Source organism: Moschus berezovskii, chromosome 15, assembly GCF_049115385.1.
Source record: "Moschus berezovskii isolate FMDL1 chromosome 15, NW_MosBer_1.0, whole genome shotgun sequence".
Taxonomy (NCBI): Eukaryota; Metazoa; Chordata; class Mammalia; order Artiodactyla; family Moschidae; genus Moschus; species Moschus berezovskii.
Genome location: NC_142474.1, coordinates 73,186,948 through 73,259,036, shown reverse-complemented (window position 1 = coordinate 73,259,036; position 72,089 = coordinate 73,186,948).

Genomic DNA, 72,089 nt, shown 5'->3' with positions numbered 1-72,089 from the left:
TTGGAAGGACTTATGCTAAAGCTGAAACTCCAATACTTTGGCCACCTCATGCGATGAGTTGACTCACTGGAAAAGACTCTGATGCTGGGAGGGATTGGGGGTGGGAGGAGACGGGGACGACAGAGAATGAGATGGCTGGATAGCATCATCAACTCTGTGGACATGAGTGTGAGTGAACTCCGGGAGTTGGTGATGGACAGGGAGGCCTGGCGTGCTGTGATTCATGGGGTCGCAAAAAGTCGGACAGGACTGAGCGACTGAACTGAACTGAACTGAATTTAATTGCAAGTTTCTACTTGTTCAATGACTTTGAACAAAGTTAAATGGATGGGATTTAGAATTAACTGAGGTTCGGAATGCTTATCTCACCCGAGGTCACAAGGCATGTTGGCAGGGGAGCCTTGAAAGCTGGGCTGGGCTGGGCTGAATGACACCTGTCCACCTGTAGCAACATGGTGACCAGCCACAGCCCGCCAGAATGCCTGCCAAACCATCCCAGGATGCTTTTATAGTTTCAAACTGCATTCTGGTCATTTTTATTGATTCTTCCATGTAATACCCTGTGATCTTTTGGCAAAGTTACCATCATTTTTAAAGTTAGACAAAAACAAGTCTTTGTGCAAAAAGGGATAAGGTGGGAATCAAATGAGAAAAAAATTGGGGGGAGGGGCACACTGGGTCTTCGTTGCAGGGGAAGGGCTTTCTGTAGTCACAGCATGTGGGCTTTTCTTGCTGTGGCACGTGGGCTTAGTGCACCCTGCAGCATGCGTGATCTTAGTTCCCTGAACAGGGAGGGAACCCACATCCCCTGCCTTGGAAGGTGGATTCTCAACCACTGGACCACAAAGGAAGTCTCGAGAGAGTTTTTTAAGTGATTCGAGATAATATAAAGAGCTCGTAGCAGAGCTGAGATTAGAACTCATAATCAGTGTGAAGATCTTTGAACTCTTCTCTTTCCCAGGCTTAACATAGTTTTGTTTTAGAAATTGACTAATGAGCATATACAAAGATCCAGAAAAGTCAATGGAGTGATCCATTAAGTCCAGAGGTATGAGAACCAGGACTGCAAATGTCTAAGGCAGGAAAATATAGACGTCTCAGTTCAAGAAAAGAGAGAGTGAATTTGCCTTTCCCTCATGTTTTTACCCCTTTCCAGCCCCCAGTGGCTTGGGTGACGCACGCCCACACTGGGGAGGACCGTCTTCTTTACTTGGTCTGCTGAATCCAAAGGCTTGTCTCAGAAACACCTTTAATGACACACATAGCTCAATCATGTCCGACTCTTTGCAAAGACTGTAGCCCACCAGGCTCCTCTGTCCAAGGAATTCTCCAGGCAAGAATATTGAAGTGGGTTGCCATGCCATGCCTTCCTGCAGGAAATCTTCCCCACCCAGGGATCGAACCCATGCCTCTTGAGTCTTCTGCATTGGCAAGCGGATTCTTTACCACTAGCATCATCTGGGAAGCCTGTTGCTGTTGCTGCTCTGCTAAGTCGCTTCAGTCGTGTCCAACTCTGTGCGACCCCACAGATGGCAGCCCACCAAGCTCCCCTGTCCCTGGGATTCTCCAGGCAAGAACACTGGAGTGGGTTGCCATTTCCTTCTCCAATGCATGAAAGTGAAAAATGAAAGTGAAGTCGCTCAGTTGTGTCCAACTGTTAGCGACCCCATGGACTGCAGCCTACCAGGCTCCTCCGCCCATGGGATTTTCCAGGTGAGAGTACTGGAGTGGATTGCCATTGCCTTCTCCAGGGAAGCCTGAAGACACACAATCAGAAATAATGTTTTACCTTTATTCTGTGACAGAATGTATCCTAAGATAGTGAATTGGCATCATATTTTCCGATCTGAACACATACTCTGGAGTACTTGGACTTACCCCAGTAGCTGGACTTACATTTTGTATCCCCTATAAATTAGTATTTCCTAGGAAGATTTTTTTCAGAATACCAGTTTCCATGATGTAAATATGTTTGGGAAATCCTCCGTATAATATACGACTCACATGGACAGGCTACCTTTTCATAGCAACATGCTTAGTATCTAAAATTATGCCTTGGCACGTAGTATAATAGATACTTGCTAAATATTTGTTGAATGTACGAATCTAGGAAAACTTTTCACCTTCACATATTTTCCTGTTTAAGTCCTTGAAAAATCGATGAGGAATGTTTGCTTCATTTTTTAAAATTCACTTTTTACTTTGTCACTTCTGTGGAAACTGCTTTGGGAAGCCCTTCTGGAAGAGTCCTTCTTGTCTGGCTCTCATGAAAAAGAGAGAAACTTTGATCATTACAAGGCTTGGGAAGAGGAGGCAATCATAGTCGTGTCGATGGTGGAGTTTGCTTCCTGTTTCCAAGATGTTGAAAAGCATAGAATGGTGTATGACGAGGCACTTGGGGATTCTTCCTGGACAGCAAATGGGCTCTTACAAAACAACCATTTGATGAGCTCAGTGCAAATGAATCAGAAACATATGGATTCAATTTCCCTTGGAACCCACGTGGCTTGAACAATTAAACACCACTGCGATTAGTAGGGAAATGAACACACAACGGGGATTTAATAGAGTCCAACCATTGGAAACATGTCTGAGGTCTTCCCTGAGCCCCAGAAGGGGTCACTCGCATAGAATACGGGGAGTTTTAGCTACACTTGCCGAAGGAACAAAACATTCTCTTTTCCATCATAGACTGTGGGGACAAGAAGAGTGATTCTCCCAGCAGCTCTGTGGAAGAGAAAGGGTTTTTTTCTTAAAGATAATGGTTGGAGTAGAATTATAATGGGGGAGCATAATAATTTCCTGTTTCTTAGACTGATAATGTACATGGAGAGGCAACATTCATGAGTGTGTGTGTGTGTGTCTGTGTGTCTGTTTTATGGTCATGCTCTCCAATTTTTCCTAAGACATTATCTCATATGTTTTTATTATGTGTGCCGAAGAGGCATATGTGATTATCCCTGTTCCACACTTAGGGACAAAACCCAAGGTGAAGCCTGACCAAGATCACACAGCTGGCCGCTGGACCAGCCAGACCAGAGTGAATCTCTCCAGCCCGCTGATTTCCACTTGCAGATGTACCTGCCTCTGGATTAATAAAGCTGTGTACAGCATTACTATATATTAACTTGAAATTGGGTCTCCTAAGGGGAATTCTGGCTTTTGCCAATGAAGCTGTAGCACTGAGCAACTGGCTGAGGAAGATGCAATTAATTTTCCCCTCATGAGTAAAATCATTGTATAAGTGATCGCAGCAGCCTCTGGGGCCACATACAAGGCACTGAATTATATATCACTGAAGCTGATCTCTCCATCAAACCGCTCGAGGCCAAAATGAAGCCCCAAGAGGCCATATTACATCATGTCACCGTCCTAACTTAATGGGCGTGGCAGTTTTCTAACTGGTTCAGCCACGGGGGAAAACCTTTGCCCCCCTGCCACTTCATTTCAAAAGTATGGTAAACGTATTCTTTTTATACGCATAGGAACTATTCTGGGTGATCTAATATTTGGAGCTTTCTATGTCTAATTTATCTTTCTCAGATATTTTTCCCCACAAGATGATCCTTCAGGGTTTATTTAATAAGATATTTTAAAACTTTAGAAAAATTCACAGAAGACCCACACCAAGAGGTCTGGATCCTGCCTGAGCCTTAAACTCATGGGAGGGGGGCTTTAATTAAAAAAAAAAAAAACACCCACACCAAGAAGTACTGATGCATCTGCTCTGAGAAGGGACAGTTCCTCAGATCTCTCAGGTGGACTTGCCTGGTGGTCCAGCGGCTAAAAGTCCACACCTCCAATACAAGCGGCATTGGTTCCATCCCTGGTCAGGGGGCTAGACCCCACATGCTGCAACTAAGACCTGGCACAGCCAAATAAGTGGAAAAAAATGTTTAAAGGCATGTTTTAAGAGTCTCCCAGGTGATTCCAAAAGGCAGTAGAGAGCAGCACTGACTTCCATCTGCTCCAAGCCAGTTGCCCAGAATGATGAAGCAGCCTCTAAACTCATGGCCATGGTGCTTTCTGCTCCCTGGGTGTGTTCACTTCAAAGCGTATCCATGTGGACAACTGTTTTAAAATGTACCTGAGGTTTGTTTTGATCTGATATGGTAAGACCTACAGACATGGAAATGGTGGCCATGAAGGAATAGGTTTATAGTCACAGATTCCCTAGAAACGAGGCCGAGCGTGCTGCGGAGGGCCACCTGGGGAAGCAGCAGGACCAGCCAGGAGGCAGGGAGGAGGCAGGGAGGGGAGCACAGGGGTGAGAGCCTGCATCTCACGGGAAAGGAAAGCAGCTGAACAGTGTTAGGTTGGATGATTTCAACAAGCCCTAGGGTGTATGGATGGCCCCTACCTACTCATCCAGTCCTGGCCCTGGGGTGTTTTAGGGCAGGGGAATGGTGTCCCGAAAGCAGGAGTCTGATGAATGGAGGCCGGTGGGGACTCGGATTTGTGACTCATTGGTTTGCAAGTCAAAGGGACACACACAGTGAGTCTCTTACTCTACCCAGGAATTAACTGAACAAGGGAGGGGCAGTCCCTCCTCTGGTTCACAAGGTCCCAAGATGACAAAGCCTTATAAAATAGAGAAAAAATTGAATACATGATCAATATAGTATTACATTAGCCACCAGACTCCTAATGATCACTAGGATAAAATAGTAATAAAGTTTTTGACTAGATGTTTTCAGTTTGTGCACAGTTTTCAGGTTGTCATATTTGTAAGGTCGGACCCTGGTGGCCTTCTTGGCTTTCCCTTCCCGGTGGCTATTTCGTCTCCTTTGTCCCTTCTCCAACCCCCGCCGGAGGGAAAAAGTCCCGCCAAACCGCTGAGGAATTTCTGACGTAATAACCCTCTGCTGAGATCTACCCCCCTTCCTGACCTCCAGAGTGACCAACCCGGTCTAGCTGACCACTCACAATCTCTCATTCCCGAGCTTTACCTTATCTTAGTCCTGTCCAGGTTATATGATGCCACTTCCTGCCCCAAAGGCATAAAAATCGCGCCCTGCCTTTGTTCGGGGCAGAACTCCTCGTGGCCATTCTTGCGGTCAGTGGGTTCTGCCCGGGAGCGCACTGCCAAATAAAGCCTGTTACTTTCCCTTGGTGTCTGGGTTATTTCCTTACAGCTTGAGACGCCCGTTTCCTCGACCTTACAATATTCTTCCCAGAAAATCTATTGCGTGTGTCTACTAAGTCACTTTAGTTAGGTCTGACTCTTTGTGATGCTATGGACTGTAGCCCACCAGGCTCCTCTGTCCATGGGGTTCTCCAGGCAAGAAAACTGGAGTGGGTTGCCATGCCCTCCTCCAGGGGACCTTTCCCACACAGGGATGGAACCCAAGTCTCTTATATCTCCTGCATCAGCTGGAGAGTCCTTTACCACCAGCACAACCTGTGAAGCCCACAGTAATATCATCATCTCTAGATACGGACACCCAGGCAGAAAGAGGGAAAGTGACTTTGTTTCCTTGTGGGGGCTTTGAAAAAAATCCTTGTTAGGATCTGAAACCAGATATTTGACTCCTGGTGCCCAACTCTGGCCATGCCCTCCTCTGTCTGATGTGAGCCTTGGATGCTTTCTCTAATAAGTACCGGGCACAATGACTGTTGATTGTTTACAAAAGCTCAGTAATTTGTCTTCCAGGCAGGGGATGCTGGCCTGAGTGTGATCTGCTAGAAAACAGGGGCAGGAGCAAGCTCTAAGCTTTTCAGAGCAAGAGAACATTCCCTTAGTGCTTCAAATCAGATGTGGGATTTTTTCCTGGAAGAACATCAAGAGAAAGGTGATCATAATCATGTACAAATACTGATGGGTCAGCCACGGGGAATATTGTAGGTTTTGACAGACAGACCGGGAGTTGCACCAGTGAATGAGTGGGTATGTGCACTTTGATGAGAAGAGAATGCATCTGTGACTCTAGTCCCTTCTTTCCATCCTTCTATTGTTCTGTGTGTCTGCACACATGCACGCTCAGTCTCATCCGACCTTCTGTGTCCCCAGGGACTGTAGCCCACCAGGCCCCTTTGTCCATAGGAGTTTTCCAGGCAAGAATACTGGAGTGGGTTGCCACTTCCTTCTCTAGGGGATCTTCCCAACTCAGGGATCAAACTCCCTCTGCATTGCAGGTGGATTCTTTACCTCTTGTGCCACCTGGGAAGCCCCTATTGTTATAAGGACATCAAACAAATGTTTAGACAGAGAGCTTCTCAGTGGCAGTGAATCAAGTCAGAAAAGTAATTCAACCCTCACTCCCAAGGTACAAGGGAAAGGAAGAAAAACTGTTTCTTTAGATTCCGTCTTTCCCATGGAACCGTTTGTCACTTTCCTCGGACAGTCTGCATCTATCCTCTCAGGAAAGTGAAAGTGAAAGTCACTCAGTCCTGTCCAACTCTTTGCATCCCCATACAGTCCATGGAATTCTCTAGGCCAGAATACTGGAGTGGGTAGCCATTACATTCTCCAGGGGATCTTCCCAAGCCAGGGATCGAACCCACGTCTCTTGCACTGCCGACAGATTCTTTACCAGCTGAGCCATCAGGGAAGCCCAAGAAAACTGGAGTGGGTAGCCTATCCCTTCTCCAGGGGATCTTCCCGGCCCAGGAACTGAATCGGGGTCTTCTGGATTGCAGGTGGATTTTTTACCAGCTGAGCTACAGTCTGGACCACTTGCTAAAATGAACACTGGTGAAAATGGAAGCCGATGCTTGTCTCTGCTCCCTGTGCATCTTCCTTGCTCAGTGTAGCCAGGAAGAGACTGTGGAAACAGGAAGTACAACAGGTTCCCAGGCTCCTCCAGCTCCATCTGTGCCAACAGATGGGGCCCTGAGCACTTCCCCTTCACCATGCTATGTTGGTCACTAAAGCAAAGATGTAAACGCAACCTAAATGTCCATCAGCAGACAGGTGGACAAAGAAAATGTGGTCAAGCCATACAATGGAATATTATTTAAAAGTGAAAGTGAAGTCGCTCAGTTGTGTCAGACTCTTTGCGACCCCATGGACTGTAGCCCACCAGGCTCCTTCATCCAAGGGATTCTCCAGGCAAGAGTACTGGAGTGGGGTGCCATTTCCTTCTCCAGGGGATCTTCCCAACCCAGGGATTGAACCCGGGTCTCCCACATTGTAGGCAGACATTTTACCATCTGAGCCACCAGGGAAGTCATTATTTAAAGAGAAGAGAATTCTGCAATATGTGAAAGCGTGGATGGACCTTGGGGACATTATACTGAGTAGAATAAGCCAATCACAGAACATGTACTGCATGATTTCACTTGGGCCTCTAAATAGTAAAATTCAAAGAATGGAAAAGTAGAATGGCGATTGCCAGGGACTGGAAGGAGGGAGAAATCGGGACTTACTGCATGAAATGTCAGTGAAGTGAGAAGAATAAACTCTGGAGATTCTGTGCCACCTGGTATCCTAGTCAACAACGATGTACTGGACACTTAAAACTTCATCAAGAGTAGAGAAATGCAAATCAAAACCACAATACCATTTCACACCAGTCAGAATAGCTGCTATCCAAAAGTCTACAAGCAATAAATGCTGGAGAGGATGTGGAGAAAAGGGAACCCTCTTACACTGTTGGTGGGAATGCAAACTAGTACAGCCACTATGGAGAACAGTGTGGAGATTCCTTAAAAAATTGGAAATAGGACTGCCATATGATCCAGCAATTGCACTCCTGGGCGTACACACCAAGGAAACCAGAATTGAAAGAGACACATGTACTCCAATGTTCATTGTGGCTCTGTTTATAATAGCAAGGACATGGAAGCAACCTAGATGTCCATCTGCAGACGAATGGGTAAGAACGCTGTGGTACATGTACACAATGGAGTATTTCTCAGCCATTAAAAAGGATACATTTGAATCAGTTCTAATGAGTTGGATGAAACTGGAGCCTATTATAAAGAGTGAAGTAAGCCAGAAAGAAAAACACCAATACAGTATACTAACGCATATATATGGGATTTAGAAAGATGATAATGATAACCCTGTATGCGAGACAGCAAAAGAGACACAGATATATAGAACAGTCTTTGGGACTCTGTGGGAGAGGGCGAGGGTGGGATGATTTGGGAGAATGGCATTGAAACATGTATATTATCATATGTGAAACGAATCGCCAGTCCAGGTTCGATGCATGATACAGGATGCTCGGGGCTGGTGCACTGGGATGAAGCAGAGGGATGGGATGGGGAGGGAGGTGGGAGGAGGGTTCAAGATAGGGAACACATGTACACCCAGGGCAGATTCATGTCAATGTATGGCAAAACCAATACAATAATGTAAAGTAATTAGCCTCCAATTAAAATAAATAAATTTTTTAAAAAGTAAAAAGAAAATTCATTAAGAGTGTAAACACCATGTTAGGTGTTTTTTCACAATAAAATGAAATAGAAAAAGGTGAACTCTAAATTGTCTTTGGGAACTTCTCTGGTGGTCCAGTGGCTAAGACCCCGTGTTCCCAATTCAGGGGGCCAGGTTCCATCCCTGGTCGGGGAACTAAACCCCGCATGCCACAGTGAAGACGGAAGATCTCACATGCTGCAGCTAAGAGCTGGCTCCCCCGGATAAATGAATGAAATACTTTTAAAAATTAAAGAAAAAAAAACTCTAAAAAGTTTTCCTTGTTCGGATCCACTCATCCCTCCTGCTGTCTCTCGGCCATCATTCCTTTACTGGATTCTCACAGAAACCCCATTCTCCTCTTATGACAAACATGCTGTTTCCCAGATGGGCCCAAAAGCTTAGAGGACAAGAGAAATATTCTTCTACTTCTAGGAACCATAGGAAAGCGCTTGAATTTCATTTGCCTCAGAACTGTCTCCAGAGGAAGAATCCAGCCCCCAGGCAGTCTTGCTGAAGCCACTAAGAAGCTAAGAATCTCTCGAGCAGACATAAAGAGGCCAGGGAAGACCCTCCACTTCCTTGGCTTCATGGTCATTACAAAATAATTAAACACACATTTCATACGTCTTGAAACATTCTGGGATGTGCCATTGCAGTTTAGAGAATGCATCATGTTTATAGAATGCATCATGCTTAGAGAACACAATATTTATCCATTAGCATTTGTCTGTCAATGTGAATTAAAATGACAGGCTAACGTTAATGTCATATCAAAATTTCAGGAGTCTTTTGAGTTTGATAGGAAGTCATTTAAAGCAATTATTCTCTTTCTAAAAGCCTTTCATTTAGAACATCTGCTATTATATTATTGGACCTAGATTTCATAGAATATAAAAGACCTTTAATTTAGCTACAGTTGTAAACCATAAATATCAGTGATTTATAACTCATAATTATTCTTCCAGGGACAAGTGCCAATTTTACAAAGCCATTTGCAATTTTAACAGTGGAGGAATTGCAAGCAAGCTGTTGTGATACAAATCTTTGCATGCAAGATAGGAGTTCCACCAGGTTCTGCAGTGCATGTTCCAGTGTGGGAATCCATCTCTGGCCATTGACCTGCCCCAGCTGTTTCCTTAGCACTTACCTGTTTCTTAATGCGGGCAGTGGTTTCACTGTCCAAAGCTCATTCAGTATAAATAAGTACAGCTATTGTGACTTGTGAATATCTTGCTCATTTTTCTTCTAAAATCATAAGCTACAATATTAGGCTTTGTGTATTTTCCTCTTATTCTTCTTTTATTCCTCTTATTCATTCAGCAGATGATCTTTGAGCATCTTGTAGGTGCCAGACTAAACTTGGCTCCAGGGTTACCATACTGTATAATCCACATCTCATTTGTGAATTGCCCTCAGGAACACCGTGGTTTGAAAAGGAATTTATTACAATGCTAGCAGAATTCATCACAACACACAACATTACAGAGCTCAGTCCTTATTCACATAATATTACAATATTAGCATTTATATATTCATGTTCTATTAGTTCATTAGAAGCACAATTAGCAAAATCATCTTAAATACTTCAAAATTCCAATTCTTGAACTGTTGAAAGAATATCTACAGATGTCTGTTAGTCAATAGAGGTTTTGGAAGATACAAGAAGATTTCATCAAATGTCTCTGAAATTTTATGATAATGACTCAAAAGACTTAGATTCCTCTTTAGCGAACTGTTTTCTTTGGAAGAGGAAAAAAATATTTGTATCAGATGGAATGAGAGGTATGCGTAGTCCAAGAACAATATTCAGCTTTATAGCAGGCTGCAGCTTTGACTTAGGGTTTTTTATGGGTTGCTGTTCCATTTTGATTATAGCTTGTTGACCGATTGTACCTGGAACATTTATACAATTTCTTCTCAGGCCGATCATCGTTCTTCCTTCTACTTTCTGCACTCTTCTTTATCACCATAGCGTCACACGTTGGTCTAGCAACCTGTGTGATCTTTGCTTTAAACTTTCACTAGCATTTCTTCTGAATTTCTCAAAGTTCTCACATCAGCTCTTTTTCACACATCTGAAAATTCAGGTAAGTAAATGAAGACACAGAGACTGATAGGAGTCTTGTCATCTTTTCATAACAGCAATTTGCAAGTAATATGGTATGATTTTCATATATTCTCTGCCTACTTGCTCTCACAGGACACCTGAAATCACATAATCACAGGAAAATTGTACCTTACTCAACCTGAGGGAAACATATCACTGTTTTACAGGGAGAGGTATTAGCAAACACATAATCACGTCCAAGGAATTGATGTATTAGCGAGATTTAGCATTTTCTGTCAAAAGTACCATTTCTGGATTTGCAGAGTATATGAGTCTGTTGAAATATTCTCTGTACAAGTTATAAAGAGAAGAGAAGGCAGCCTGATGGAGTGGGAAGGGGTGCACTTTACAGATAGAAAAGTATGAGCTTGAATTTCTGTTTTACTTCTTCCTAATATTAAGATGTGGAGAAGGCGATGGCACCCCACTCCAGTACTCTTGCCTGGAAAATCCCATGGACGGAGGAGCCTGATAGGCTGCAGTCCATGGGGTCACGAAGAGTCGGACACAATTGAATGACTTCACTTTCACTTTTCACTCTCATGCATTGGAGAAGGAAATGGTAACCCACTCCAGTGTTCATGCCTGGAGAATTCCAGGGACGAGGGAGCCTGGTGGGCTGCCGTCTATGGGGTCACACAGAGTCGGACACAACTGAAGCGACTTAGCAGCAGCAACAGCAGCAATATTAAGATGAGACATTCAGCTTCATTTTTTTATTTGTAAAATGAGGATAATAAAACAAACATCCTAAGACAACACGCAAATGGTAGTTCTATCCTTTTTCTTCCTTCGAGGTAAAAAAACAAACAAACATGTGTTTAAAATATGCACCACTCAACACCATCAGACAGGAATAATCTAAAGTACCAAGTTTGAGATTGATGTATTCAGAGACAAAGATTATTAAATTTCCATGTTCAGAAGAAACATAATTAATGTGATCAGTTTAGGGTTTTTTTTTTTTTAATGCGAACTTCGCTTTCTAGTCTTAAAATGATGTTGTGCAAATTGTTGGCAAGTTGTTTTGTGTTCATGCTTCATAAAAAGGGAAAAAAGTCTTTTTCTTGTGCTCCAATGCCTATTTAGTTCCATTTGGGCCATTTGCTTTGAACCAAATGCAAATGAGTGAGGGAGGGTTGCAGCTATTTTACAATCTTCTTTTAATCAAGATCGCTACAAAGCATCAGCCCACTGGGTGATGGGGGACATAAATCATATTAACTTAATTCTATCTTTCATTAAAGGATTTAGTACTTTTATGAACCAGAATATCTGGGTCAGTGCCATGGAAACTTCGACCAAATTGCAGGGCTTGTGGATTCAATGATCTGTAGATCATTGAGATAAAAATAAAATTCCTGCTCCCTTCTCATTCTGGCCTCATTAGTACATGGTCACCTTGGCCCAGGTGATAAAGAGTTTGCCTGCAATGAAGGAAACCCAGGTTCAATCCCTGGGTCAGGAAGATTCCCTGGAGAAAGGAATGGCTACCCGCTCTAGTACTCTGGCCTGGAGAACCCCACGGACAGAGGAGCCTGGTGGGCTACAGTCCATGGGGTTGCAAAGAGTCGGACATGACTAACACTTTTACTTTTCACCTTTCAAGAGTTCCCGGCTTTGGAAGGGGCTGATGGGCCCTGGCCCCAGAAAGTAAAGGAGAAATCCAGCTCTCTACAAAGTTCCGGACTTGTGAGGACAGTCATCTTGTTACCCAACCCAGGTCCAGCTGCTCGCCTCTCAAAATCCATGAAAGAGGCCAGGTTGGTGGAAAGGAAAGTTTGCTTTATTTTGGATGCCAGCAAGGGGTGGAGAAGGGCTCTGGACACCTGTCCAAAGACCAACTCCTCCATCCCTGACAATCAGGGGAAGAGAGATTTTCTAGACTGAGGTAGAGGGCTCCAGGCAGAAACAGCCCAATCAGCTCTGACAGTCATCTTGATATTGGTCAGTGGTGGTTGACAAGGGTCATCTTTGTCATTTTAGGTACAGTTAATCTTCAGTTCCATGGTTGGTTTGTTTCCATTTCTTTGAGGCTAGTTCTTGGGATTGCAGCAGTTTTTGTCATGGCTATAGCCTGAGTATTCATTGGAAGGACTGATGCTGAAGCTGAAACTCCAATACTTTGACCACCTCATGCGAAGAGCTGACTCATTTGAAAAGACCCTGATGCTTGGAAAGATTGGGGGCGGGAGGAGAAGGGGACGACAGAGGATGAGATGGCTGGATGGCATCACCGACTCGGTGGACATGAGTTTGAGTGAACTCCGGGAGTTGGTGATGGACAGGGAGGCCTGGCGTGCTGCGGTTCATGGGGTCACAAAGAGTCGGACACGACTGAGCAACTGAACCGAACTGATAGTCTGGTCATCATGTAGTTAAATTCTCCATTGAGTGGGGGTTTCAGTATCTACAAAGGCAGCTCACAGGATATGGCTCAGAATAGCATCTATAGTCATTGAGAAGGAACTAGAGATCCTTGATTTTGCTTAATGATTACACTTATTCTTTGGTCTTCTTTGGCTGTTTTCCTTTATTTCAGCCTTTTCTCACTTCTCGGATCAAACTTATTCTTTAGTTAAAGTTCCTCCACAGACCAAAGGTAGGCAGCAACACTGCAGTGGGAGGTGGGGGACAAGAACCTTCAGCACATGCTCACCGTCCTCCCCATCCCTGTCCTTCCCGTGTTCATTAATTCCTATCGTCCTGCGCCTGGTCCCATTTTCACTTCCTTTGACCCTCCTAGTAGTTATGTTAAGTCTTACCCTGTAATTTTTGCTTCTAATTTTGATACCTCTTTATGACTTAACAATAAAAAGGATGTATGGTTTTTATCAACTGTCTCCAAAATAATCTCCTGTTATACAGGGAGTACAGTTCTTTCCATTCATAAAATAGTTGCTTCCCTAACTACAAAGGCAGTCTCATTAGTTGAGTAGAACCTGAGAGCAGCTTTGAGTTAGAGGTATGTGTGTTATACCCCACATAAGAGTGCTATGTGGGGCTGTTCAACACAAATGTAACAATGTATTTTTGTGAATGAGAGTTGGCATGTTAAATGCATCCTCTAGAAAAATAACTAGTGTAATAGTCTTAAGATTTGTTTTCTAAAGTTGATACTGTGGGTTATTTTTGTGAACAGCCTGATGTTTGGGACCTTTTTTTCTCAAAATAAACAAGACCTTATTAAACCAGGAATTTGGAGAAAAAAAAAAAAGAGACTGCTCCGTGTCAGTCTCTGTATTCTTTTTATCCCACACAGCTGAATACTCCCATGATTTTTCTATTTGCCTATTTTCTCAACAACCCTAAAAGATAAAACTGACAGTAAAAAAAATCTGCTAAAGAATATTGCCTAAATGTCCCTTTTCATTTAATACTGCCTACCCTGGGAGAATCTTCTTTTTTTTTTTATTCCTCTAAGATGAGTTAACTATGGCAACACAAGCCTCAACATGTTTCCACACTTCCAGACTTCAGGCACTTCTGTATAACATCTAAATATTTATATTTCCTTTTCAAATGACGGGCCCAAGAATGTTTCTGTAATGTTCATGAAAACATAGACATTGTTAAGCATCTTTGCCTCCTGAAGAAGGAAAATGAGAAAATCTGGGAAGAAGGATGGAGCCCAAAATTGACAAAGGTTTCCAACATCTCAGTGGTTATCCTGGAAGATCTCTCACCTGGATTGTTTTGTAGTTTATAGTTCCCTGGGCCTGGCAGTAATTAGTGATGCTGGTTTTCATTCTTTCTTGCTAGTCACAGTTTGGAAGCAATGGATCTTTTTTCTTTGCCAGTCTCTGCTACTTTTTCATAAAATGTATCTCATTCAATTCCAAAGCTGTAGAGCCTGAGAACATGGAGTTCTGGGAAACTCCAGAGAGATTTTATTTTGACTCCTTGTGAAGCCCTAAATGGTAGGAGGACTTGCTCAGGTCATGTTGCAAGCAAGAGACGTTCGATATTCATCTTGATATAATTTTTAGAGTTGGGCCTAAAATGTGTGAGTGACAAAGTCTGCATTTTCTCTCAAGAGCGAGCCTTTCATGCTCAGGTTAGTAGACACATTCATGTCCTTTCTGATCATCCTTTTTTTGACAACAGTATTAAGCCAAGTGCCTGTTTAAATGTTAAACTGAAGGCTCTCCCTGGCAGCCCAATGGTAAAGAATCTGCCTTCCCATGTCGATCCTGTTTGGGTCCCCGGAGCAACTCAGACTGCACACCACAACCAGGAAAGATCTGGGTGCTGCAAGGAAGACCCAGTGCAGCCAAAATAAAATAAATACATGCATAAAAATTAAATAATTACAGAAAATGTTCAGCTAAAAATAAGAATCGGACCAATTTTTGCTTTGCTTTGCGTTGGCGCCACTTAATTTCTACCAATCTCTAACACTTCATTTTTCATATGTGGTTTTTTTCATCTTGACATACACATTTAAAATTCAAACTCTTATACATAATTTTTCATTGTTTTGCTCTCTTCCATCTCCTATAATAACGTCTCAAAGCCAAAATATCATTTAGGGCTATGCCAGACATTTTCCCAACACATCAGGAAAGTAAGTGTATTTTGTTCCTCTGGATTAGCTGTAAAAAAAGCTAATCTTATACACGCATATATAATTTAACCTTAATCATGGTTTGTCTGATTCATCAGCTGAGTCATACTTAATAGCTGCATCATTTATAGTGCAATATTTACACTTAATGAATTAATTCAACTCTTAGTAAATGCTCAAGTTGATGACTGGTATATTTTAAAAACAATCTTGATTGATTAATGGATTTGGCTGCACTGGGTCTTTGTTGTGGCACGCAGGCTTCTCTAGTTGCTCTGTAGAATCTTAGTTCCCCGACCAGGAATCAAACCCATGTCCCCTGCATTGGCAGGCAGATTCTTAACCATGGGACCACTAGGGAAGTCCCAGTGTCTGGCATTTTTTAATCCAAATACCCAGCTTTAAGTCTTAGCTCCACTCCTTTCTGGCTTGCTGACTGAAGGGAAGTCGTGTAGCAATACTGAATCTCAGTTTCCTCCACAGAACAATCACAAGCACAGGAACCGCAACGATCTCTCACCTCTCTCCCAGGGCTTCAGTACCACTCCCCTGTTTATCTATAAGGAAGGGGTGTTCCTGGGGTACCCTGTCTATCTCGGTGGCCCCTTCTCCAAATTAGGCACCAATTAGTTAAAATACACCAAAAGCTCCCAGGATCTATGCAAGGTTTGAATTAAAGCCCCTTTGCCACGTTTTCCATACCATTACTTATATTTCTGTTTTGAAGCAAAGGATGAGCCTTTGAAGGGAACAGTGACAATATATCAGTAGTGTTTATTTTGTTTTGGAGACATAACTGGATAGTACTTGCTAGTGTGGCAGTACCTCTCCTGAAGGAGGTGGGCATTCAACCCCTGTCATGTCAGCAAACCGTCAAATCGGCTCAACTCCAAATGAAAAAGAATAGACAGAGGAAGAAAAATCTGACCTGAAAAGATAATCAACCTAGAAATCCAGAAACTAGAAGGCCCAGGGGAAGGGTTAAGGCTGCAGCCAAATCTCTTCTTAATTTTCTTAATCAGACTTTTGTCAGCATAGGACATGTTTTGCAAATGTTGGGGAAAAAATCAGAGCCTGTGAATAGGGCCTGGGACACATCTTATTACTTTCCGGATCACCAGGGAGCAATTTCTCAAGCTGACTTCCTAAAAGGTACTTGGGCTTCTGTCTCCTGTATGAAGATAATTATTTCTGTCATGATGAATAATTTAACCACCATTCCCAACTGCCACCCTCAGACCACTCACGGCTTTCAACAGAAGGAGATCCCCTGCTTTGTAACGTAACATTTTCTCTATTTTATGGCAGAAAGAAGAATGAAAACCAAAGTGTTCCCAAACCTTCCATCCCCAAATCATAAGTTGGTGTCATTTGGTTTTTTCCAATGTAGAATCAGAGAATGTTAGTACTGAATGTTTCCTTAGACTAGGATGGAAGCCTGATTAAGTCAGCAGTGGGATCCAGGCACAAAGCTATGTAAAGTGAGGTTTTAGACCTGGATTTATCTCCTGGTGAAATCTTTTTGTTTCAATCTCACACCTCTCTAACTCTGGTGAAAACGTTACCTAATAAAAGTCCATGAAGAGAGGATCTTGGCCTAGTAACCTCATGCACCTCAGGACTCTGTTTACTCATCTGTAAAATGGGTCTAATGACTTAAAAATCCTTTTATTTTGAAACAATCTCAAACTTAGGGAAAAAGTTATACCTCCATATGCAAAGAACTTTCTTTTCCTGAACCTTCTGAGAGAAAGCTGTCAACATGGTGCCTACATGTTGCTCCATCCACCTGAATACTTCAGTGTGTATTTCCTACAAACAAGGGGAAAAGCTACCATACAGCCCTCTAAATCAAAATACATTCAATTTTCACCGGTTCTTTCAATAACATCTTTTCAGCACAGGGAATCAGTTCCTAACCATACAATACTTTCTTTCTGCCTTTTCACTTCCTTCCTCTGGAACAGTTTCTAGGTCTTCCCTTGGTTCTTCACCACCTAGACATCTTTGATTATTAACAGGCCACTTATTTTGTAGGAAGCCCCAAGTTTGGATTGTTCTGATGTTTCCTAGTGATTGGATTCAGATCTTGTGTGATGGGAGCATCACATCACACAAGGGAGGCGGTGCTCTGGTGCTGACTGAACCATCACGTGGTGTGCCATTTGGTTCTCGTATCATTGATGCTGTTAACTCTAGTTACATGACTCAGAGATTTCTCCCTGGACTCTCCACTCTAATGATGTTCTCCTTTCACAATTATTAGGTACCTTGTAGAGAGATACTTTGAGACTATGTTATCAAACTCCTGATTTATTCATTTACCTGTTTCAATATGGACTCATAGTGGCCTGTTTCTCATAGAAGTATAGATATTTACAGTGTTGTGTTAGTTTCTGATGTACAGCAAAGTGATTCAGTTATGTGCATGCTCAGTCACTCAGTTGTGTCCAACTTTTGCGACTCCGTGGACTGCAGCCCACCGGGCTCCTCTGTCCATGGGAATTTTCCAGGCAAGAATGCTAGAGTGGGTTGCCATTTCCTCCTCCAGGGCATCTTCCTGACCCAGGGATCAAACCTGTGTCTCTTGTGTCTCCTACATTAGCAGGTGGATTCTTTACCACTGAGCCACCTGGGAAGCCCCTGATTCAGTTATACCTACAGATATACATATATATGATTCAGGTATACATATATATATCTGATATATATATTCTTTTTCAGATTATTTTCCATTATAGATTATTGCAAGATATTGAATATAGTTCCCTGTGTTATACAGTAGGTCCCTGTTTATCAGTTTCATATACAGTAGTGTGTACTGTTAATCCCAAGTTCCTAATTTATCCCTCCCCCATCCTTCCCCTTTGGTAATCATAACTTAGTTTTCTATGTATTTGAGTCTATTCTGTTTTGCTCATGAGTTCATTTATATTATTCTTTCAGATTCCACATATATGTTTGTCTTGCTCTTTCTAACTTTCCTCAGTCTGCTAACCTCTAGATCCATCCATGTTGCTGCAAATGGCAGCATTTCATTCTCTCATGGCTGAGTAGTATTCCATTGTATAGATGTACCACACCGTCTTTATTCATTCATCTGTCTAGTTTGCTTCCACTTCTTGGCTGCTGTGAAGATAAGGGAGCATGTATCTTTGTGAATTAGTCTTCTCTGGGCATATTCCCAGAAGTGGGATCCCTCTATCAAACGGTAGCCCTATGTTTGTGATCATGAAATGAAAATTAGAGTGTTGGTTAAAAGATCTCCAAAAAGGAAACAAAATAAAAGCTACCATTTCTCTGCACGTCTCAGGACACTTTCAATGTTTTAATGACCAATGTGCGCTCTGTCCAAAAAATGATATTGAAAAAAAGGAGAGGTCAATGGTCACCCAATATGCCCTGCACACTTTAGCACTTCGGAGATCCTGCTGGGATGAAAACCCACGTATGATCCTGGCAAGGTGGCTGTTTCCTTTTGTTTGGCTGAACGGCTCATTCAGACCTGGATTATAAACCCTGGCATTCTCTTGGGAGGTCATTCTTCTTTCCCTGGGGCTCCTGTTATCTTTATTTTATAATATTAACCACCAGCTGGGTCATGCTAAAACGAGCATTATCTTAACAAAACTGAAATTCACTGCTGGGATTTTTTTCTAAACACCACTATGCATAACAATATTTTTAATGGGGTGATTCCTACCAAGTGGTTCACAAAACTCTTGTCATTTTTTAAAGCAGAATTAAATAATACCAGGCAGCAGAGTGTGCAAGGCATAAATTACAGATGGCAGGAGGGCAAAGACATTGTGTGGTGAATAAATTAAAGTCCTCAATTATGAGGCGAGAGAGGTGTGAGGAGGAAGAATGGAGGCCTTGGGAGAGAAGTGTTTTCAGGTGACATTGAGACAAGGTCACGACCCCATGAGGTTCTAAGACCCAAGGGATAACAGTGCATTAAAGGAGATCGTTACTATGGAAGAGAAGGATTTCCTTGGGCACAAAACATTACTATAAAAATGTAAGCATTTGAAAAAATCTTCCACTTGATTGTAAAGTGCTAAAGGTCTGGTCATGTTTATAAAAACAGAGAGATTAGTGCTTATTATATATCTGATGGGTGGTCATGAACCATGTAAAGGATCAGACACTTTGGTCCCAAGAAAGTCTAAGCACAACCTCAAATTAAAATGAGGCCCTTTTTGAAATTTTGAGATGGGATGAATAATAAGGGGAAATATTTGACTTCTTTGCAGCCCTTACCTTTGGAGGGATTTAAGTTCAGCTTACTGAGTCTCAGAAATCTCTCAAAACTTGGCCTTTTGCACTATTTGCATAGGTTTGAGCCTTCAGCATCACTTGCCTTGGCACACATTATGTGTGTGCATGCTGTCGTGTCTGACTCTTTGCTACCCATGGACTGTAGCTCTCCAGGTTCCCCTGTGTGTGGAATTTTCCCGGCAAGCATACTGGAGCAAGTTGCCATTTCCTTCTTCAGGGGATCTTCCCGACCCAGGGATGGAACCTGCGTCTCTTTCTGCATTTCCTGGACTGGCAGGCAAGTTCTTTAATACTGCGCTACCTGGGAACCCCCTCACAACCTCATACAAATCCCACTGCCTCTGGTTTTGGGCTCTCCTTCTAGTCTCTTCCTGATGCTCCCCCAGGCAGCTGCTAGGATCTTATTTTCTAAAAGGGAAAATTGACTATGCAGGTCCCGTTGTAATTATCTAACATGAAAAACTCATCCTAAAAGACAGACTCTAACATGTCTAATATGTTCCGAGGATTCTGAAACCATCTCCCCAAGAAGGTTCTCTCTGCCATCAAGCTTCAGCGTCACTGTCCATCTCAGCCTTTCTCACATAGTTCATACTTGTATATAAAAGTTCGTACAAGATCCTTGTATAGTTCATACAAGATCCTGAATTTACACAGGCTCCCCTAAGGGCTACTAACAACACATGTTGAGCATTTGTGCAAATGCATGGTCAGGTCACCCAAGATGACTGTTCTCTTGTTCTTTCTGCATCCTCTGCTCGACCAAACGTGGTCCACTGGAGAAGGGGATGGGAAACCACTTCAACATTCTTGCCTTGAGAACTCCATGAAGAGTATGAAAAGGCAAAAATTTAAGACACTGGAAAATGAACACTCTAGGTCAGTAGGTGCCCAATGTGCTACTGGAGAAGAGCAGAGAAAGAGCTCCAGAAGGAATGAAGAGGCTAAGCTAAAGCAAAAACAATGCTCAGTTGTGGATGTGACTGGTGATGGAAGTAAAGTCCAATGCAGTAAAGAACAATATTGCAGATGAATCTGGAATGTTAGGTCCATGAATCAAGGTAAATTGGAAGTAGTCAAACAGGAGATAGCAAGAATGAACATCGACATTTTAGGAATCAGAGAACTAAAATGGACCAGAATGAGTGAATTTAATTCAGATGACCATTTTATCTACTGCTGTGGCAAGAATCCCTTAGAAGAAACAGAGTAGCCCTCATAGTCAACAGGAGAGTCCGAAATACAGTACTTGGGTGCAATCTCAAAAACGACAGAGTGATCTCTCTTCGTTTCCAAGGCAAGCCATTCAGTATCACAGCAATCCAAGTCTATGCCCCGACCACTAATGGCGAAGAAGCTGAAGTTGACTGGTTCTATGAAGACCTACAAGACCTTCTAGAATTGACATCCAAAAAAGATGTCCTTTTCATCATAGGGGACTGGAATGCAAAAGTAGGAAGTCTAGCAATACCTGGAGTAATAGGCAAATTTGACCTTGTTGTACAAAATGAAGCAGGGCAAAGGATAACAGGGTTTTGCCAAGAGAACACACTGGTCATAGCAAACACCCTCTTCCAACAACACAAGAGATGACTCTATATACAGAAATCACCAGATGGCCAATACTGAAATTAGATTGATTATATTCTTTGCAGCCGAAGATGGAGAAACTCTATACAGTCAGCAAAAATAAGACTGTGAGCTAACTGACGCTCAGATCGTGAACTCCTTATTGCAAAATTCAGACTTAAATTGAAATAGGGAAAACCACTAGACCATTCAGATATGACCTAAGTCAAATCACTTAGGATTATACAGTGGAAGTGACAAATGGGATTAGATCTAATAGACAGAGTGCCTGAAGAACTATGGATGGAGGTTTGTAACATTGTACAGGAGGCAGTGATCAAGACCATCCCCAAGGGAAAAAATGCAAAAAAGCAAAATGGTTGTCTGAGGAAGCCTTACAAATAGCTGAGAAAAGAAGAGAAGGGAAAGGCAAGGGAGAAAAAAGAAAGATATACCCATCTGAATGCAGAGTTTCAAAGAATAGCAAGGAGAGATAAGAAAGCCTTCCTCAGTGATCAATGCAAAGAAATAGAGGAAAACAGAATGGGAAAGATGAGAGATCTCGTCAAGAAAATTAGAGATACCAAGGGAACATTTCATGAAAGATGGGCTCAACAAAGGACAGAAATGGTATGGACCTAACTGAAGCAGAAAATATTAAGAAGAGGTGGCAAGAATACACGGAAGAACTGTACAAAAAAGATCTTCATGACCCAGGTAACCATGATGGTGTGATCACTCACCTAGAGCAAGACATCCTGGAGTGTGAAGTCAAGTGGGCCTTAGGAAGCATCACTATGAACAAAGCTCGTGGAGGTGATGGAATTCCAGTGGAGCTATTTCAAATCCTAAAAGATGATGCTGTGAAAGTGCTGCACTCAATATGCCAGCAAATTTGGAAAATTCAGCAGTGGCCACAGGACTAGAAAAGGTCAGTTTTCATTCCAATACCAAAGAAAGGTAATGCCAAAGAATGCTCAAACTACTGCACAGTCGCACTCATTTCACATGCTAGCAAAGTAATGCTCAAAATTCTCCCTGCCAGGCTTCAACAGTATGTGAACTGAAAACTTCCAGATGTTCAAGCTGGATTCAGAAAAGGCATAGGAACCAGAGATCAAATTGCTAACATCCGTTGGATCATAGAGAAAGCAAAAGAATTCCAGAAAAACATCTGCTTCATTGACTATGCTAAGGCCTTTGACTGTGTGGATGACAACTAACTGTGGAAAATTCTGAAAGAGATGGGAATACCAGACCTCCTTACCTGCCTCTTGAGAAATCTGTATGCAGGTCAAGAAGCAACAGTTAGAAACAGATACATGGAACAACAGACTGGTTCCAAATTGGGAAAGGATTACGTCAAGGCTGTATATTGTCACCCTGCTTATTTAACTTATATGCAGAGTACATCATGCAAAATGCCGAGCTGGATGAAGCACAAGCTAGAATCAAGATTGCCAGGGGAAATATCAAAAACCTCAGTTATGCACATGACACCACCCTTATGGCAGAAAGTGAGGAGGAACTAAAGAGCCTCTTGATGAAGGTGAAAGAGGAGAGTGAAAAAGCTGCCTTAAAACTCAACATTCAAAAAACAAAGAAAATTAGTATTGTGTGAATCCTGAGGCACTTTCAACATGTTGTAGGAGTGATGTGGACTTTCTTGAGTTTCACACATTCATAAGTGAATGGTCTGTATCTCATGCCTTTGTTGGTTTTCTGTGAGCTGTAGTTTCTGGGAAATGAGCAGCTCTCATTCCTGTAACTCTTGTAATCCAGTCATTCGTGTGCCTCCTTCGTGAGGATTCAGTGCGGCTGTGGTGCTGTTATCCCTCTGATAGGAACTCTAACTCTGTGTAAAGCCCCAAAGGTCTGTTACTTATTTTTATTTTATATTGTACTATATTTCGTTTACAGTGTTGTGTTTGTTTCAGGTGTATAACAAAGTGATACAGTCATATATATATATATATGAATTAACAAAAGCAGTTCCAGTCTTTTGATGGGGTGCTCATGGTTTATAACATAAATGGCATTATTTTGAGAGAGGGATAACTTAGGTATGGCACTGGGTTTTTTTTCTTTTTGCAGCCTGAGGCATTTGTAAAATAACTTAGAATCCCAGGGAAGGGGGAGCCTGGTGGGCTTCTGTCTATGTGGTCACACAGAGTTGGACAAGACTGAGGTGACTCAGCAGCAGCAGCAGCTTTTTACAACTGTGTATTCTATAGTATTTTTTCATTTGGTGAAATTTTAACTGTTAATGTTTTTGGCGTTGTGCTTTGTACCATTTATTAAATAAAAATTTTTAAAAAATCAGTCCTGGATATTTATTCAAACTCCAATACTTTGGCCACCTGATGGGAAGAACTGACTCATTGGAAAAGACCCTGATGCTGGGAAAGACTGAAGACAGGAGGAGAAGGGGCCAACAGAGGAGGAGAGGTTGGATGGCATCACTGACTCAATGGACATGAGTCTGAGCAAGCTCCGGGAGATGGTGATGGACAGGGAGGCCTGGCGTGCTGCAGTCTGTGGGGTCACAGAGAGTTGGACACGACTGGGCGACTAAACAACAGCAACAATGGTCGGGTCGCCCACGATGGCTGTCCTCTTCTTCCCTCTGCACCCCTGCTCCACCTGCCCCTGCTCCACCTGCATCTTACTCACACGACTGACCTTCCTACACACCTGCCCCAGGCCCCAGCTAGTGACTGTTCTTTCCAAAGGGGCAGTGAGGGGGTGTGCCACTCTGCTGGTTTCCTTGGGAACTGAGGAGTCAACCAGATGTGGATTCCCCCTATAGCTGATAACCTCACCCTCTCCTGAGAGCGAAGACTGTTGCCAAGGCCCACCCACAGTGTAGTGTCACTCCAGGACCTTGCTTCCCATGGAAGATTCCCCCGTCCATTAAACCATCAATGGTGTTGTGCATATGGTATATGCAATTTCTATGTTACTCTTTAAAATGCCCAATAAAGACTAGCATGGCACGCAGCCAGGTGCTATGTGAAGCTTATCACAATAAGCACCATGGGTGTGACAGAGGCCTCCTGCTTTCAGGCTGTGTTCACGGACAGATACTAAACCCAGGCTGTTGCCATCTGACATCTTCCTGATGCAGATTCTTCTGATGTGAATTATTTGATCAGTTCCCTCAACCAATGGTCTCTTCTTGATCAATCAATTTTGAAGGAAAGCTACTTTCAGAAGAGCAACCAACATTAATGATGACAGTAGAGTGACTGTAGGCTGAAATAACTTCATCTGTGGAAAATATAAACTCCTTAACAACATTTCAGCTCCATGTAGAGAAAACTCTTGTCAGCCACAAAAGCTCCTGACGACCTCACCTGGAGTAAGGGTTATCTGCAATTCTAGGCACCTGGTTGCTAACATGGATTTATTAAGTCATCGCAGTCGGATACCTTTAGCTGGAATTCCCTGAGACCCTTTCAAAGGTCTTACAGCCAAATACATAGGAAGTATCCTTGAAATAATTTGAGCTCTAGAAGTGAATTTCTATGTGAATGAGTCTTGCTGGCTATGTGAAGTCTTACAGGGAAAGGTTTAAAGAATTGGGTTAATTAGCTTGGTGAGAAGAGAGTTGAAGGAAAATTTAATAACTATCCTTAGGAATCTGAAAGATTATTATAAATAAGCTGTTTCCCAGCTGTTCTTGATATCCACAGAGAGCAAAGCTTTTGATGAAGCAAGAAGGATTTGAATAAGACCTGGTTAAGAACTTACAGACTTGACACTGAACCAGGCTACCAGGGAGTAAAATATCTGTTTCTGGAAACCTTTCAGAGCAACCCCCTGTTCAATTACCTGGCTCTAGTCCTGGATCAAACCAGTCAATCCTAAAGGAAATCAGTCCTGAATATTCACTGGAAGGGCTGATGCTGAAACTGAAGCTCCAATACTTTGGCCACCTGATGCAAAGAGCTGACTCATTAGAAAAGACCCTGATGCTTGGAAAGATTAAAGGCAGGAGGAGAAGGGATAAGATAAGATGGTTGGATGGCATCACTGACTCGATGGACATGAATTTGAGTAAACTCCGGGAGCTGGTGATGGACAGGGAGGCCTGGCGTGCTACAGTCCATGTGTTATGCCCTGAGTCCGGTTCCCCCATACTGGTAGAATAAGACACTCGCAGCAATGCAAAAGCAAGAATGGGGTTTATTTCTAGCTCGAGCTAGGGCTCATGCCTCCTCCAGCGCAGTGGAGTGGGACAAGAGTCCCGAGCCCAGCTTACAGCGGTTTTTATACTCTCAGGTTACATAAGCACCTATTTCTGTTCAAAAGATCAAGCTGGCAGAAGCTCATTGGCCAGTTCATGCACGCGCGGAAGCTCATTGGCCAGTTCATACGCGCGCGGGGTTTTTCTGGGGGATTTCCCTTTGTACTCTGATTGGCCCGACTTTTGGCGCCGGCGGGACTTTTCTAGGGAGGAGTTTCTTAATTTTGGCGCTGGCGGGATCTTCTTAGGGAGGAGTTTCTGTGGACTTAGTCTCCACCCTCTCTCCAGGAAATCAAAACTTAGGCCTAAGCAAGGTCTCAGGCCTATCCTGGCTACTCAGATGTTAGGGCTCCTAACACATGGAGTCACAGAGAGTCAGACACAGCTTAGTGACTGAACTGAACTGAGTCCTGGATCAAAGAATTAAACAAATAAACCTTGTATTTCTTCCACAAGGGATTTGTAATTCTATTCTAACAGGCAAGTCAGTCTATCAAAAGAGTGTGGAGGAAACTCACTGAAAAGCCACAAAGTGCTTAGTGTTGATTTTTCTAAATATTACATATAAGAATGATAATAATTAAATTTAGAGCTCTATGCAATGGAGAGGTTATGTAATTTTAGTCTTGAAATTGCAGCCAATCAAAACACTTTCATTGGCAAAGAAATTGAAATCTAACATATACACTTCACACCCTGGAAACAAGTTTTGAAATATGATATCATCTACGACCTACAATGCACATATCTACACTTTTGTCACCTGTCAAGCCATAAATCAGGTGAGTTGGTGTGCCCTTCAATAGAAATGCCGTCTCCAGTTCTGGCCACAAACAATAAAAAATCTGTGGAAATTCATTTATTTCCCTGAACCATATGAAAATGCCACTCTTTGTTTGGAGCTATTCCAAGACTTAGGGTGCAATTCAGTCCCAGTAGTCAAAATATTCAACAACAACAAAACCAGCAAATGGGGTATTAACCACACCCTGGTGAAATTCCTCTTTGAAACAGATTGGTAGTGCATTCAATTAAAAACGACTTCAGTTTATTTAAGCCCCAGCCCATGAAAACATTCCCCAAAGCTTTAGCTATGAATAGTTTTCTTGTGCACTTTGCTGCAGCTTTCCAAACGTTAGCCCCAGGGCCCCAAACATTCTGCAGAAAGCACAAGATCTTGGAAGTGAGACTCAAGGGTCTGGAGAGTTGTTTTTTTCCCCTCATCCTGCAAAGCCTTGAGGAAAAGCAAGCTGCTAGCCAACTTTTGTGCCCCTGTCAAATTCCAGGGTCCCAGAACAGTAATTAGCAATTAGCATTGGCACCGAAATAAAGCACCAATATCTTTTGGCAAAGAGGCAAACCCAACACATGAGACGTTTAGCATTCGTTAATGAACAATTCTTAATTAATCAACTCTGAAATAAATAGCCATCTTCAGTTTTGCCAGAGACTATTTACTTCCAAATTATTCCCTCATTACCAGTAACAACCAATTTAGGGACTGTATCACGACATCCGTTTTATGAATGTCACCTTGCTGAGGCTATTGTAACAACAAAATGACATATACTGTTAAAAAGAGTTTTTCCTTATGTATTAATAATGTATCTGTGCTAGATTTTAATATTCTATGTCTTAAGCTGCAGTGTTTTATATATTAAGCCGGCAAAAAGATTAGCCGTAACGAACCCCCAACTCTTAACTATTCTCATAATATAGACATACCTTCTCCCTGCACTTTCAAGGCTTACAAACCACTGTTACCAAAATCTGATTCTTAAGCAATGTTATCATAGTCATCCCTCAGTATCCTCAGGACCTCAACAGACACAAACCAAAGGATGCTGAACTTCTTACATAAAATGGTACAGTAATTGCCTGTAACCTAGGCACATACTTTAAATCACCTTTACATTACTTATAATACCCAGTGCAATGTAAATTCTGGGTAAATAGTTACGTGGCAAATTTAAGCTTTGCTTTTTTGGAAGTTTGTTTGGAATTTCTCCCCCAGTATTTTTGATCTACCATGAGTCTGCAAAAGAAGAAGCCGCAGTTACAGAGGGCTGTTATTTGCAAAACTGTTCCATAAGAAGTTTTGTAACAGATTTCTGCACAATTAATGGGCCCCTTTCAAAAGGAGAAAGAACACCTCCACCTCTTATCCCCAGATGGTTCTAGGTAAAAGGTGAGCAGTAAGCAGTTTCAACAGTGGCTTTCTCAGCAAATTAGGGATGATCTAGAGCAGACTCAATATTTTTGTTTAACTGGCGAAAAAAGAAGGTGTCAGGAAATAAGTGTTCAGCTACAAGAAAATCAGAACAGAAAGCCACAAACAGGCCGGCTGCGCATTTGTAAAACAAGCATGGAAAAATTTAGGTGTGTCTTTTCTTTCTCTCTCTCTCACACACACAAACACACACACAAAGACTCTACCAGAAATCCTCAAAATAACAAATACCTCTTGGCATTGTTAACACTGGATTTAAATGTTGATACACAATAAACTTGGCAAAAACACACATCTTATGCCAGAAAGCCCGGAAGTGGGCACTGGAAAGGCTGTAATGTAAATAGACCTACATTCAGACTCCAGTTCTGAGGGTGGGAAATTCATTCCTGGTACCCTCATTCAGTTCAGTCAGTTCAGTTCAGTCGCTCAGTCGTGTCCGACTCTCCGCGACCCCATGAATCACAGCACGCCAGGCCTCCCTGTCCATCACCAACTCCCGGAGTACACTCAAACTCATGTCCACAGAGTCGGTGATGCCATCCAGCCATCTCATTCTCGGTCGTCCCCTTCTCCTCCCGCCCCCAACCTTTCCCAGCATCAGAGTCTTTTCCAGTGAGTCAACTCGTCGCATGATGTGGCCAAAGTATTGCAGTTTCAGCTTTAGCATCAGTCCCTCCACTGAACATCCAGGATTGATCTCCTTTAGAATGGACTGGTTGGATCTCCTTGCAGTATAAGGGACTCTCAAGAGTCTTCTTCAGCACCACAGTTCAAAAGCATTGATTCTTCGGCTATCAGCTTTCTTCACAGTCCAACTCTCACATCCATACATGACCACGGGAAAAACCATTGCCTTGACTAGACGGACCTTGGTTGGCAAAGTAATGTCTCTGCTTTTTAATATACTATCAATTTGGTTATAACTTTCCTTCCAAGGAGCAAGCGTCTTTTAATTTCATGGCTGCAATCAGCATCTGCAGTGATTTTACTTGTTAATAAAATGGGTTAAGAAGCTATATTTTCAAGGTTATCACAGGGACTAAATTCCATAAGGTATGTGAAATGTAAAGTGGCTCAGATGGTAGAAAATCTGTCTGCAATGCAGGAGAACCAGGTTTGGTCCCTTGGTCACAAAGATGCCCTGGAACAGGAAATGGCAACCCACTCCAGTACTCTTGCCTGGAGAATTCCAAGGAGAGGAGCCTTGCAGGCTACAGACCATGGGGTGGCATAGACTTGGTCACGACTGAGCAACTAACGTTTTATTTTCTTCCATCAGTATTACAAATGTATGTCAAAGTACCCTCCAGGGAGTGACCATAGGCTTAAAACCCCTCTGTCAAGCCACCCATTGGGAAAATTCCAATTCATTAAAAAATTTTGATGGGGAAGGATAAATTAAGAGTCTGAGATTAATATATACACACTGCTGCTGCTGCTGCTGCTGCTAAGTCACTTCAGTCGTGTCCGACTCTGTGTGACCCCACAGACGGAAGCCTACCAGGCTCCCCTGTCCCTGGGATTCTCCAGGCAAGAACACTGGAGTGGGTTGCCATTTCCTTCTCCAATGTGTGAAAGTGAAAAGTGAAAGTGAAGTCGCTCAGTCATGTCTGACTCGTAGCGACCCCATGGACTGCAGCCCACCAGGCTCCTCTGTCCATGGGATTTTCTAGGCAAGAGTACTGGAGTGGCTTGCCATTGCCTTCTCCGATATACACACTACCATATATAAAATAGATAACCAACAACAACCTACTGTATAGCACAGGAAACTATACTCAATATTTTGTAATAACTTAAAAGGGATAAAGATCTGAAAAAAATAATATATATATGTACAACTGAACCACTTTGCTGTACACCTGAAACTAACACAGCACAGTAAATCAACTTTACTTCAATGAAAAAAATTTTTTTTAAATCTTGTACAAGTCACACAGAATTAAGTCTCTCTAAATCTCTTTCTGGCACTAAGATATCTACTAGACTTTGGTGGGTGGGGACTTGTTTGCCTTGAATTAAAATGAAGAAACAAGTAAGAAAAGATTTTTTCAAAGGAAAAGTCATGAAGTTGTTTCAAGCTAACAGGAAAGTATCATGGGGACAACATCTCCAAGGCCCTGGATAGAAATCCTTCCCACGAACATGCCTACCAGGAGAAACATGCCCTCCTTATGGAGACGAAGAGCTACATACGTGTTTATGTAGAAATATATAGCAGTCCAAGCTTGAAAGTGAAAGTCATTCACTCTTGTCCAACTATTTGCGACCCCCTGGACTATACAGTCCATGGAATTTTCCAGGGCAGAATACTGGAGTGGGTAGCCTTTCCCTTCTCCAGGAGATCTTCCCAACCCAGGGATCGATCCCAGGTCTCCCACATTGCAGGCAGATTCTTTACCAACTGAGCCACAAGGGAAGCCCAAGAACACTGGAGTGGGTAGCCTCTCCCTTCTCTAGCAGATCTTCCTGACCCAGGAATCAACCCAGGGTCTCCTGCATTGCAGGCGGATTTTTTACCAACTGAGCTATCTCAAGTCTAAGCTTGAGAAGGTGACCTTGAGATTTTCAAAGCAATGCTGGGAGAACTTCTAAAAGAAGAATCTTCTCATGAAGGAATGAATTAAGAGCACGGTAGGATGTGACTTGAACAATGGAAAACAGGTGCATGTCAGTTTCCCCTCCTGGCTTCTGATTCTGTTCTCTGCTTTTCTAACTGATGTTTGCACCTCACCTCCCTGCTGCGTGGATTTCTGTTAAGCTCCTTGGTAACATCTTTATCTGTTTCTCTGTTCTTTATCATCAGTGTCTCCTTTTCTCTGCTTCTTCTCCTTCACTTTTGAGCACCTTTGAGTATCTCATGTCTGAAAATCTCTTTCCCTGACTCCTGCTTTCTCTCTCTCCCTGTAGAGTCCTGTATGCTTTTGACCTCGCTCATCACGGGTCTCGAAAGGATGGGTTAGGGGAACTGTCTCTCCCCTTCTCTTTTCAGTCTGAGTCTCTAACACATGCTATCGGAACTGCTGGGGGAAAGATTGCTTTTTCAGAAGAACTTATGTGGAGAGAATCTGATGCTTTCCTTTGTCGTATAAGTCTAAAATGACCGTTATCATCATTATCATATGTCTTGGCAACTAGGAAGCTCTGAATAAGTTTGCTGCCCAAATATAGGAACCAGTGATGGTGACTTATGTTCGTGGGTCATTTGTCTAACATCCAGTCTCTCCTAAGATAATCCTAACTGTCTTTAACTGAGCCCACCAGCCTTGCATCTTTTTCAGCCTCTTCTTCCATTAATTCATAAATATGCTTTCTTGATTTTGACTCCAAACTACTTTCTACTTCTTCCATCCCAATCCAGGCCCCAACTAATCCATGTCTTGCCTAGACAGCTGCAATGGTCTACCAATGGATAAATCACCTTCTTTTACTCTGCTGCTGCTGCTGCTGCTAAGTCACTTCAGTTGTGTCCAACTCTGTGTGACCCCATAGACGGCAGCCCACCAGGCTCCCCCGTCCCTGGGATTCTCCAGGCAAGAACACTACTCTAGTCCCTCTCAAATTGTTCTCAAGAGTAGTCTTAAGTATTTTACTTGAGTATTTTATTGATTAAGTCTTAAGTGCTTTATTTATTAAGTATTTTCCTTGTGAAAGGCCACAGTTAGGCATTTTGCAGTGTACGTTGGCATCGGTGGCCCATCTAACTTGGATCCCATGGTGCACACACTGCTAATAGTAGTAGTTAGAGGCAGCAATAACTCTAATAAAACTGATATTTATCAAATATTTATTATGCCCCAGGCACAGTACTGGGTCTGTGGGCTACTCTGCTGCTGCTGCTGCTGCTGCTTAGTCACTTCAGTCGTGTCCGACTCTGTGTGATCCCACAGACGGAAGCCCACCAGGCTCCTCCATCCCTGGGATTCTCCAGGCAAGAACACTGGAATGGGTTGCCATTTCCTTCTCCAATGTGTGAAAGTGAAAAGCGAAGTCGCTCTAGCCCTATACAAATACTATCAATACTATGTCAAAATTATCATCACCATTTTACAGACAGGGATCTAAAGCTTGAACTTTCTCAAGGTACCACCTCTATCAAATGTCCAAAATATGACTAAACTTCCTTTAATATGACAGCAGGGTCTTCATTCTTAGCCTCTGCCCTGCACTGCCTCCTAAACATCATCCTGTACTTCTTGGGGCAAATCAAAGAAAAGTTTGAAACAGAAAGACAATCTGCTTTTCGTGATTTTAGACCAGGACTATACTGACCACTGTTGAGAATTTGTGGATCTGTGGGGAGACACAGATGTCTCCTGGGTTAAAGAGGTTCTGAGAGAGTCCAACAGAAGCTGTAGATTTCTCACTTTTCTCTTGCTGCTTTCAAAGTTGGGACAAGAGGGTAAACTAAGTCCTCTTCCTCCTTCAGATACTATAAAACAAAGGAATACTCTGCAGTGATGTGTATTCTTTAACCAAGATGTGACCCCAAAACTGGGTTCACCTCTTGTGAGTGTCAAGCATGCAGACACAACCAAGTCAAAAATCAAGAGAAAGAATGATGTATTATTACTTGTAGCAAGTAAGGAGAGTACCAGGATCTTTCCCAGAGCAGTGTCTCTTTGAACAGCAAAATTTGAGGAGTTTCATGCTAAGGTACATGCATATTCATAAAGGGGCTGGAGCAGAGGAGAATTCAACATAAAATTGGGACAAAGGTCCACAGAGTCCAAGCCTTAGTTGATTGAATTCAGGAGGATCAACATCATCCTTCTGCCTTCCACCTGGTGGGGGCCTGGTGGTACAGGACTCAAAGACTGTGAAAGGGAAAGTGTTAGCTGCTCAGCCATGTCTGACTCTTTGCAGTCCCATGGACGGTAGACCATTAGCCTCCTCTGTCCATGGAATTCTTCAGGCAAGAATACTGGATGGGTAGCCATTGCCTAGAAAATCCCATGGACGGAGGAGCCTGGTAGGCTGCAGTCCATGGGGTCGCTACGAGTCAGACATGACTGAGCGACTTCACTTTCCCTTTTCACTTTCACACACTGGAGAAGGAAATGGCAACCCGCTCCAGTGTTCTTGCCTGGAGAATCCCAGGTACGGGGGAGCCTGATGGGCTGCCGTCTATGGGGTCGCACAGATTCGGACACGACTGAAGTGACTTAGCAGCAGTAGCAGCAGCAGCAGCCATTCCCTTCTTCAGAGGATCTTCCCAGGGATCAAATCTGGGTCTTCTACATGACAGGTGGATTCTTTAACATCTAAGCCACAAGGGAAGCAGCTATCAGATTATTATTCACATCCCTGGAAGAGGAACTAGGACCCGGTTTTATTGTTTAACTATTGTTTCCTGACTGCTTTTCCTTAGTTCCTGCATTTCCATTACTTCCTTTAAGATCATTGATTATGGAGACCTGTTCAAGGGCAAGCATGGCAGCCAGGCTTAGCTCACCAGATGGTTTAGACCAGAATGGCTCCACTTATGTCAAGAAAGCTGGTTCTCTTTCTTCCAGGGACTGCCTAGCCTATCTGCTTACAAAGATGGTCCTTAGTATTTTCAGAGAAGCAGTCACTCTCGAATATAATCTGGTGATTCTGCTTTTATTTGCACTGTGAGAGCTGAGATGCTGGACTTGACCTCCAGGTGGTGAAGGGGGAGCCAGAGGCTTCCCTCTTCCGGACGGTGACCAGTCCAACCTTTGGCCCTAGTTTCCATTCACCTGTTGGTCCACATCCGAAGGGAAGAACCCTTCTCATGAACTGCTGAAAGGATGGATAAGCAATCATTAGTGACCTCTTGTTGAAGGGGTACTTGAAATTACCAGGCAGGAAGGTCACTGCCTGTGTTAGCGACTGCCAGTAATTCTTTGCAGAAAGGAGGTGAAATGATTATAAAAACAGGTCAAGGGATAAAATGGAGTAAAGAGGAGCAGAGCTTTGTGGGTGAAACATCAATGCCCAGGCTTCCATTTTGCCACTACAGCTGTCAGGAAGCAATTGCTCCTTTGTTCATTTAAATGACAGGCTTTTAAGAGGTGACCTCGGCCATTAATCTTAAGCAAAAGCCCCTCTTTGGTTCATCCCTGGTGGATAAGTTGCTTCCATGAAATGGCAATAAATCCCACTGGTTGCCCCCGGAGGAGAGGGGGGTCCCTTCCATCCCAGTAGGCTCAGGAGATAAAGGTTCTTGTGTTTTTTTGTTTTTTTTAAGGGAAAGAGAAGTTGATGGATTTCATTTCTGCAGTCTTCAAAAAGTTCAATAAGCAATGAGATGGAATCTTAAGTATTTCTTTTCTTTTTTAAAAAAATTTTGGAGTATAGTTTGATTTACCACGTTGTGTTAGTTTCAGGTGTACGGCAAAGTGAATCAGCCACTCTTTTTTTAGATTCTTTTCCCATATGGGTTATTAGAGTATGGAGTGGGGTTCCCTGTGCTATACAGTAGGTCCTTGCTGCTGCTGCTGCTAAGTCACTTCAGTCGTGTCCGACTCTGTGCGACCGCATAGATGGCAGCCAACCAGGCTCTGCCGTCCCTGGGATTCTCCAGGCAAGAACACTGGAGTGGGTTGTCATTTCCTTCTCCAATGTGTGAAAGTGAAGTCACTCAGTCGTGTCTGACTAGTAGCGACCCCACAGACTGCAGCCCACCCGGCTCCTCTGTCCATGCGATTTTCTAGGCAGGAGTACTGGAGTGGCTTGCCATTGCCAGGTCCTTGCTGGTTATCTCTTTTATAGTATTTATTTTCCATTCCTTATCTTGATCTTTATTCCAGATTCCGTCTGACTCGCCCAGCTGGTCACCCTCCTCCCTGACACATGCCCCAGCCTCTTCACCTGCGACCACAGTTCCATTTATGCCCAGGGGCCCCGTCTACATCACCTGCAAGGATGTCTGAATCCCCCAGGAGTTCAGTCCCTGGCATCATTCTCTGTCCTACAAAGTCACAATGGCACAATTTCCCATGGTCCCCAGGGGGGCAAACTGAGGTCAATGAAGCCTTTTCAATGAATACAGGAGTCTTTCTTCTGGCTGGCATTACCCGTCTCTAGACTTCACCTCCTCCATCATGGGCTGCCCAGTTCTGGGATTACAGTCTTTAGTGGGGAACCACCTGAGCCAGAAGAGTTCAACTTGGTCTCATGCTAACAACAAATGGGGATTCCAGGGCCTTGACTTCCCCATATGTATAAAGGAAAAGTAACGCTCATCCCACGTGCCAGGAAAGCCAGAGCTGGTACCCAGAGCAAACCAGCAACAACACCGAAGGTGCTCTCAGTCCTACAAAGAGGTTCCCAGAGTGATTCCAAAGTCCTCCAGTGGCCCGAAAGCAAATCTTTTTTTAGGTTCCAGATGATCAGATGAAACATCCTTAGAAAGTCAGCATTTGGGACCAAGCACTCCACTCGGAGTCCTCAGAAAACTTAATAAATGATAGTGTGATGCTCTTAAACATTTATATGAGAAGGTGAGACCCAGCCAGTTTCCTCAGCTGGAGGCAGAATATTCTATGTCAAATATGAATCATCCTATAGTATCCTTTCTCAAAGGGACTTTACTCCTGGTCATAAATCAGTGCACTGGAGTGAACCAGACACTTTTATGTGTTTATAATCTTTTTTCCCTCAGTCGTTGCAAATTCATTTTGCAAGAAGTTCTGCTTCACACAGCACAGCTGGGCCTCCCCCTTCAGCCACTCATGCTTTCTAAGTCAAAAACAGATTAAGCTTATCATACCAATGAAATACAATGAAACTAGCATATTAGAGTTCAATATAACCTGATGGTTAGGAGTCTAGACCCAGCTGTTGAATCGCCTGCATTTTAGCTCTGTCATTTACTAAATGTGTCAGTTGAGTAAATTATGCTCTAAGCTTCACTTTCCTCCACTCTAAGATGGGGATAATAATACAGGAGTGTGTAGAAATAGTCCCCTCTCAAAGTTAACTGTTATGATTATTACAGCTAGAAACCTACCCATTTACAAAACCAATACTTCTACAAGGGAGGAGATCAAGGTTTTTCAAGCCTGGCATTACTGACATTTTGGACAAGATAATTCTTTCTTGAGGTGACTGTTCTGTGCATTACAGGATATTTAGCAGCATCCCTGGCTTCTACCCTCTAGATGCAGAAAATCTCTCCGATGGTTATTATCAAATATCCCTGGGGGACAAAACTGTTCCCAGTTAAAAACCATTGAGATACATTTTAAAACAGATAGATGGTTAGACGTATATGATGAATAGATAGATATGATGGATGAATGAATAGATGGATAGACAAACCGATAGGTAGATAATGGATAGATGATGCATAATAGATATGATGGATGGAGGAATAGATTTAGATATACAGATATAGATAGGTTTATATCTATCTTTTCTATGTCTTGATGGGAGTTAGAAAAATTTAACAAATAGCAGAAGTAAAACACTTCACATAATACCTACCATGATTAGTACTCAATAAACAGTTGTTATTGTTGCATTCAGCTCTTTGCAACCCCGTGGACTGTAGCCCACCAGATTCCTCTGTCCGTGGGATTCTCCAGGTAAGAATACTGGAGTAGGTAGCCATTTCCTTCTCCAGAGGATCTTCCCGACCCAGGGATAGAACCTGGGTCTCCTGTATTGCAGGTGGATTCTTTACATTTTGTGCCACCAGGGAAGCCCCAAGCCAAGCAGCTCAGTTAGTTCCTCTCACTGCTTTTCCCTCTCTGGGAAACAGGCCTGGTCATCACTGTCCTGCCTTCTGTCAGAGGCCTTTGAGAGCCTCACGCCAGATCCAGTGAAAGTGCGTTGCCCCGTGTTTGTTGTTCAGTTGCTCCGTCCTGTCTGACTCTGCAGCTCCGTGGACTGTAGCACGTTAGTCCTGACAGAGGACTGACAGTTCCTCTGTCCTCCACGATCACCCACAGCTTGCTCAAATTCATGTCCATTGAGTCACTGGTCCTATCTAACCATATAGAATCATAAAATTGAATCATTGCATCAGATACGTTCTCAATAAATATTTAAGAGTAAATACAAAATTATTCAGCATTTCAATTCTATGGGCTTTCACAGAACGTGGTTTCTCTCCTATAAATGAAATGTAGATCGGTTTGAGAGAAGAAGAAAGACACTGTCACTGCATTTTAATATCTGAAGTCTTATTTGCAATAACAAAGCTTCACATATTAGAACTGGAAAAACCTGCAAGATGAATTCATCCTACCTTTCAAAGTCAAAGTGCTATGTCTTATCAAGGTCAGCCCCCACACACAAGGTCTCCTGGTCCAGTGAGCCCTCAATCACACCACACTGTCATTTTTCTAGATGTCCTCCTATATGGAAAACAGAACAAGAATCAGTTATTTATATCTGGTCTTTTCATAAATTGCATTTTTGAAATCTGAAAAGACCAGATATAAATGGCTCATTCTTGCTGTTCTCCCTATAAGAAGACACATAGAAAAATGACCCTGTGGTGTGGTTGAGGGCTCACCAGACCAGGGAACCTTGTTTGGGGGGCTGACCTTGATGAGACATAGCAACTGACCTTGAAAAGTAGGATGAATTCATCCTGCAGCTTTTTCCTTTGGTCCTTTACAATGTGGAGAAGAGACGCCATGACCCACCCTTTATCACTAGCGAGAAGACTCAAGTTCAGGCATGCAAAATAACATGAACAGAAAATAACAAATTGCATATAAAGTTCTTTTGCCAGTGCTCCTACTGTATAAGGGCTTCCCTGGTAGTTCAACTGGTAAAAAATCCACCTGCAATGTTGGAGACCTGGGTTCGATCCCTGGGTTGGGAAGAACCTCTGGAGAGTATTCTGGCCTGGAGAATTCCTTGGACAGAGTAGCTTGGCAGGCTACTACAGTCCATAGGGTCCCAAAGAGACAGACACGACTGAGCGACTTTCACTGTACAGAAAATTTCTACAATTTCTACAAAAGGAGTGGAAGAGTTGCTTCACAGCTCACATGAATGACCAGGCATCCAAACAAGCCAACTGAGCAAGATTTCTGGGTCAGAAAAAAAAAAAACAAGCAAGACTTTCTTGGTGTTTTGGAGAAACAGATCTGAGGGGAATTGAAACCACAGGTGGGTGATGACCTCAGATAAAGGCACTGATGTTTTTCAAGTTCATTTAGAGAACTTAAGTTGCCAACAAACCACTCTATCCACATGATTAGATTTTGTTATTTATCGTCCCTTAGAGTGAAATGGTACCTACTAGATCTTTTTAGATGATTTCACCCTAATTTAACTGGAAGAGTTAATCTGTACTATGCTGGGAGGGAGGAATTGGGGGCAGGAGGAGAAGGGGATAACAGAGAATGAGATGGCAGGATGGCATCACTGACTCGATGGACATGAGTTTGAGTGAACTCCGGGAGTTGGTGATGGACAGGGAGGCCTGGTGTGCTGTGATTCATGGGGTTGCAAAGAGTCGGACACGACTGAGCGACTGAACTGAACTGAAAGGCAAGTTTTTTCTTTCTTTGTGGGATGTACAGTAAACCAAGTGAAGGGGCAATCCGTGGCACAGAACAGGTGACCTTAGAAAGATGCTGGGGATTTCCCTGGTGGTCCAGTGGCTGAAATTTTGCCTTCCAATGCAGGGGACATGGGTTCAATCCCTGCTCAGGGAGCTAAGTTCCCACATGCCTCGAGGACCAAAACACATAAAACAGAAGCAACATTTTATTAAATTCAATAAAGACTTGAAAAAAAAGTGGTCCACATTTTAAAACATCTTTAAATAAGAAAAGAAGAAACATGCTGGGCATCAGAAGAGCTTGACAAGAGGCAGACTTCACCAGGAACACATTTCCAGATTCTCCTTTCGTAATCAGTTTCTGGGGACTTTGAAAAGGAGTGCTACAGGTTTTTCAGTAACTTTTGAGAGGGCGTCATTAGTTATCCAGTCAATGGATATTTACTGAGCATCTATTTTGTTTTATGATGTAACTGGGGACAAAACAAGCTTATATTCTAGTGGAGGGAGCACGTACAAGTAAATAAGTATAAACAAAATCCCTCTTGAAAAGCAAAAAGGGAAGGGAATAAATCAGACGATTATTTTTAAAATTATTAAATTAATTTTTATTGGAGTGTAGTAGCTTTATAACATTGGGTTAGTGAATCAGCTATATGTATACATATATCCTCCCTTTTTTAAAATTTCTTTCCCATTTAGGTGACCACAAAACATTGAGTAGAATTCCCTGAGCTATAAAGTAGGTTTTCATTACCTATTTTATGCATAGTATCAATAGTCTATATATATATATGAAATCAGATGATTTGATTGACAATGATAAGGAGATAAGAAGGACTTCTTTCTGGAACAGTATTGATGGTGAAACTAAAGTGTAAGACGCAGCCATGGGAAAAGCTGGGGCAAGAGAGTTCTAGATACAGGGATTAGAAGGGTAAAGACCCCGAGGCAGACACAGTGAGCAAGTTGGAAGAATATTAAGGGGCCACTATGGCTGGAGGGTGATGAGAGAGGTGGCATGGGTTCAAGACGAATTTTGAAAGATGGGTGGGGGCATGATCCTGTGGCCAGCATCCCCACAGAAACACCCAGAATAATATTAGACCAAGTACCTGGAAACCCTCATGACTCAGTCCCATTGATAGATAAAATTAACTATAACATATAGGCTTGATAACTCTGTCTAGGATTTCATGGGATAGATTCTTGGGGTTAAAACCTAGATTGGATTTCTTTAAAAAGCTCCTTCCACCTACTAGAGTTCTTGACTCTAAGATTTATAGGATATATGAAAAAGAAACAAATACTTTTAAATAATTAATTGAAAAAAAATGTCACCTAAAGGTCCTTGGATGCCCTGCGATTCTAAATGATGGAGGTGAAGTTGGAAACAGCTGTGTTGCAGGCAGAGAGGAAGACTCCCTCTGCTCCTTTTTGACCCTTGAGTGGGTGAGTCGCTCAATCATGTCCAACTCCTTGTGACCCCTTGGACTATACAGTCCATGGAATTCTCCAGGCCAGAATACTGGAGTGGATAGCCGTTCCCTTCTCCAAGGGATCTTCCCAACCCAGGGATCAAACCCAGGTCTCCCACGTTGCAGGCGGATTCTTTACCAGCTGAGCCACAGGGGAAGCCCTTTTGGGCCTTAACTCCCATGTATTCGTCTCTCTGTTCGTCTGATTGGATTTCTCTCCCTCCACCCTTGATCACTGATACGCAGTTGCTCACAGACACCTATAGGTGGCAGCAGCCTTCTCACTGGCAGAGGAAAATGGATTTCTGCTTTTCACACACTTTCTTAGGAGCCCTGGGTAGGTGTGGATCAGGTGGGAGATGAACGTTTACACAAACTGTACGTATTCCTTTCCAAAGCAAAGAAGTGGCACTGACCTGGTATGTGTTAAAATGTTTGTTACTGTACAATATCATATATGAACACATATGTATGGAATCTAGAAAAATGCTACAGATAAGCCTGTTTGCAGGGCAGAAATAGAGATGTAGATGTAGAGACCAGACATGAGTGTGGACTCAGGTGGGGAAGGGGAAGTTGAGAAAGCAGCACTGAGATATATGGGTATACACACACACACACACGCACACACACGCCCTTTGTTGTTAATCAGTCCCTAATCTGTGTCTGACTCTCCGCAACCCCAGGGACTGCAGCACGTCAGGCATCCCTGTCCTTCACTATCTCCTGGAGTTTGCCCAAATTCATGTCCACTGAGTCAGTGACGCTATAAATTACCATATGGAAAATAGCCAGCTAGTGGGAAGCTCCAGTGCAGCACAGGGAGCTCATCTCGGTGCTCTGTGATGACCTAGAGGAGTAGGTGGGAGGGAGGTCCAAGAGGAAGGGGATATGTGTAGACATATATATATATAGTGTGTGTGTATGTGTGTGTGAAAGTGCTGCTGGTCGCTCAGTTCTGTCCAACTCTTTGTGACCCCATGAACTACATCCCACCAGGCTCCTCTGTCCATGGGTTTTCCCAGGCAAGAATGCTGGAATGGGTAGCCATTCTCTTCTCCAGGGAATCTTCCCAACCTAGGGATTGAATCTGGGTCTCCCATGTTGCAGGCAGATTCTTTACCATCTGAGCTACCAGGGAAGCCCTGATATGTGTGTCTTGAAACCCCTGATAAATATATCTGATTCACATTGTTGTACAGCAGAAACTAATACACAATTGTAAAGCAATTATCCTCCGATAAAAAATATTTGTTATTCTACATTAAACTAATAGTCATCCTTTTAAACTTCCAGTTCACACATAGTAAAAAGACAAGTTATACCCCTTGCGTGTCATTGTTGCTTCTAACATATGTTGAGCTCTTAACATTTCCCAGCAGCTGCATGAAGGACAGAACTAGCTGGTCCACAACGGCCTGCAATCAGTTAAATACATATGTCCACGGGTGTATATCTCCCTCTACACCTTAAAGGTAATTTATGTTGAGTAAAGAGAACAGTGATCACATTTGCCCTCAACATAGTTGGCTTTGCCTAAGAGAACTTTGTCACAGAAGTCATTTAACATGGAGCTTCAGTAATGTCATGTCAAAACACAGTCCTTCACAAGAGAAATCAGATGCCAGTGCTACTGTGCTTGCCTTTCCACATCCCACCTTGCCAGCTCTGAAGAACTCTGCAGCCTGTGGGAACCAGGGGCCCTCCAGGAAAACTCGCTGCACTTTGGGGGACACTCAGTGATGTCTGGGACGCTGGTTTAGGCATTTCACTGACTTGAGTGTGCTGGAAAATTAGGGCAAGTGTATTTCACTTAAAGTCAGGTTCCAGAAAATTAACAAACCCTCCATATCCCTCCAGGGGGTATATCAGCAGCCCCCCAGGTCCCTTCACCCTGCAACGTTCGTGGTCAGGTTCTAAAATCTGAGTTAAGGCAGTGATGGAGACTCAAGCTGAGGCTGATATGCACCATTCTCTACATGAGTTACAAGAGTATTTCCTCTAAATATCTTACGTTTACTTTTGAATTGGTAATTCTAAATGATTAAAAATATATTAAAAGGAATGCAATGAAAAGACTCCTTCAAGCCCCTGTTACACACCTACAGGGTACCGTTGTCATGGGTTTCTGAAGTCTCCTTCTGAAGTAGAAAAGCATATAAATAAAGGTAAGTATTAATATATACTCTTATTTTCTCCCCTTTTAACAGCAAAAGGAAAACTCTAATCACATTGTTCTTCATCTTGCTCCTCTAGCTAATACTATAGCTTGGACATCTTTCCATATCAATATATAGAAAGTTGCTTCACTTACATATGTCAAAGTAGATACCATATTTTATCAACCACTTCACCATCTGTAGATACTTTGTTAATTTACAGTCGTCTGCAATTACAGAGAGTGCTGTAATTCTTGTAATACATCTTTTCAACATCTGCCAGAATACCTGTGAGATAAGTGACAAGAAGTGTGATTACTGGACCTCAGAGTGTCTTTTGTGTCTTTTGCCCTAATTTTCCAGCACACTCAAGTCAGTGAAATGCCTAAACCAGCGTCCCAGACATCACTGAGTGTCCCCCAAAGTGCACAAAAGACCTCTTTTGTGTCTTTGCTCCCAAACCTTGAAATCCTAACCCTTAGTGTGATGATATTTAGAAATGAGGACTCTGGGGGGAGATCAGATTATCAGGGTAGAGCCCTCAAGAATGGACTAGTCCGCTTATAAAGGAGGCTTCCCTGGTGGCTCAGTGGGGAAGAATCTGCCTGCCAAGCAGGAGATGTGGGTTCAATCCCAGATCGGGAAGATCCCCTGGAGAAGGAAATGACAACCCACTCCAGTATTCTTGGTTGGGAAATCCCATGGACAGAGGAGCCTGGCAGGCTACAGTCCATGGGACTACGTAGTCCATGGCAGGCTACGTGCAAAGAGTCGGACACAACTGAGCAACTAAACAACAGCGAACAACTTATTAAGAAGAGCCCAGAGAGCTCCCTCGCCTCTTCTCCATGTGAGGACACAGTAAGAAGTCCACCTGTGAACCAGGAAGAGAATCCTCACCAGACACCAAGTCTGTTTGCTCGTGCCTTGATCTTGGACTTCCAGTCTTTCCAGACTGTGACAGATAAATGTCTGTTGATAAGCCACCCATTCTGTGGTGTCCCGTTGCAGCAGCCCAAATGAAGTAAGGCAGTCTCTTATTCATATTTTAAAGTTTTCTCCACCTGAATTTGCACATTTTGTGTTGTTTTATTCCTGTTTTTTCTTTGGATTGCAATTATAAAAAAGATCTTTGCTTCCATCATATCTTCTAACTGGCTACTGTTCATGTATATGAAAGCTATTGATTTCTATATAATTTTGTGCTTTATTCCTTTAGTAATTCTCTTATAGTTTCAAAAATTGATTCACTGGTTCACGTTAGTTTTCCAAGCATTCATTTTTATTGTCTTCCAAATAGAACAATGGCTTTATATCTTCTGTTCCATTTTTAAATATGAATTTTTAGAGGGATGGGATGGGAAGGGAGGTGGGAGGGGGGTTCCAGATGAGAAACACATGTACACCCAGGGCAGATTCATGTCAATGTATGGCAAAACCAATACAATAAGGTAAAGTAATTAGCCTCCAATTAAATAAAATTTAAAAATATATATTAATAATAAAAAATTTAAAAGGAAAAAATAAATAAATATGAATTTTTTCTTTTGTCAAATTTCATATTTAATTCTACAGTGAAATACTAATAATATTGGTGGGCATCCTGGATTTGATTCTGACTATTTAATGGGAATGTGTCTAGTGCTGGCTTTTGAACTGAGATACTCATATTTTATCAAGTTAAAGTTGTGTCCTTGTATTCCAACTTTACTGATTATTTCATTGAAAATGGCTTTTGAGTTTTAAAAATTTCATTTGAGAGATTGTATGGATAACCATCATATTTTTCTACTAACATGATAAGTTATGTTACATTCCCTACTATTGAATCATCCTTGTCTTCTAGGATAGCTCTAGTGTGATTATAATTAATGTGCTGCTGAATTCCATTTGTTAATATTTTATTTATAGTTTTGGAATTACTATTCATAAATAAGATCTGTTGACAGAACTTTTAAAATTTTCATCACATTTGGTATTAATATTATATTTGCCTTAAAAAATAATTTGGAGAGTGTTTTCTCAATGCTCTGCAATGTTTTCCAAAACCTTGAAATTCTTTCCTCTTTAGTTTTGATAGAATTTCCCTGTGAAGCTAACTCTTTGCCATCACTTTGATTTTTCTATGGAAATAAGGCATTTTAGATTTTTCTCTGTTTCTTCTGGTGTCATCTTTGGTAGGTTACATCTTCCTGGAAAATTATCCATTTTTTCCAGGTATTGAAATCATTTTCAGAATTGAGCAAAGTGGTCTCATTCTTTTCATTTTCTCTAATCCTTTGGTCCACTCCCTTTTTGTTTCTTGATTTTTTATGTTGAATATTTTACCCTCCATGAAAAGTAGCTTTTCCAGTAATTCATATATTTTTCTTAAAAATCGTTTTTCAATTTATGTATTGATGCTACAGGTTTTCTCTTTTCTAACTCATGAAATTCTTTATGAGCCTTTAATAACCTTTATCATTATTATAGGGCAGTGTTGTAGGTCTTTTTCTAATTTTTAAATGTTTTTCATCATTTTTGACATGTTTTTAATGTTATGAACATTTCATTACGCACTGCTTTAGCTATTCCCTGTAATTCTCACATGCAGTGTTTTGTTGCAGTTATATTTCAGGCCAGTATACTATCCAATAGAACAGTCTGTGACAATGGAGATTTTCTATAACTACACCATCCAGTGTGATAGCTACTAGCCTCTGGTAGCTATTGAGCTGTTAAAATGTGGCTTGAATGTGTGAGAGAGAAACTCACTTTTTTATTTAATTTAGTTTTAAGCAGCCACGTATGGCTAGTTGTTAACCATATTAGACAGAGCCTATCTGTTTTGTAGTTTTCATTTGTATTTCATCTTTTACCCAAAAACTATATGGCTTATTGAATAGTCAAGAGGTAAGGGTTTAAAATATTATTTTCAGGTTTACATGCAGTATGTAGACACCTATCTTTCATTTTACTTAATTCACATATCAGTGTATATTTGTTCTACTCATTTCCTCTTTGGAGATTCTAACTGCATCTATGTTGAATTTCCTTACCATTTTTATCTGCTATTTTCTCTCTAATGCTTTTAAAATATTCACTATTTTATTTTATTCAATTTTTATTTCTTTTGGAATTTCTTTAGATCCCTGAGAACCCTTTCTGTCTTTTTCACAGTGTTGATTCTCTCTTGTGATCTTTAGATTTCCTTTTCATTTTTGTAAGGGTTTGTTTTCCTTCTATTTCTCTTCTGAGTTCTGCCCACTGATTTTTTTTTTTTTTTAAGTTTTGCCTTATACTTTTACTTAATTTATCTGTGACTGTGCCATGCAGCTTGGGGAATCTTAGTTCCTGACCAGGTATCAAACTCACACTGTTAGCAGTGAAAGCCAGAGTCCTAACAACTTGCCAGTGAATTTCCATTATAACCTACAGTTTTTTTCATGATATTCTCCCAAAGTCCTTGAATTTCTACTTTGTGGTCTTCCTTCTTAGAAGCAATTGCTTTCTTAAGCTCTTTAGAAAAGTTTTACATGTTTGAAAGTGAAAGTCACTCAGTCATGTCCAACTCTTTGTGACCCCACAGACCATACAGTCCATGGAATTCTCCAGGCCAGAATACTGGAGTGGGTAGCCATTCCCTTCTCCAGAGAATCTTTCCAACCCAGGGATCGAACCCAGGTCTCCCACATTGCAGGCGGATTCTTTACCAGCTGAGCCACCAGGGAAGCCCTAAGCTCTTTAAAATCATAGTACAATATTCAGTCTCAACTTATCTTTGCTACATGGGTTGGAAAGGTTTGCAGATCTCCACACTTTCATTTACAGCTTTTCTTTGCTTTTTTTTTTCCCCACTGATCTTTGGAAAGTTGAATTTCCAAGAATATTCCTAAGTAGAGATGAAGCAGGATGGTTTTTTAGGCTTCATGACAGTGGGCCTACCTCTTCTTCACTCCCACGAAGACTAGCTGCTCCTTCCCTGTGAATATTATTTTTCCGTGTAGGTTTGTGCTTCCATTCTCCTTTGTAAGTCTGAACCAGACTGATGCATTATGTCCTCTGCTTTCAGCTGTCCTCATCCTGGAACAGCACACCCATTGTTAGAAATACAGCTTTTGCACTATCAGCCATGGCATTTTTAATGGCTCTTTCTTGGCCGTAGCTCTTTGATGGCTCTAGCTTTTTATGGTTCCATCAACACTCTCTGAGCTCCTTATTTTCATTTCTTCCCATCTGCTTCTGTCTAATCTTGGGCTTTTGAAAGTCCCTGCAAGTATGGTAGGTTACAGTATATAGGGCTGCAAAGACTCAGACATGACTGAAGCGACTTAGCATGTGTGCACACACAAGTATTTTGAAGCCTGCAGATTACCTGACTTCTAAATTCCAGGGACAACTGAATTTGTCCAATTTCTAAAATACTCCTAGTTGCCTTTGTTCGCTTTTTCAGAAGAAGAGAAGGACAGCACTGATTACATTGTCATATTTATAAGAAAATCTTCAAGTTTTTAGTGGACTCTCTGATTTCACCATCTTTCCTTTCCTATCCCCCATTTTACTATTTCTACTCATCAGTATGACATTTCTTTACTGACATTTGACTGTCGTGGATAAGCTCTTTTCCCACTAACCTTTTCCTCCTGAAAACCGGGTGTCTCACTGTCATTTTTGCACATTAATTTATGTTCAAACTTGAAAATTTCTCTCTCAAAATTCCTCCCTTAGTTTATCAAAAAGCTTGGAAATACATAATATATAGACTGTACGTTAACTGAGTTATCATTGTTTTTACTGTACAGAATCAGCACCTAATACTGACAGTCGGTTCACTGATTATTTTCAACAAAGAGTCATGCAACAGTGCTCACGATAGAAACAGTGGTCCCTTGATTTCCAGGAAGTTTATGAACTGCTGAAATCACCTGATTTTTTCCAGCATCAATTAATTTAATTCAAACAATGAAATGAGAGATAATAAAAGGCAGTCTTGAAGTTGAGTTTGCAAACAGCTCACCAGTGAGTAGCTATTTTTATCAAAAGAACCAAGAAGATAGCAAGCTACTTGAGCTGTGGTTTTAGAGCTCTGGTTTCCTGTGCGCTCTCTGACTCTCTGCCCCCACTGCTATAAAAGGAGATGTTTGATTATCCTGGTGTTCTCGCCCCCGATCACCCACCCATGGGTTCACGCTTAGGCGCTGTATTCAGGCTTAATTTCCAGCACGTGGGGGAACCAGTGCAACTCCATCTTCTACCCACTCTCCCCAGCGCCTCTCTGGGCTCTGGTCTATCATCTGGTCCCTCATCCTGTGCCCACTTTCATCTCCTTGTCTCCATCCTTGGAACTGATGCTGCATTAAGGCCACCGATCCGTTTCCAGCGTATCTTCACTCCTGGCACTGTTTTCAGGATTTTACTTGACTCTGACCAATGCAGCTTTCCTAAGCCCACCCTCACATAGAGATGCAGCTCCCAGAACAGGAGTCCAGGTAAGCACTCTGCACTTGGTTCTTCCTGGCTCACATAGTCATGCTGTGAGTGTCTAAATCTACTTGATGTTCACGGACTGCATCTCAACATGCATCCCATGCTTCTTAAGTGGTGCAGGTGGCATTGCCAGGGATGAGGGTCCTGCTTTTCTCCAGATTCAAATTCATTCCGAAGGACTGTTTTCTTTTAGAGACAAACTAATTTTTTTCTTTATGCCCTTTGCCTCTGTCTTATGTTTACTTCTGTAGACTGGCACTTGAAAGGGCTTCTAGAGAACACTGTCTCACCCCCAACCCCTCACACACCACCCACACACCCCCCCATACACACACACACACACTCATACTATGCACACACCTCACAGGAAACAGAACCTTGTTTCTAGTTGAGGTCCCAAAATACAGCTCTGAGATTGAAGTCAGGGAATATGCTCTTGCTACTCATATTTTCTACACCAGGAAATAAGTGTAAATATACACCTGTTGCTGTTGTGTAGTTGCTAAGTCGTGTCTGACTCTTTGTGATCCCATGACTGTAGCCTACCAGGCTCCTCTGACCATGGGATTTCCCAGGCGAGAATACTGGAGCAAGTTTCCATTTCTTTCTCCAGCAGATCTTCCCCACCCAGGGATCGAACCTATATCTCCTGCATTGCAGGTGGATTCTTTACCCCTGACCTACCAAGGAAGCCCAAAATATCCACCTATCCCCCACTTTTGTTTTCAGAAACAGACTGTGAGCAAGTCAAGGAAGTGGAAACCTCCTTGAATAGAGTTCTTGGAACTTAAATCTCAGTGATCACTGTTTGCCCATGAGACGCTTTGTAGTACTAAATAATTTATCTCTGTAACAACAGGGCCAGAGTGCCAGATTTTTTTCTTTTTTACTTCATAATTAAAGCATATGTCCCAGTAACCCATAACTAGTCATTTTCTGGGCCAGAACTAGGTCATGGGCTCCCCTATTTTGGGGACTGGATTGCTTTTACAATGTGGGCTGTGGTTACTTTAAAACCCAGCTTCTCACTTCCTAGTCATATGACTTTAGGGAGATTAATTTCTTAAATCCCTTGTATTTGAGTTTCTTCTCACGTAAAAATTTAAGAGAATTCTACCTCAAGAGAGTCTGAGACTTATGGTTAACAAAGGGGCAACACTGAGGGAAGGGATAAATTGGGAAACTGGGATTAACACACACATGCTGCTGTATATAAAATAGATAATCAACAAAGACCTATGGTAGAGCCCAGGGGACTCTACTCAATATTCTACAATAACCTACATGGGAAAAGAACCTGAAAAATAATGGATATACATATATATGTATAACTGAATCACTTTGCTGTGTACCTGAAACTAACACAACATTGTAAATCAGTTATACTCCAAAGTAAAATAAAAAATTAAAATAAAAGATCTGAGAGGATAACATCACATTGTGTGTTGAAATTGCCCGATAATGACAAACACATGGACGGTGCTCAGAAGACCCTTCTCTCTGCTTCTTCTGCACCTCTGCGGAGTTTCTGGCTGTAGCTGATGGGGGCTGCTCCTTACAAAGAGTAAGTCAAATCATTAGTCTGTAAACCCTAAAATTTGTACAGTGTTGGATGTCAATTATATCTCAATAAAACTGGAAGGGAAAAGAAAAAATGAGATTGAGTTAGCTGGGTAAGTGAGAGAAGCTCGTCTCAACAAGGCATCGAGGACACAGACAGCCGTGGTCACTGCACAGGCCTGCCTTTATTATAACAGGGCCACTGGTCAGGGCAGGCTTCCCAGGTGGCTCGATGGTAAAGAATCCACCTGCGAATGCAGTAGACACAGGTTCGATTCCTGGATAGGGAAGATCCCCTGGAGGAGGAAATGGCAACCCACTCCAGTATTCTCGCCTGGAGAATCCCACGGACAGGGGAGGCTGGCAGGCTTTCAGACCATGGGGTTGCAAAGAGTCAGACACAAGTTAGAGACGAAACAACAACAGCTGTTCAGGGAGCAAAAGGAGAATTGTTGACAGAAGAAAGGCCAGATAGAAGTGCAGGGACAAAATCATACTGAAATTTGTCATCCTAAAGGTTTTGTTGAAGCTAAAACTCCAATACTTTGGCCACCTGATGCGAAGAGCTGACTCACTGGAAAAGACCCTGATGCTGGAAAAGATTGAGGGCAGGAGGAGAAGGGTACGACAGAGGATGAGATGGTTGGATGGCATCACCAACTCAATGGACATGGGTTTGGGTGGACTCTGGGAGTTGATGATGGACAGGGAGGCCTGGCATGCTGCGGTTCATGGGGTCACATAGAGTCAAACACGACTGAGCAACTGAACTGAACTGAAGGTTTTGTTCTCTTTTTTTCTCATCTGGGGACAACACATAATCAGAAGTTTCCAGACTGTTCCAAATGTAGATTCCAGGTTATCGACCATTCTGTACAGACTTGCAAGGCTACTAGGTTCCAGGCACTTTTCTGTTTACATTTTTGAACAAAAATCCCCTTTATTACCTCCTGGCACGAAGAGGCTGACAATGAACAAGAAAGCACTTGTGTGCATGTGTGAATATGTGAAATATTCCAGATGATAACCAAGGTGATGGAGAAAAATGAGGGTGTTCAGGGAGGCTGTACTGATTAGGTGACATGTAGACAAATACTTGAAGAAGAAACAATGGAAATACCTAACTGAAAGGATTATGTAAAGTGTCTTACAGTTAATGGGCTTCCCCGGTGGCTCAGATGGTAAAGAATCTGTCTGCAGTGCAGGAGACCTGGGTTCAATCCCTGGGTTGGGAAGAGCCCCTGGAGAAGGGCGTGGCAACCCACTCCATCATTCTTGCCCAGAGAATTCCATGGACAGAGGAGCCTGGAGGGCTACAATCCATGGGGTTGCAATGAGTCAGACATGACTGAGCAACTAACACTATTTAAGTCTGTGCCCCCAGAGGAAAGTGCCTCACTTGGAAACCTAGCCAAAGAAGGGTCCCCAGGAAGGCTTTGGATGGAGGCCCCATTTCTCCCTGGAGGTTTGTCCAGGCCTCGGTCCGGCAGGTTTGGTCACAACCAGCCTATTACTGTGCCGATGACCCCAAGGATGATGATAACGATGATGATACACAGAATAGTTTAGGGCTTCCTGGCAGGGTGTCTGTGCCCTGGAGGGTGTTTGGGGGCATAAAGCAATTCCCGTTTTCAAAGATGCCAAGCCTGGTCTCTTTGCAGGAGTAAGGAGAATAGAGTAGAATAGCCAGCCCTAAATAGTGCTGGTGGTATCCCTTATAACTCTGCCATATCTCCTGGAAAACCAAAAAAAGGTTAATTCCACTTCCTCACCCTTTGGGTTTGCATCCTGCAGCCTATGGAGAGAGGCCTGTCTCCTCGGTTCTAAGGGAAGAGGAGGCTTGTTTGCAGGAATCAAACTTTGCTGCGCAGGAGGATACCCTGGGAGCTCTGAAAACTTCAGTGTCCTGGTTGCTCCCTGTACTAATTAATGCAGAAACCCTGGGGGCGAGACCCACATATCAGGGTTTTTAAAACCTCTCCAGGAGGATCCAGAGCCAAACGATGGTGAGGGGAGTGGGGAAAGTGGGAGCTGAACCAACTCACATCTGCTCAGGAGATAGATCACGTGCCTCCCTGCCCATGATAGAAGAAGGGATGGATCTGGTCTTTGTTCCTGGAACAGAGCTTTAAAAGCCCTTGGAATTTCCCAAGTGACAGGAGTGTCTGTGTTATTTATCACAAGCCCCACTACACGATACCTGAGTTTATGCTAATGAGGTGACTCATTAGACCTTTCCCTGTGTACTTGTTCATTTGTATCCATTATACTAATTAAAAGATGGTAATCCTAAATTGTCCTAAAGCATTCTAACAAGTCACTGAACTGGAGGGGATTGTGGGAAATTCCTAAATTTGTGGTCAGCTGGGCAGATATGCAGGTGGCCTGGGAATACCTTGAATTTGTGGCTGGCTTCATAAGTGGGGACAGTCTTGTGAAGGAATTTGCCTTTCACTAGGAGGATGTGCCAGAGAAGGCAAGGGCAAGCCACTCCAGTACTCTTGCCTAGAAAATCCCATGGATGGAGGAGCCTGGTAGGCTGCAGTCTGTGGGGTCGCTAGGGGTCGGACACGACTGAGTGACCTCACTTTCACTTTTCACTTTCACACATTGGAGAAGCAAATGGCAACCCACTCCAGTGTTCTTGCCTGGAGAATCCCAGGGACGGGGGAGCCTGGTGGACTTCCATCTATGGGGTCACACAGAGTCGGACACGACTGAAGTGACTTAGCAGCAGCAGCAGCAGGGGGATGTGCACTAACTGCGGGTTGTTAGTGTCAGAACTGAATTGGATTTCAGGGTCCCCAGTTGGTACTAGAGGCTTGGTATATTGTTGCCACTAGCAACATGTGCCTGTGTACATTAATTAATAAGATTAAAATACAGTTGCACTAGTCATATCTCAAATACTTGTTAAAGGCTTTGAGAAATGGAGTATTTCCTGCCGTATCAATAAACAAGCATGTCACAGTCATCAGCGATTGCAGCCCCCCAGTGAGGAGCTCATGAGCCCTCAGGGCACTCAAAAAGGAGAGTGCCTGCCGTAGCATCCATCGGGCTGCAGCCACTCCCCATTCCTGAAGGTGAGCCCCAAGGGAGCTCAAGATATGAGAAACTGGCCCCACATAGCTGAGATGCATATGAAAGGAATGATTTCAGTGAGCCCAGACTCTTGCATCTTCCCATTTATAGAAAAGCACTAAATTTCTTAACTTGGGATATCTGGTTTCCTCTAATTAACAACAATCTTTTGATGTTAAGACTACCTGCCCTTTGTTGCAAAATTTCTGTATAACCTGGCTCCTCCCCTTGTCTCCTTGGAGAAATTCTTTCAGGGTTACTTGAAGTGCTATCTCCCCAGCTTAAAGTCCTAAAAATTCCTGCCAAATAAAATAATAACTCTCAATTTTTAGATCGTGCCTATTTATTAAGTTGACAGCTACTCTGTTGCATATTGAGAATATTTCTGTCATCATGGAAGATTGTGTACCAGGTCTGGTTTAGCTTGCTCCAACATTAAGAATTGCAAGAAAAGGTGGCGTGTGTGTGTGTGTGTGTGTGTGTGTGTGTGTGTGTGTGTGTGTGTAAGGGGGCCATCGCTCTATGAAGTCACCTTCTACCTTGAACTGAGTTTCTAAGCCTCTGTGTTTTCCAGCTCTTGTCCTAATCTCTACCTTCAATGACCTAATTAAATTCTCAGTGTGATTCATTTCTTTAGTGTGTCAATTCCTGCAATTTATTTTTTTAAAAAAAGTGAGCCTTATCCCATAAAAATTAAACCCTAAAGTTTGATAGCAGAGGAACAACTGAATCTTCATTTTAAATTAATGGTGGAAAAGTGGATACAAAAAAGGTCAGAGAATTCCCAAACAGTGGCTTCCTGGACAGTATGGTGTGTGTTCATACTCTTAAATGAATTATGGGTCAGTAAGGAAGACGTATTAGACAAATTAGAGAAAATTTTCAGAAGGATCGGACAGTTGGCAAGGGGAGAGTTCCAGGTGGAAATTGTACTGATGGGTTAATTATCTCAGAAATCTCATAACTTGTTGATTAATTTCCAAAAATTAAATTACTGAAACACAAAGGGACATGGATTCAGATATATGCCCACTCCATCACTTTCATGCAAGTTACGAAACTCTTTAAATCTGATACCTTCTTAAAATTGAAGTGCGTTGATTTACAATATTGTGTTAGATTCTGGTGTACAGCTAAGTGATTGAGTTAAACATATGTATATTCTTTTTTTTCTTTTTTTTTTGGTCGTGGGCCATTTTAAAGTCTTTATTGCATTTGTTACCATATTGCTTCTGCTTTATGTTTTGGTATTGTGGCTTGGCTTGTGGGATCTTAGCTTCCCAAGCAGGGATCAGACCTGCACTGGAAGGTGAAGTCTTAACCACTGGACTGCCAGGAAAGTCCATATATATATATATATATATAATATTCTTTTCCATGATGGTTTATTACATTATTAAATCTGATGCTTTATTTCTATACTGGAAATTACAAAAGACATTTGTTGTGCCTCAGCTAAGATAAGGTATGCAAATTGTTTAGCATGGTGCATGGCACATAGAATACTATTTACGTATCAGCTATAATGGCTATTTGTCTTAGCCATCTTATTGCCAAACAAATGGGAGCGGGAAGTAGCAGAGTCAGACATATCGAGAGAGAATTAAAATGAGATCTTTTCTCATTGTAAAGCTCTGTACTGTATGATTTTTTAAAGGATGAAATCATTGTATTTTTGGGGGTTATGATAGAATAACAACATTTTAAAAATCACCCATTTGAAGAATTGGAATTCCTAAAGCACTTAATTTCCAAGTGTGCATGCTTTTCAAGCAGAACTCTCAAAGCACCTGTGGTATTAAGCGTTTCTCTTTCAAGAGAGCAGCATGGTTCCTTTAAGGCAGATCATTTTGCATCATGCATCGCCATGGTGCTTTTTCTCCTGATCCCAACATGTGTTTTTACATCGTGTTTAATTTAGGAAGATTATAACCAATGATCAATCCTTGCTCCCACCTGGGTTCCTCATCATCTGTATTATTGTATAAAGCTTTTGATGTTTTCATACTCTATAGATTTTTTAAAGTATTTCTGATTACCATTTAGGGTTCACAAAAGTGAAAGATCACTCACTTTCATCATCTTCCTCTTTTCCCAAATTGTCCCTAGATCCCCCAAAATAACTTTTTCGATGTCTGTTTCCCTGATAGGCTTAAAAACTAAACAGGAAACTTCTAACTGTAGCCCTGTAGCCCTGGCAGCTAACACGATGCAAGTCCATTGCAGGGACTTACTAATTATTCTTTAACTTGTTTTGAACTATTTTGTTTTTCCTACTCCACTGATTAAAAGCAATTCTATAAGCCACAGGGATAAGAACCATCAAAGACTGACCATGACCTTCCCAGTCCTACACATCTGTAGTATTTTGCAACCTGGAAGATATGACTTGTAAACACCACTGGTTTTGCTCACACACACACACACACACACACACACACACACACACACACTAGCTATAGGGTATGCGCTCTGTGTTTTCAAAGACAGCAGCCTAGGTCTTAGGTCCTAGGCTGAGACTGAAGAGGTCAAAGAACTGGTATGACTCTTCTTCATGAAGACCCTGCCCTTGGTCACTTCCCCTCCATTCCACGTCCTCTTGGGAGTATGGAGACCAGGAAACGAAGACACAAGTTCCGAAGAGTCAAGCAGCTGACCACTGGGTACTGTCCACAGTCCCACAAAGCAAGTTGAATTCTGCGTAAATGGTTTGAACCCTAAGCAATTAGAAAAATCATTGGTCTTTACATGATTCTTTGTAATCTGGCTCTTTCTCCTTTCTTCTGCTGGGAGGTTCTGGCAAAGAAAAAGCACATGTGAGGAGACCATTCCTGCCTGGAGTCAGGGAGGGAAGACACAGTCCTGTGGGCAGTGAGGAGACCCATACAGATAAGTTCGCCCGGGACACCGCAGACTGAGGGCCAACTTCACACACTAAAGCCAGATTGGCCAGAAAATAAACACATTTTGAATCTATCTTCCAACCAGAAGATGAGCTCAGAATCAATTTTATTTCACAAGTATTCAAGAATTTCTTTAAGTCTTGAAGCTCAAAATGAGTTTCTAAGAGTTAGTTCAAAGTATCCAGAACGTCAATGTCAACCCTCTTCCCACGGCATTAAATTACCTTTCAGTGCCCTTTACATGGACTTCCCTGGCGGATAAGTGATTAAGAATCCACCTGCCAATCAGGAGACATGAGTTCATCCCTGGGTTGAGAAGATCCCATGGAGGAGGGCATGACAACCCACTCCAGTATTCTTGCCTGGGAAATCCCATGGACAGAGGAGCCTGGCAAGCTACAGTTCATGGGGTTGCAAAGAATCGGACACAACTTAGTGACTAAACAGCAGCAGCAAAAGCAGCCCTTTACACACACACAAACACACACACACAGAGTCACCTTGCTGTTACAGCATTGCTTTCTGAGTTTTCCATATTTCCATGATACCATAAGATGTTATTTGGGAACATAATAAAAGAAGCATTAAGTGAAAACCTTCAGGCTTGAGGAGGTGCAGGTTTCCATGAAGACCGGCAAATCTAAAAAAAAATGTGCCTGAGCATGGTGAGAACTCGACCTGTGGCAACAGACCAAGTCACCCTTTTGTGCTAAAGCCCAAGGTTCTGGAAGGCAAGGTGTTCTCAGAAAGCAAAGTTTTAATAAGGGCCACATTATCTGCAGTATAACTGCATTGCATAAAGCTCTTTCTAGAGTTCTGATGCAGAGAAGACAATGGCACCCCACTCCAGTACTCTTGCCTGGAAAATTCCATGGATGGAGGAGCCTGGTGGGCTAACAGTCCATGGGGTCACTAAGAGTCAGACACAACTGAGTGACTTCACTTTCACTTTTCACTTTCATGCATTGGAGAAGGAAATGGCAACCCACTCCAGTGTTCTTGCCTGGAGAATCCCAGGGATGGGGGAGCCTGGTGGGCTGCCATCTATGGGGTCACACAGAGTCGGACTCGACTGAAGCGACTTAGCAGCAGCAGCAGCAACAGAGTTCTGATGTATGGGAGCTGCACTTGCCTTTCATGGAAATCCCCTGGAACTGTCAGACAAGAGAAAAACTGATAACCCTCCTGTCGTACACCTCGATGCTGGGAGCACACATGCAAGGCAAGGCAAGGTGGGACAAAATTCTGAGGGTGCCCGGGCTTTGAGACGGAGAGGCAGTGTTTCTTCGATTGCTTGTGGGATCACCACAGATCCATTTATTAGAAGCAGACAGCTTATGAAATTGTGTGAAACAACAGGTGCCAGGAGAAAAGCCAGAGGCTCTAAATGAGGCACTTGGACACTGCTTTGGAGAGAGTGGAGACCAAATTGATGCGGTTTGCATTTCTCTTTAGACCCAAATCAATCAGCGTCTTCCAAGCAGATTATCTCAGCATGCTCCTCCAAACAGTTTTCATCTAAAGTTATTGATGATTTTGCTTTTAACCAAGAAACAGGATGAAATGGAGAAAAACTGTGCCTCAGAACAGGCAGGAACATAAGAAGCAGTTTAAAGGAAAAATAAATAATCAGAATATACCTAGTGACACTTCATTTGGAATCTTGGGAAGTGAAGTGTTATATATAATGAAATTTTCCAGATAAAGGCAGTTCATCCATTTCACACCCAAACTTTTAAACTTAAACCATATGTGATAAAAGGATAAACACAACAAATGTCATATACACTCTTCTCTCTACCCACAAAAGTGAAGCACCTTGAAACCTTTCTGAAGTTTTTTAACTGCATACATCTATCTCCCATCACACATTAATTAACTACATACATATGTCTCCCATAACACATTAAGAATACATTAATTCAAATATTTCTTTGCATTTCCCACAGTTTGGGTCTGCATTAAAGAGAATATTCTATTCTTTTGTGGGTAAGAGACCTAGCAGATAGAGGACTTCCCTGCTGGTTTAGGGGTAAAGAATATGCACCAATGCAGGAGAGTGCCTGCATTGCCGGAGACCCAAGTTCGATCCCTGGGTCAGGAAGATCCCCTGGAGAAGGACATATCAACCCACTCCAGTATTCTTGCCTGGGAAATCCCATGAACAGAGGAGCCCGGCGGGCTATAGTCCATTGAATCACAAAAGAATTGGACACGACTTAGCAACTAAATAACAACAATAAATAATTGATAGCCATGTGTAAAAATCATAGGCATAAACTATAATGATGTCAGTGCATGGGCTTTAGTTCCTGAATTAAGGTTTGGAACTCTGTTCCAGAGAGTTGAAATTTGGGGACATCTGACTTGTAGATACATAATAAAATATGACTGTACTCTGTGTGTGTGTGTGTTTTAATCTGAATACCTGTTGTCACATGTGCCTGCAGGACCATGAACATCCTTTCCTGACTGGAGTCAGGCTAAGTGCAGTGACACAGACATTTGCTGTGAACAATGGGGAAGGGAAAATAAGAGATGTGCATTTTGTAAACTTGGCCTCAGAGGTTAACATTCTGGGATTCTCCTGGTGTGGTTTACGGAATCTTGGCCAGGATACCAACACCTACAGTCTAGGAACATCAGGACCTACCATGGCTGCGGCCTTGGTAAGCACCAGGGTTCAGGAAGCCACTGAGGCCCAGAGGGAGTGGACGTCGTTACCAGGATACTGTCCAAGTGGTCTTTACGTTAGAGATGCATGGAGGGCAGATGTATTGCTTTTGAATCATTTTATCCAAACAAAGATGTCATTGTTCTGTCTTCTAAACTATCCTAAAAACCCCTGGGCCTTTTGGGCTGAGCCAAAGCACCTCTAAGCATCACAACTGCCAACACCAAACACAGAACAGCCCAGCTGGCCTGATTCCAAAGTCACGGTTTCCTTGAAGAGTGGAGCAGGCGGGACCCTTCCAACGACAGTGATAAAAGCAGGGATGATGACTTGAAACCCTCATCTTTGGCTTCAACCACTTTCCTCTGTCTCTGTCATCCTTGAGGCTTTGAAATTGAATAAGGCAGCATTTCCCCTTCCCTTCCCTCTTACAGCCTTTCCCCCCAAGGGCCAGCTTGGTCCTGCTTGAGGTTCTCTGAGCAGGAGACCCTTCCAGAGACCTCACACCACATCTGCTCGAAGTCAAAACTCTTTCCTGCTTACCCACAACCAAATTCCTGACGTCACCAACCCAACCCTCAAGTTGCCTCATGATGAACGTTCATTTGCCCAACTCATCAGCTTGAAGGTCAGAGGTCTTCTCCTCCCTGGGTACCTGCAAACTACTCTTCCCAGGACTCAAGTGTGGCCTGGAGCACAGTTGCCTTCAAAAGACTTCCAACACAGCCACCACCCTGCATCCAGAGTGGCCGAATTTCTCTGCCCCAATGCCCTGCCCAACGAGCTCCCTTTATTCCTCCCCAAGCTCCCTGTGCCACCTCTTTCTGCCCATCTCCAGAGCCAAGCCCGGTCTAGACTCCTGATTCCTCCCTGACTTCTCTGGAAACAGCCACGGGGTCTCATACCTGGGTTCCAAATGGTGGCATGGTCATTCTGAAAATGTAACTGGCACGATGTCCTATCTCACATCCAGTCCTCCATGCTGGTGATTCTCCTGATCTCCAAGCCAGGCTTCCCTCCTGACTCACTGAAACATGCCGCGTTTCTTCCCAGGGCCATTCTCTGCAGATCTTCTGCCAGTATTATTTTACCTGTGGCCTCATGGACTTGCAGTGGCCTGATTTGGTGCTAACATTATCCAAAAGATCTCTGGGCTCTCTGTGTAATGTCACAGGCACAATCTGTCTTCCTAAAAGGCAAAAAAACATGTCCAGAAAGTGTGATTTTCTTCTTTTCCTTTTTACTGAAATCTAGAGAATTCTCATGAGGCTTGCTGAAGGGCTTAACTGAAAGAAAATCATAGGCCCCTTGTCACCTTCTCTGATGTCTGAAGAAAAGACACCTCCAGTCTTCAGTTTAGGACTAGATTTTGGTAAATGACCAGCAATCCAGCCCAGTTGTTAGAGAAGAAAAAAAAAAAAGGAAATGAAACAGTATTCAAATATGGGAAAGAAAAGCAAACACAGCTGACTCGTGTCATCACTAAAACCTGGATGATTACTTTGAATGTTAGAAAAATAGAAAGTCTGTATGTTGAAGGATGTTATACAAGAATAGTTTCTGTTCAGGTAAGGTACTTATTTTTTTAACAGAATTTTATTTGTTTATTTTTGGCTGTGTTAGGTCTTCATTGGTCTCGGTCTCTCTCCGGCTGCGGCAAACGGGGGCCCCTCTGGTTGTGGTGCTCGGGCGTCTGCATGCGCTGGTTTCTCTCGTGGCGGAGCATGCACTCTAGAGCACTCGAGCTTCTGCGGCTGCGGCACGCGGGCTCGAAGCACAGGCTCGATAGTTGTGGCAGAAACCCATGGACAGAGAATTCCATGTGGAGAATTCCACGGACAGAGGAGCCTAGCAGGCTACAGGCCATGGGGTCACAGAGAGTCAGACAGGACTGAGCGACTTTCACTTTCATGTATATATATATCTCCTCTCCTTCTTGAGCCTCCTTCCCCATGCCATCCTACCCCAAAGTTTAAAAAGTGAAAATGAAAATCGCTTTGTTACCCCACGGACTATACGGTCCATGGAATTCTCCAGGCCATTCCTTCTTCAGGGGATCTTCCCAGCCCAGGGATCAAACCCAGGAAAAGACAGGGATAGAAGCCATTATTGAGTCACAGGGGTAACTGTAAACTTGGAAGGTTTATGGAATTAAAGCATAGAGTGAACCTGACAATGGATCAACCAGACCAAGGAAATAACACAGATCCCAATTTATTTCAAAAGCAGAAACAATCTAAAAGGGTTTCCCATCCAGTCACTGGAAGGTACTTTCCGAAGAGGAAGATCAAGTCCAAGGTCTATGCAGAACGTTCCACACTCTGGGGTTCTATCAGTAACGGTGAATCAGCTAGACTCCTGTAACCTCCTTCCTGTGTCATTTACCATGACACAGACATGTCTTTGCACTCAAGAGCTAAATCCCTCTAGATTGTGGGAAAACAACACGAAGTAAGCAAACCTACGGAGACCTAGATCCTCTTTCTTAGTGCCAAGGTTCATATTTCCTTTGTTCGTTCACACATCCATTCACTTGTTCAACAAATATTGCTTGAGAGCCTGCTATCTGTCAGGACAAACTCTGCCACCATACCTGCACAGGTGGGCATAAGCCTATGGCACCAATGTGGTCACCTCCCATCACATGGGCCAGCCAATGAATTGAAGAAGGTTATTGCATTCATTCCAGTACACCAGAGAAGTAAATTCTAGTACTTACTGTTGCACTAATAAAATCCATGTACTATGAGGTTGATGTCACCACAGCCCACTTTTAAGTGATCACACATATTATAATTTTGCTTATATATGCTTCTTATGGGAAGAAAGGCATACATTTTAGAATACAAATTCTCAAAGTGTATCTTGGCATTCACAGTTTTCTGGTCAACCTATATGCTGTATCTTTTCTTCTCACCATCTATGAGATACCCAAATAACCCATGGTGTTTTATATTGAGTTTAAAGTCATTCACATGTGAATTACATATTTTATGCTTGCTCAGTTGCTTCAGTCATGTCAGACTCTTCATGACCCTATGGACTGTCTCCTCTGTCCGTAGGATTTCCCAGTTAAGAATGCTGGAATGAGTTGCCATTTCTGACTCCAGGGTATCTTTTTGATCCAGGGATCAAACCTGAGTCTCCTGCATCTCCTGCATTGCAAATCTTTACCCACAAGGCCACCTGGGAAGCCCATCTTCATTATTACACTGTAGAAATTTCTAACCTGATTTCATAACAGTTTGTCAAGCAAGCAATGAGAAGAGAGTGATTTCACACTGATAGCGTTTGAAGGGTGTCCTCATCAAAGCTCTGAATCTATTAAATTACATTTTTAAAAGTTTAATATTTATCTTGTCTTACTGACACCATATCAGATGTGATCAGCTTTTAAGTCAAAACATTATGTTTCTAATTACACTACAAATGGCCTAAGATCTGGGTTTCAACATGCTTCTTTCTAGCTTTGTACCTTCTTTGCCTGAAGCCTGTGTCCTCAGCCAGAATTTAGCTGGCAGATGGGAGGATGATTCATAAGAGAGAATGGGATTCGACTTGGCTTTTCTGCTGGCTGCACAGAACCCAAAAGAAGCCAAAACGTGTTTGTTTCCACAAAACAGGCAGTTTTCACAAAGTGACACATAGGGGAACGGCCTCAAGGAGGAAGATAGTCTGATATTTTCTCTGCAGTACTGCCTGTTGACTCAATCAGTACCCGCACCTCTACTCAGTAAGCAACCTGCACAAGGTCAGGAAGGTTCCACGCCCAGGCCTGGCACAGTTGACCAAGTCTTCATCCACTGATGAGTAAGGGCTGAGAATTTAGGACAATTTTGTGATTAAACTCATTTCTAGTCACAGAACCTATGTTTAGGAAAGAAGTGTTTAGCTCTACCTGTGGTTTTGATTAAAAAAAAAAAAAGATGATGCTACTAAGTAAGTCAGACAAAGACAAATACCATATGATATAGATAAGATATCCTGTGTATGTGAGCTTTCCAGGTGGCACTAGTGGTAAAGAACCCACCTGCAGTGCAGGAAACATAACAAACATAACAGATCTTGTTTGATCACTGGGTTGAGAAGATCCCCTTGAGGAGGGAATGGCCACCCACTCCAGTATTCTTGCCTGGGAAATCCCAGGGGCAGAGGAGACTGGTGGGCTATAGTCTCTAGGGTTGGAAAGAGTTGCACACGTATGAAGCAGCTTAGCACAGCACACATATACGGGATCTATATGTATGTGCATATGATATAAATGAACTGATTTACAAATCGAAAACAGGCTCACAGACATAGGAAAGAAACTCACGGTTACCAAAGAGGAAAAGGTAGGAGGAGGGACAAATTAGAAGTTTGGGATTGACATAAACACGTTGTCACTGCTGTTGCTTCATCGTTAAGTTGTGTGCAACCCTCTTGCGATCCCATGGACTGTAGCCCACCAGTCTCCTCTATCCATGAGAGTTCCCAGGAGAGAATACTGGAGTTGGTTGCCATTTCCTTCTCCAGGAGATCTTTCCGACCCAGGGTTGGAACCTGTGTCTCCTACATTGGCACTAGGATTTTTTTTTTTTACCACTGAACCATCTGGGAAGCCCCAACATATGCACATGACAAAATTCTTAAAGAGATGGGAATCCAAGACCATTTTACTTGCCTCCTGTGAAACCTGTATGCAGGTCAAGAAGCAACACTTAGAACCAGACAAGGAACAACAGGCTGGTTCAAAATTGGGAAAGGGGTACATCAAGGCTGTATATTGTCACCCTGCTTATTTAACTTATATGCAGAGCACATCATGAGAAATGCCGGGCTGAATGAAGCACAAGATTGCTGGGAGAAACATCAATAACCTCAGATATGCAGATGAGACTACCCTTACTGCAGAAAGCAAAGAGGCGCTAAAGGGCCTTTGATGAAGGTGAAAGAGGAGAGTGAAAAAGCTGGCTTAAAACTCAACGTTCAAAAAGTGAAGATCATGGCATCCAGTCCCATCACTTCAAGGCAAATAGATGGGGAAACAATGGAAACAGACTTTATTTTCTTGGGCTCCAAAATCACTGCAGATGGCAACTGCAGTCATGACATTAAAATATGCTCGCTCCTTGGAAGAAAAGCTATGACAAACCTAGACAGCATATTAAAAAACAGAGACATTACTTTGCCAACAAAGGTCCATCTAGTCAAAGCTATGGTTTTTCCAGTAGTCATGTATGGATGTGAGAGTTGGACTATAAAGAAAGCTGAATGCCGAAGAATTGATACTTTTGAACTATGGTGTTGGAGAAGACTCCTGAGAGTCTCTTGGGCTGCAAGGAGATCAAACCAGTCAATCCTAAAGGAAATCAGTCCTGAATATTCATTGGAAAGACTGATGCTGAAGCTGAAACTCCAATACTTTGGACACCTGATGCAAAGAACAGACTCATTGGAAAGACCCTGATGCTGGGAAAGATTGAAGGTAGGAGGAAAAGGGGACGACAGAGGATAAGATGGTTGGATGGCATCACTGACTCAACGGATGTGAATTTGAGTAGGCTCCGGGAGTTGATGATGGATGGGGAAGACTGGCATGCTGCAGTTCATGGGGTCAAAAAAAGTCGGACACGACTGAGCAACTGAACTGAACTGTGCTATGCCCAAAGGTGATACCTTTTTTTTTTTTTTTTTTTTAATTTTTTGGCTATGCTGTGCAGGATGCAGGATCTTATTTCTCAGACCAGGAAAGGAACCCATGCCCCCTGCAGTGGAACTGTGGAATCTTAACCACCAGACCACCAGGGATTTTCCCAGAGGTGGTGGAAGAAAAAAAAGTGAAAGTGTTAGTTTCTCAGTCACAGGTTCCTCTGTCCATGGAATTCTCCAGGCAGGAATACTAGAGTGAGTAGCCATTCTCTTCTCCAGGGGATCTTCCTGACCCAGGGACTGAACTCGGGTTTTCAGCATTGCAGGTGGACTCTACCATCTGAACCACCAGGGAAGGCCCCACAGAAGTAGTACTTAAGCCCAAATCTTTAGGCAATCAGGAAACAGGAAGCTATAGAACCCACCACTCTGGGACCCAGGGAAGGAGATTTATATGCCAAGACTCATTCTATTCGGCAAAGGACACCTGGAGAAAATTGTCAAACTTTGAACATCTCCCTGAAGTACTGCTGCTGCTGCTGCTAAGTCACTTCAGTCGTGTCCGACTCTGTGCGACCCCATAGACGGAAGCCCACCAGGCTCCCCCGTCCCTGGGATTCTCCAGGCAAGAACACTGGAGTGGGATGCCATTGCCTTATACTTACAGAAATAAAATTTGACAACCTTTTCAAAATTTTTAGAAGAAACCCACTAGATGAATAATTTACTAAGTCTATTTCAGGTCTGAGTTGACTTGGGTGTTTTTATTGTTGTGCTCTGTTTTATTTTATTTTTACTTTTAATTTATGACTATAGTACCATATGAAATGTGCCCAAAAAAGAGCTACAGTTGGAACAAGAAAATACATTCCTATCAGTTGCTTCCTTTTTTCCCTCTCCGTGGAAACACATAGAAAACAAGTACTTTGTGCATTCCAGGCACCGAGAGAGACATTTGTTTTGCAGTTGGCAAAGGAAATGTTCTGAGTTATTGAATAAGAGGCAAAATTTCTAGCAGTAACCCTCTTACTCTTTAGTCACTAAGCTGTGTCCAACTATCTGTGATCCTATGGATTGTAACCTACCAGGTTCTTCTGTCCTCCACTATATTCTGGAGTTTACTCAAATTCATGTCCATTGAGTCAGTGATGCTATCTAACCATTTCATCCTCTGGCAATCTCTTCTTTTGCCTTCAATCTTTCCCAGCATCAAGGTCTTCTCCAATGAGTCGGCTCTTCGCATCAGGTGGTCAAAGTATTGGAGCTTCAGCGTCAGTCCTTCCAATGAATATTCAGGGTTGATTTCCTTTAGGATGGACTGGTTTGACCTCCTTGCAGTTCAAGAGACTCTCAAGAGTCTTCTCCAACACCACAGATTGAAAGCATCAGTTCTTCGGTGCTCAGCCTCCTTTCTGGTTACATCCATACATGACTACTGGAAAAACCATAGCTTTGACCAGATAGATCTTTGTTGGCAAAGTGATGTCTCTGCTTTTTAATATGCTGTCCAGGTTTATCATATTACTAACTTTCTTTCCAAGGATGCTTTTTAATTTCAATAATCCTGTTAAGTGTGTTAGTTGCTCAGTCATGTCTGACTCTTTGCAACTGCATAGACTATAGGCCACCAGACTCCTCTGTCCATGGGATTTCCCAGGCAAGAATACTGGAGAGGGTTGCCATTCCCCACTCCAAGGGATCTTCCTGACCTAAGGAACAAACTCGAGTCTCCTTCATTGCAGACAGATTCTTTACTGTCTGAGCCACCAGAGAAGCCCCATATGGACCTTTGTTGGCAAAGTGATGTCTCTGCTTTTTAATAAGCTGTCTAGGTTTGTCATATTAATAGTTTTCCTTCCAAGGGTGCCTTTTAATTTCAATAACCCTGTACATGGTCTCAAAGCTAAAGGTGTAAAGCTTGTCTTTTTTGGCAAGGTAGTAGTAGGGGAAATATGTGTGCCTCTCAGTACCTGCCTTAGAAAGTTTAAGTAAAGATAAAAAATAACAGAAGACATTCTTCCATGCCAGTGCATAAATAAATCATTTAATGATGCATAGTCATCCATTTTATGTAATATAATTAATTTAATCTTTAATGGGTGAACATTTGGTTTGTTTTTAGTCTTTTCCTCTTGTAGTCAAAGAACTGCAATAAATGTTTTGCATATATATCTGCACATACATTTTTTACTGATGAGTCTAAAGCTATGTGCATGTTTTTAATGAAAAAAGGAAGTTGTTGAAAATTATCTTGGCCATAATTCTGCTTGTGTTTTATTTCCAAAGATATGTATGTATTCATTGATATTTATGTTTGTAAAGGAGTAACATATTTCCAGAAGTAATATATTTCTTACTTAAAAATTGCTAATGGTAGTCACCTTTTGGAAATTGGGATGGGAATAAAGGAAGAAGTCTTTCACATTTATTCTAGTTAGGCATTTTATCAAGTTTATTATTTTTATAACTAGTAATAAAATTAGGCCGAAGTCAAACCAAGACAAAAGCCCCAAATCAGTTGTATTATTTCCCAGTAATGTTGGTATGTTATGAATGCATTTCAAAGCAATCTGTATTTCACACACACACACACAAAAATCCAGAAACAGAAAAAGTCAGCACAACCATTAATTAAGACTTCATTCTGCATCTATAGATCTCCCTCCAACGCAGTGTGAAAAGTTTAGCTTTGCAAAGAAGTAAAACACAGAAATTAAGCTTTCAGAAACCAGACTCTGATCTTCTAGGTTTGAAACCTCCCACCCCATTGAAAAGAAAGTGAAAGAGATAGTCGCTCACTTGTGTCCGACTTTTTCTGACCCTGTGGACTGTAGCCCGCCAGTCTACATGGATTCCATGTAGATTCTGTCCATGGGATTCTCCAGGCAAGAACACTGGAGTGGCTTGCCATTCTCTTCTCCAGGGGATCTTCCCTACCCAGGGGTTGAACCTGGGTCTCCTGCATTGTAGGCAGACTCTTTGTGATCTGAGCCACCAGGGAAGTCCAACAGACCTTGAACTGTCAAGTAAGTTCCTAAATCTTTCTTGGCCTCAGTTTCCTTATTGAAAAATAGCGGGGGGTGGGGGGTGGGTATATAGTACTTTTTCATTCATCAAACAATTGTGAGAGTTAATGAGGTAATACATTCAGCACGCAGCAGAGGGCCTGAGGGAAGCCGTCAGTGAATGTTAATTATGTTTATATTACTATCATTACTCTACAGAGAAAGCAGTGAATCTACAAATATAACAATTGATAGTATCATGTTGATTGCACAATGGTAAACACAATAGACAAATCAAATCTCTTCAATGGGAGAAAAGAAACAAATATTCATAGTCGTACAAATAATAGTCGGGCTTCCCTGACCTGACACCTTTCACCTGAACAAGTTGGTGGACATGCTGCTCAGTTAGTTATTCATCACAGCAGGTTACTAGAGAGAGTCAATCTCACTGAATCAAGACAGCGATAGGTGCCAAAGTCTCCCCAGTTGATTTGCAGGCAAGGGGGTTAAGACATCAGTTTATTGTTTTGACTACTCCAAAGAAAACATGAGCAGCTGCTGCAAATGAGAGGAGTTTCCCTCCACGGTTCCTTCACTGTTTCTGCATCTTATTTGGTCTGTTCTGGAGCCATAGGCATCTTCCAGTGCTGCGCCAAGTCCCGGGCCAGTCCACACGACATCCTCCCCAGGGTCCGCTCACAGGCCCCACCTCTCTGGACTTTGGCACCCAGGGCAACCTGCTTCCCTCCCGCTCTGTTCCCTGGAATCCCCATTTTCTGGCCATTCTGCTTTTGTTTCAGCTGTCATGTCCTGCTTTTCCATTCTCTTCCCAAAAAATGGCATCTTGAACTCATGTGGGGTTGCTATTTTGAACCCAAAATAACCAAAGCATACAACTAAAAATTTTTTTAAAAGGGCACATGGCAAGTGTTGGCTTCATACTTTGCAAAGGACGCCCCACTTCACCTAAGGGAGACAGATGGGAAACCCAGAATGGATGACGCTGGCAGGTCTGGATTTGCATGGACGTCTCATACACATCCTGCTTCCATGAGATTCTACCCCATTTTATACCCTGAGAGGTTTTTTATTTGGCTTATAGAAGCAGCAAATTCTTGTTGCAAAATAAACACAGAAGCCAGATCAAGTAAAAAAGCCAAAGATGTTCCCTCTGCAAATGTTAACCATTGTTAACATCCTTGCAATCCTTCGTGCTTGTCCATTGACTTCCCAAACATTTATGATACACCTGCTGTGTACTGGGCTCTGGTTTAGGCGCTAGGGGTGCAGGAGAAGGTAAAGCAGTTATGACAATTGAAGTGTGCTATTTGCTATTCAACTTCTTTTAAAAATTTAATGTTTTATATTTTTGTTTTTTAATTTAAAAATGTTTATTGGAATAGAGTTGGCTTACAATGTTGTTTTAGTTTCAGGTGCATAGCAAAGTGAATCAGTTACACATATATATAAAAATCTATTTTTTTAAAGATTCTTTTTCCATGTAGGTCATTACAGAGTATTGAGTAGAGTTCCCTGTGTGTCAGTTGCTTAGTGAATGTACATTTTGGATGGTATGTCCTTTTGGAAATGGATTTTGCCAAGGTATTTTTCATTTAGTCTTTTTAAAATTTATAGCACTGCTATCTTATCATTGCCAATAACGTGCTGTTTATAGTCATTTATAAAAATTTAAATTGTCATAATGAGCATCTATCTTTGGCTTATTTATATGTACGTACAATGAAGAGGTAAGGCTTAATGTGTGGTTGGGAAATTTACAAGCATGTTGCAACAGCTTATTTAATCCTAATAACCCAAAGATTCATGTATTACTATTCCAATTTTGCAGATAAGAAAACAAACATAGATTAAATAATTTGACTGCATTACAAAATAAGAACCAAAAAATTATACACATTGTAATGTGTGTGTGTGTGTGGTGAGGAAGACAATCAATTAGAAAACAAACAAATAAAGAAGGCAATTCTTAACAGAGAGACGTGGTAGGGAAGCTGCCCCCTCCCCAGGAGGTGTGATGGGAGGCAGAACGTGAGTGAGGGGCCTGGGCAGTGAGGGACTCAGGAGGAACACCCTGGCAAGAGAGAAACAGAAAGCCCAGGAACGGGGAAAGTTTATGGTGTTCGAATGTCAGAAAAGCTGTCAATATGAGATGAACCTGGAGATGGAGGCAGGGCCAGGCCACTCCGAGTTGGGAGGCCTGTTAAGGAGCGTGGATACCATTCCTGGAGCAATGGAAAACTGCTCAAGGGAGGAGCATGATCAGATTTCTGTGTTTAAGAGCTCACACTGCCTGCTTCTGCTCAGAATGGACTTCAGGGAGACAAAAGCGGAATTAAGAAGCCACTCAAGGAAGCGCTCTCCTCCAGGCAGAAAAGGATGGTGTCCTCAGGGAAAGGGCATTTAGAGCTCTGATCAGAGACTGTGATACTGAAGACATGGGGATCACCCGTGGCTTGTGGTTGTAAGCAAATTGTTAAACGGGATCATTTGAATCGTGGACTGGGGAACCTTTTTCAGTATTCACAGTGAGTGCTTCTTCTTGAATAAGGTAATAACATTTGGTCTGAAGCACTTAGCTCGCCTTGGCTATAAAAGTATGCAGTCACTTTTATAACCAATTCCTTGCTCTCTGCAGCCCTGGGGGCACACATCTGTTGCTAAGTAATCAGATTGCAGTGAACACTCGGAGACCTCCAGGAGGGGCCCAGATATTTGGTTAAATTCTATTCCCGGTGTGTCTGTGAGGAAGTTTCTGGATGAGGTTAACATTTAAATTGGAGGATGCAGTAAAAGCAGATTACTCTCCCAAATGTGGGAGGCCTCATCCAATCTATGGAAGGTCTGACTAGAACCAAAGTCTGTGTGGGGGGCATTTGTTTGCTCTGCCTCGCTGTCTTTGAGCCGTGACATGGGTCTCCGGTCCTCAGCCTCAGATGGGAACTATTCCATTGACTCTCTGGGTCTCCAGCCTGTCAACTGCAGAGCTTTGGATATCCCAACCTTCGTAACTGCCTGAGCCAATGTCTTATTGGATGATTGATAGACAGATGGATAGATGTTAGACAGAGAGAATGATTAGGTGATGCATACATACTTTGGATGGGTGGGTGGTTTGTTGATTAGAGGGATGGATGGTTGGATGAATAGATGATAGACAGATAGATAGATGACAGGATAAGTAATACATGCATACATACATTGGATGGATGGATGGAAGAACAGCCAGATGGATGGTTAGCTGGATAGATGGCTAAAGAAAATCTTCAGACACATCCCTCCCATTGATTTTGTTTCTCTATAGAACCCAGATTAATACAGCGGGTATTCAGAAGGGAATTAAAAAAAAAAAAAACAAACAAACAAATAAAAACTAGTGGGTGTGGACTGTGTGTGCTTAATTCTACATGTTGAGGTCAGAGAAAATGAAGTAGAAACGACCAGTTCCCACAGTACCATTCTGCAAGAAAAAGTGAGTGTAACAAGGAAACTCCAAGGATGTTAAAGGCTATAGAATCCAATCCCATAATTTCAGCCCTTATAGCTGTGGTCATCACCCTGTACAGAAATACTGCATATCTATACCTTAAGTGCTGGGTGCACCTCAAAATGGCAGATGATGGGGACTGGCACTTGATATATCCAAGGGCTCCCCAGGGACGTGAAAGAGGTTACTGTGAGGGAATGGTTTTTCATGCAGGACTCCACATAGCAATGATTCCCTTCTCTTTTGGGCTTCTCTGGACACTAATTCTGGAAAACAATCTGTCTGGAGGGTTGCCTTTGGCACAGGATAGTACCTTGTCATTATTACCCTTGTCCTTATCATCATACCATTTATTTCTTTTTAACTTTTATTAAAAAAATTTTAATGTAGAGTATACTGAATATATGTCTCTGTGCTATACTGTAGAACCTGGTTGTTTATGTACAATATCCTATGATAAACCATAATGGAAAAGAATATAATATAAAAAATATAAAAAAGTATATATAAAACTGAATCACCTTGCTTTATAGCAGAAATTAATACAACATTATAAATCAACTATACTTCAGTAAAAAAAATAACAAATTTTAAAAAGTTTTTAATTGAAACATATTTGATTTACAATGCTTCAGGTGTGCAACAAAGTGATTCAGCTCTACATACATGATTTTCAGATTCTTTTCTATTATAGGTTATTGCAATATATTGAAAATAGTTCCCTGTGCTACACAGTAGGTCTTTGTTGTTTATTTTATACAGAGTGGTACGTATCTGTTCATCCCAAGCTCCCAGTTTATCCCACCCCCGTTTCCCATAGTTTTATTTTTCCTCCAGCCCTATGCTGTGCTCTTTTGGGGCTTGTTTCAGGTATTTATCCTAACTGAGGCTGATACTATTGCTCTCATTCAATAAACAAGGAGATGGAGATTCTAAAAGGTTCAGGGGAATTCTCCAGGGATTGACAGGGTCAGCAGGAGTCAAAGCCATGAAACTGGACAAGGGTGCCTCCTTTCCTTTTCACCCTAACACTTTGGCTTGATTCTTAGTCCAAGGTAGGCATGGAAGATGGAGAGGCTCTGTTGAGCCTGCAACAGAGATCAGCAAACTTCTTCTGTAAAAGACCAGAGAGTAAAATTTTAGACTCTGTGGGCCGGGCAGTCTCACTGCAATATTCTGCAGCAGGAAAGCAGCCTGAGAAGTGAATGAGCATGGATCTGTTCCAATAAAGTTTTATTTATAAGAACACACACGGAGGGCCAGATTTGACCTTTGGTCATGGTTAGTCCCCTCAGTCTGTAAGAATGGGAGAAATGGTTGCAGGAGTTGGAAGAACTTTGCAGTAACAAATTAAATATCCCATCTTTAACTTTAGATGCTTTAAAATCTAGCAAGGGATGTCATGCAACCCCATTTAAAAAAGAAAGGCTAGAGATTCTGAAAGAGAAAATGAGAGAACTATAAAATGAATACAATGCAAATTATAAGAATAATGTCTAGGACAAGCAAACGCAATGAAATGACACTAGTCACACATCATTAAATGAGCCAAAGTGTCTTAGACAAAGTAGGTGCAAACCTGGATTTGAGAGACCAGGTAGGGAGTGAATAGGAACAGAGAAGAGACTAGGTCCTTCTCAATTCAGATTTCTGAAATTTACAAAACATAGAAGAAATAGACTCCAGAAGCACCACACAACTATAGATAAATAAGCAAAGGCATTTGTAAGCTCAAAAAAAAACCACCATAAAATTGCATATCACCCACCTGAGAGTCTCTATTAAAATAAATGTCATCTGCCCAGACAAGCACACTGATAAGACTGAATTATTGATTACGCTATGCAAGTTTTCATTTGAAATGTTCTCTGGGTTAATGCAATAATTCAATCCATTTCCCCAGTCTGTCCCTGCTCTTCTATCTCAGCTCCCAGTTTCAGCTCTGAATTGTAAAACAGGACATGGTCATATCTGGAGTCTCTTTCTGCCTTACCCAGTGCTGTCTGGCATCATTGTAAACCAGGGCCTGAAAGCTCAGAGAATCAGCTGGCAAAGAGGCCTAGGACCATTTTCCTGCAAAGTAATTTCCAGATGGAAATTACATGCGATTGCATGATGGGACTTAATTTCCCTCTGCTTGAAGCAGGGACTTAGCAGGCTCCAAATCCCCAGCTCCAAGCTATATAAATGCCTTTCTGTGCCTGGGTCTTCTTGTAATGTTGAATTTCTACGGCAGGAACACTGGGGTTTGGGCTGGGGTCGGAAAAGAGGTGCAGAGCTTTGGAGTCATCTGGTGGTCCCCACCCCCAGCTCAAGGATGACCAGGTGGATGAGCCAGACAAATATATTAGTGAAGTCAAGCCAAATAGGTGATAATAATACAGTAGAGGAAAAAGAGTCATCCACCCCAAAGAAAATATGGTTGATTCAACTCCCAAGTTAATGAGGCAAAAATGGTCTGCTTGCCTGGTTTTACCACACCTCCCCTTGTGTTCAAACCTATCCTGTTTCCTCACCTTGGCCTTGAGCTAGAATGGAGGTATTTGCCTTCTGCTAGCATCCCATTCTTAAATCATATCATCTTTCTCAATCAGATTTTACTTTTGAATCTTACCTAAGTCGCCTATGGAGCTCCAGGTCTAATTGTATCAAAGTGGAGTTTCTTAATAGCATCCCAGAATCTTGGCTTCCCTTTTTCTCTGTCCAGGAGCCAGACATCAAGCCCTGCTTTGTCCCCTCTCTCATCCTCTTCTGTTGAGAA